A 72,089-nucleotide genomic window follows, 5' to 3' on the forward strand; every position below is an offset into this window, starting at 1 on the left:
TGGTGGTCAGTGCACTCCCACAGCCAACCTCCCACAGCCAGCCAACCTCCGGCAGCCAGCTAACCTCCTGTGGTCCTTCTCCCTGGCCAGCTGTCCCCGATTGGCCCTGATTGGGACTGGGTGAGATGGCCCCAATTGGCCCCGATCTCCAGCCAACTGAGGGACCCCACCCATGCATGAATTCGTGCCCTGGGCCTCTAGTGACTGTTATAAAAGCCTATCTCAGATATTCTAGCTTTCCTCCTTCTGGGATTGTGGTAGAATTGCACCACCCCACTCCCCTTAAATTAGACATGATCTCTTGACTTGCTTTGAGGACTAAAATGTGATTCCAGGGGATGTGTCATTTCTGGGTGGAAGTTTTTAAAAGATAATATGCTATATGCTATATTCTCTTTCCCCCTGTCACACTGATGGGCACTTCTCTGCATGGAATAGTCTCTGTCAGCTTGGTTCCCAGATGGAGGACACGTGCACATGGAGTCCCCAGTTGACCCAGGCAATCTGAGGAATGAGCTTCCTTGTTAAAAGCCATGAAGATTTGGGGGGTTCTTTATTACTGCAGCATAATGTTGCCCGTCCTTGCTCAACTGAACAATAATAAAAGCGACAGCAAATTAGTTACTATCCCAGAAAAGAAAACCAACAACAACAAAAATATTGCAAACTAATTGCTAAGGAGACATCACTTTTTTTCTAGAACATGTGAAAAATTAATCAGTTAAACTGTGTTTTATAAAATTTTATTTGATTTAATGTGTAATAGAGAATTTATCATTGGTCCTGAATTTATCATTGGTCCTGTGTTTTATAAAATTTTATTTGATTTAATGTGTAATAGAGAATTTATCATTGGTCCTGTATTGCTTTATGTTATCAGGACACTTCTTCTATTTATGGACTGATAGTAAATATTTTAGGGTTTGCAGGTCATATGATCTCTGTCACAACTACTCAACTCTGTCACTGTAGCCTGAAATTAATCATAGACAATATATAACTAAATGGACATGACTGTGTTCCAATAAAACTTTATTTATAAAAATGGGTGGTGGGCCTGATTTGCCCTAGTGGCTCTATATTAGATAACATATTAATGAGACCTCATATGTTTATGTTGGCATTGCTTTTATTTTTTTTTACATGACCCAGTGAAGTATATTTTCTTAAAAGTGAATTCCTTTTTTTATTATTTTTACCATGTTCCAACTCTTTTTGTAGTATAGGTGGTATAATCAACATCAAGGGAGAAATTACTTACTATACAGTGAGAAAAATGCATATTCAATTTCTTGTTTACTAAATAACATGATTTTTAACTAATTTAAACATGTTAACAGATAAGGCTGTTGAAACACATTGAGACTGAAGGTGTGGTTGAAGTCATGGAGGCAGTTTGTAGAAGAGCGGGGCCTACAACACTGGGCTCCTGGAATCCCCCCATTTCCCCTTTCTTTATACACTGACTTCCAGATGATCAGAACAAGTTCAGAAGGATTAGGCCAAAAATTTTAAACAGGGTTTCTCTGACTTTAAAGACTGTAGAGACTGATTTTATTTAATGATGAGTAAAGTATCAAAGTTAATAAAGAATAAAGGTATTAAATGAGTTTGTCTGAGTGTACACAGAGGGTCTTAAGCTTCAGTTTAAGGTTTTTTCAAGGTGGGAGGGAAAGGATAGGTAGAGTATTGCCTTTAACCTAATTTATGATGTTTACTTATTTCTACCTCTCTGACTAATGCTCCTTTTGTTCTCTTTATAATTCTTAGTTTCTATCTACTACTTCGTTCCCCCGCAAGAACTGCAAACATTAGCTGATTAATCCTCAGTGTTCTCAGCTGCTGTGATCAGTGGAGGTAATCTCTCATAGCACATTGATATCTAAATCAACATAATATATCTAAATCACCTTTGCTAATCTACTGGAATTTGCTTAATGTTTCCTGAGCTTATATCTCCACTACAACAGTGTGTTTAGAAAAAGAAATACCCAGGACACAAAGATATGAGAATTCAATTCTGTAAAAAAGAATGGGTTTCACTTTGCAGTGTGAAATGTTTCATCCGTCTTTTAAAAAAGTTTTACTTTCTTTTCCTCCTTCCTTGTGTTCCTTTCTTTTTGGTTTAGGTCAGTGGTCGGCAAACTCATTTGTCAACAGAGCCAAATATCAACAGTACAACGACAGACATTTCTTTTGAGAGCCAAATTTTTTAAACTTAAACTTCTTCTAACGCCACTTCTTCAAAATAGACTCGCCCAGGCTGTGGTATTTTGTGGAAGAGCCACACTCAAGGGGCCAAAGAGCCGCATGTGGCTCATGAGCCGCGGTTTGCTGACCACTGGTTTAGGTCATACTGAAGATAATTTTTCCACATACAAATCACCCGCTTAGAAGACACTTTTTTCTTATATTTCCCAATCTGTTTCTCTGTACCTAACTGAATGTATGAGAAGAAATAAACATTTTTTGAATTGTTTTTTAGAAAAAAGGTGATAGTAATCTGCAGTTCAGCTGTGTTACCTTGCAATTTAAAGTGTCATTTAATTTGCTTTTTTGAAGATCTAGAATGTTAATCCAAAATATAGAACTTGAAGCCATATCTTGATTACTTGTACGGTGTAAGGATTCTCTGTACATATGCTGGATCATAGATCAAAACTGGTTGCTGGGAAAGCCTGAATAATTTACCCTCAAAGACAGTCAAGTCCTAGCCCCTGGATCCTGTGACTGTTATTTTACACGGCAAAAGGGATTTTGCAGATGTGACTAATTTAACGCTCTTGAGATAAGAAGAATATATTGGACTATCTAGGTGAGTCCAGTGTGATCACCACAGTTCCCAAAAGAGGGAGGTAGTATAGTCAGAGGGAAAGATGTGAAGAGGGGACCAGAGTTTGGAGTGAGGTGCTTTTAAGATAGAAGAGACCATGAGCCAAGGAAAGCAGGCAGACTCTAGAAGCTGGAAAACATAGGGAAAGCGATTCTTTCCGAAAGTCTCCAGCAGGAACATGGTCCTGCCAATGCCTTGATTTTCAAATTTTAGACTTCTGGCCCTAGCTGGTTTGGCTCAGTGGATAGAGCATCAGTCTGTGGACTGAAGGGTCCCTTTTGATTCCCCTCCAAGGTTGCAGGCTCGATTCCCAGTAGGGAGTGTGCAGGAGGCAGCTGATCAATGATTCTCTCATTATTGGTGTTTCTATCTCTCTCTCTCTCCCTTCTTCTCTGAAATCAATAAGATTTTATTAAAAAAAGACATTTTAGACTTCTCTCCAGAACTGTAAGAGAATACATTGGTATTGTTCTAAGTCACCATATTTGTGGCAATTTGTTACAGTAACAATAGGACACTATTACAGTTTTCTTTTTGGATTATCAAGGAATGCAAATTTTAATTTTACAATGAGCACCTGCAAGAGAAATAACCAGCTCTGTTTCTCTATTACTAGAAAACATGTTTTAGTAAAATACAATTTTGTTTTAGATTATTCATCATTTTATCTGTTTGTTCTTCCCTTTTGGGATAATTGTGAGCTCTTAGAAATACATGGATTTTAGACTGCTTTTCCAAAGGTTACAATTGCTCTGCAGTTTATTCTGGGGAGATTGTGTGTTGTTGTTTTTTTCTTTCTATAAAATTTAAGGAATACCACTGGGAAGTAAGAAGATGGCCTACGTAGACTAGTTAGCCTACCAGAGCTGGTAGAAGGAGTGGGTGTGTGGCTTCACTTTGCAATTAGGAACAGAAAGTGTCCTGTCTTGTCCCAGGGCCATTTCACCTGCATGGCCTGAGGTAGGGCCAGGGGCCAAAACACAGGGAAGCAGAGATCTCCTCTTATACTTTAATTGGAAGAGAGGACAGACAAAAAGAAGCTTCTCCACCCCTTCTCTTTACTCAAGTGGCTTGTGAACTCTCATTGTGAAAGGGAGACTTAAACTCCATTTTATAATCAAGTATTCTTTTAACCTTGGTCAGGGCCCAGCTGCAAAGGACTTTTAGAGAAACAGTAGTCCTAGAATTTTCTAGGACACTCAACAATAAGCCTGGAGAAGTGCTTAGTCACTCGCTGGAGGGACCACAGATCTCACACCCTGTTGCTAGGCTCTTTGAAGAATCAGCCTGCCATTCCTGCGGTTTTTACCGTACCATAACTCATGGCTGGTTTCATATTTGTATTAAGCTCGGAAGGAATACCTTTTCTAAGATATGCAAAGTTTAAAATGTAGATTCCAGTAAATGCTTTGTTTTTGTATGTCTTCCTCTCCCCAACTATTCATTGAGGGTTGATTTGTTCCCCTTTCCTTCCTGATTTAAGAAAATACTTGTTTTGGAAAGTGGTTATATGATTTATGGCCCAAGGGCAGATAAATTTGTTTATATTGGGGTGGTAAATTTAAAAAACTTTACGATGATTCTTTCATAAAATTTCTTTATTATTTAAAGTACTAGTGACCTGGTGCACGAAATCATGCACATTAAAAGGGGATTAATTAGAGGAAATAATTTAATATTGCTATTTGCTCTTCCTCTGTAATAGCAGTGTCAGAGATGAAAGAAAATTAGTAAAATGTATATGAAAACCTTCCTCCTGTCAGAGTCTGGGGCACACCATGGGACCCAGAGTCAAGTCCCTGCCCACCCACATGCACCTCAAAATCGCGTGAGACCCAGACCCGGCCGCCCTCCACCCCAATTGGACTAGATCCAGATCTGGCCAGTCCCATCCTTGTCAAGCCCTACTGGGCAGGGGGCATAGCCTCAGGTCCCCTAGCCCGGCGTCAGGATGTGGGGCATGGCCTGAGGTCCCCCATTCCAGACTGGGGTGGGGGGCATGCCTTGAGGTCCTCCATCAAGTCCCACCAGGTGGGGGACAAGGCCTGAGATCCCCTGTCAAGCCCCGCTGGGTGGGGGACATGGCCTGAGGTCCCCCGTCAAACCCTGCTGGACAGGGGTGTGGCCTGAGTTCTCCCGACCCAGCACTTGGGGTGCACCTTGAGGTCCCCCATCAAGCCCCGCTGGGTGGGGGGCACAGCCTGAGGTCCCCTGTCAAGCCCAGCCAGGCAAGGGGGCACAGCCTCAGGTCCCCTGGCCTGGTACTGGGGTGGGGCGTGCGACCCGAGGTCCCCCAACCTGACGCCAGGGTGGGGGGGCACGGCCTGAAGTCCCCTGTCAAGCCCTGCCAGGTGGGGGGTGTGGCCTGAGATCCCCTGTCAAGCCCCACAGGGGTGGGGGAGGGCGTAGCCTCAGGTCCCTGATGATTGCTCGTTAAGACTCCTTATGGGAACTTGGCCTCAGCTCTGGGTGCAGCCATCTTTGTGATAGAGTGATGGTCAATTAGCATATTCCCTCTTTATTAGATAGGATTACATATGTCTCCTTTTCCCCCCATTGATCTTTTCCCATTTGTTCCCACCTGCCCAGCACGTGCCTCACCCTTCTACTGTCTGTGTCCATGGGTCATGCTTATATGCATGCATACAAGTACTTTGGTTGATCTCTCACCCCTCACCTTCACCTTTCCTCTGAGTTTGGATGGTCTGTTCAATGCTTCTGTGTCTCTGGATCTATTTTGACTCATCAGTTTATGTTCATTATATTTCAAAAATGAGTGAGGTCATGTGATATTTGTCTTTCTCTGACTGGCTTATTTTGCTTAACATAATGCTCTTCAGGTCTATCCATGCTTTGCAAATGGTAAGAGTTTCTTCTATTTTATAGCAGCATGGTATTCCATTGTGTATTTGTGCCACTGTTTTGTCTTTTATTCATCTGATGATGGGCACTTGGGCTGTTTCCAAATCTTAGCTATTATAAATTGTGCTGCTGTGAACGTAGTGGTAGTGGTGCGTATGTCCTTTCTGATTGGTGTTTCTGGTTTCTTGGGATATAGTACTAGAAGTGCAATTACTGGGTCAAATGGGAGTTCCATTTTTAATTTTTTGAGGAAACTCCATACTGTTCTCCACAGTGGCTGCACCAGTCTGCATTCCCACCAGCAGTGCATGAGGATTCCTTTGTCTCCACACCCTTGCCAGCACTTGTCGTTTGTTGATTTGTTGATGATAGCCATTCTGACAGGTGTGAGATGGTACCTCATTGCCATTTTGATTTGCATCTCTCGGATGATTAGTGACTTTGAGCATGTTTTCATATGTCTCTTGGCCTTCTGTATGTCCTCTTTTGAAAGGGGATATATTTAGGTCTGTTGCCCATTTTTTGATTGGGTTGTTTATCTTCCTTTTGTTAAGTTGTATGAGTTTCCTGTACATGTTGGAGATTAACCCTTATCAGTGATAACATTGGCAAATATGTTCTTCCATGCAGTGGGCTTTCTTGTTGTTTTGTTGATGGATTCTTTTGCTGTGCAGAAGCTTTTAATTTTGATGTAGTCCCATTTGTTTATTTTCTCCTTAGTTTCAATTGCCCTAAGAGCTGTTTCGGTAAAGATATTGGTACAACATACGTCTAATATTTTGCTGCCTATGAATTCTTCTAAAATTTTCATGGTGTTCTGTCTTACGTTTAAGTCCTTTATCCATTTTGAGTTTATTTTTGTGAATGGTGTAAGTTGGTAATCTAAAAACACAATCCCATTTACCATTGTAATAAAAAAATTAAGATACCTAGGAATAAACTTAACCAAGGAGGTAAAAGACTTAGACATGGAGAACTACAGGACATTGAAAAAAGAGATAGAGGAAGACATAAAAAAATGGAAGAATATACTGTGCTCATGGACTGGTAGAATCAACATCATTAAAATGTCCATACTACCCAAAGAAATCTATAGATCAGGGGTGGGCAAACTTTTTGACTCGAGGGCCACAACAGGTTCTTAAAGTGGACCAGAGGGCCGGAACAAAAGCATGGATGGAGTGTTTGTGTGAACTAATATAAATTCAAAGTAAAGGAGCGGAGGGGAGAGCAAGAGAACCGGATAGAACAGCTGGATCTGGCCCGCGGGCCATAGTTTGCCCAAGGCTGCTATAGATTCAATGCAATCCCCAATAAAATACCAACAGCATAGTTTATAGTCCTAGAACAAACTCTCCAAAAAAAACCCACAAAATCACACGGAATAAAAAATACCCCATCCTGAGGAAGAAGAACTATGTTGGAGGGATCACGATACCAGATATTAAGCTGTATTACAAAGCCACCATTCTCAAAACTGCCTGGTACTGGCACAAGAACAGACATATAGACCAAAGGAACAGAACAGAGAACACAGAAATCAACCCAAGCCATTATGCTCAATTAATATTTGATAAAGGAGGTGAGAGCATGTAATGGAGTGAAGACAGTTTCTTCAAAAAATGATGTTGGGAAAATTGGACAGATACATGCAAAAAAAATGAAACTATGGATGATTCTTTATAAATTAACTAGAGGCCCGAAATTCGTGCACGGGGGGAGTGGGGGGTGTCCCTCAGCCCAGCCTGCACCGTCTCCAATCTGGGACCCCTTGAGGGATGTCCGACTGCCCATTTAGGCCCAATCCCAGTAGGATTGGACCTAAACGGGCAGTTTGACATCCCTCTCACAATCCAGGACTGCTGACTCCCAACTGCTTGCCTGCCTGCTTTCCTGATTGCCCCTAACCGCTTCTGCCTGCCAGCCTGATCACCACCTAACCACTTCCCTGCCAGCCTGATTGATGCCTAACTGCTCCCCTGTCAGCCTGATTGCCCCTAACTGCCCTCTCCTGCAGGCCTAGTCACCCCTAACTGCCCTCCCCTGCAGGCCTGGTCCCTCCCAACTGCCCTCCCCTGCTGGCCATCTTGTGGCAGCCATCTTGTGTCCACATGGGGGCAGGATCTTTGACCACATAGGGGCAGCCATCTTGTGTGTTAGAGTGATGGTCAATTTGCATATTACTCTTTTATTAGATAGGATAGAGGCCTGGTGCATGGGTGGGGGCCCGCTGGTTTGCCCTGAAGGGTGTCCCAGATCAGGCTGGGGGTTCCCTTGGGGCATGGGGCAGCCTGGGCGAGGGGCCTGTGGTGGTTTGCAGGTCAGCCACGCCCCCCGGAGACCCAAGTGGAGGCCCTAGTATCTGGGACTTATTTATCTTCTACATTTGAAACTTTGTAGCCTTGAGCGGAGGTCAGGGCCAGCCAGAGTGGGTGGAAAGCCGGGGAAACCCAAGCCTCCTGCTTACTCTGTGACCAGCCACCATCTTGGTTGGGTTAATTTGCATACTCACTTCTGATTGGCTGGTGGGTGTGGCTTGTTGGTGTAGCGGAGTGATGGTTAATTTGCATGTTTCTCTTTTATTTGTGTAGATGTATTCTTAGAAAAGAGAAATCAGTGGCATTTCTATACAGCTATGATGAACTATCAGAAAGAGAAACTAAGAAAACAATCCCATTAACTATTGCAACAAAATATAATTAGGTACCTAGGAATGAATTTAACCAAGGAGGTAAAACACCTATACTCAGAAAACTCTAGGACATTGAAGAAAATAATTCAGGAAGATACAAATAAGTTGATGCATATATTGTGTTTGGATTGGAAGAATTAACATAATTAAAATGTCCATACTACCCAACACAATCTATAGATTCAACCTAATTTCTATTAAAATATCAATGACATATTTCACAGATACAGAACAAATATTCCAAAAATTTATGTGGAACAAAAAAAGACCCCAAATAACCTTAGCAATCTTGAGAAAGAAGAACAAAATTGGAGGTATCAATACCTGATATCAAAATATTCTACAAAGCCATTGTAATGTAAACAGCCTGGTATTGGCATGAGAAGAGGCATATAGATTAATGAAATAGAACAGAGAGCCCAAAAACTAATCCATACCAAATGGGTAATTCATATTTTACAAAGGAGGCAAGAACATACAATGGGGTAAAGACAGTCTCTTCAATAAATGGTATTGGGAAAATTGGACAGGTGCATGTAAAAAATGAAACTAAACAACAAACATACCATATACAAGAATACTAAACTCAAAATGAATAAAATATTTAAATGTAAGTTGCAAAACCATAAAAATTCTAGAAGAAAACATAGGGTCAATAGAACTATGAAAAAATGCTCAATGTCACTAATCATCAGAGAGATGCAAATTGAAACCATAATGAGATATGAGATATCGTGTCATATCTGCCAGAAAGGCTACCATCAATAAATCAACAGATAGGATTGTGGAGAAAAGAGAACCCTTGTACACTGTTGGTGGGAATGCAGACTGGTACAGCCACTGTGGAAAACAGTACAGAGTTCCCTTAAAAAATTAAAAATGGAGCCCTGGCAGGTTTGACTAAGTGGTTAGAGCATTGGCCCACACACCAAGGGGTTGTGGGTTCATATCTGGTCAAGAGTATGTACCTGGGTTGTAAGTTTGATCCTGGCCCTGGTTGGGTGAGTGTGGGAGGCACTCTATCAACGTGTCTCACATTGGATGGATGTTTCTTTTTCTCTCTCTCTCTCCCCCTTTCCACTCTCTCTAAAAAGCAATGGGAAAAATATCCTCAGGTGAGGATTAACAAAATAATTAAAAATAGAACTGCCTTTTGACCCAGCGATTCCACTTCTGGGAATATATCCCAAGAATCCCAAAACGCATATATTCTTTCAAAATAGTACTACCATGTTTATGGCACCATTATTTACAACTAGAGGCCCGGTGCACGAAATTCGTGCACTGGGAGTGGGGTGTGTGTCCCTCAGCCCAGCCTGCACCCTCTCCAATCGGGGACCCCTCGGGGGATGTCTGACTGCTGGTTTAGGCCCAATCCCTGTGGCATCGGGCCTAAACCGGCAGTCGGATATCCCGCTCACAATCTGGGACTGCTGGCTCCTAACCACTCTCCTGCCTGCCTGCCTGATTGCTCCTAACTGCTTCTGCCTGCAGCCTGATTACCCCATAACCACTCCTCTGCCAGCCTGATTGACGCCTAAATGCTCCCTTGCTGGCCTGATTGACCCCAACTGTCCTCCCCTGCCGGCCCGGTCACCCCTAACTGCCCTCTCCTGCTGGCCTGGTCACCCCTAACTGCCCTCCCCTGCTGGCCTGATTGCCCACAACTGCCCTCCCCTGCCGACCATCTTGTGGCAGCCATCTTGTGACCACATGGGGGCAGCCATCTTGTGTGCAAGGGTGTGACAGTCAATTTGCATATTACCTCTTTATTATATAGGATAGCCAAGATCTGGAAATAACCCCAAGAGCCCATTAGTAGATGAGTAGATAAAAAAGCAGTGGTACATTTACACAGTGGAATGCTATGTGGTCATATAAAGGAAATCTTACCTTTTGAGACAGCATGGAGATTATTGTACTAAATGAAATAAGCCAGTCAGAGAAAGACATATGCCATATGATCTCACTTATATGTGGCATGTAATGAGCAAAAATAAACTGACAAACAAAATAGAAACAGAGGCATGGATACATGGAGCAGACTGACAGCTGTTGCAGGGGATAGGGGAGAGAGGAATTGGACAAAAGAAGATGAATGGATTAGCCAGAGAGCATATATGCATAGCCCATGGACACAGACAACAGTGTGGTGATGGGCAAAGGGAAAGGGGGCAGGAGCTGGGTGGAGGTGGGCAAAGGGGGACATCTGCAATAGTACCAACAATGAAAATAAGAAATTGAGCACTTAATGCTCACTGGGCTGTTGGTATTGTATGCAATAAGACAGGATACTATTATTTCCCTCAAGCAATTTCAGACCTTACTGGGAGGCAAACTGTAAATGCATTGGAAAGGCTAGTTGATAAAGCACAAGCCCATGTGGTCTGATACCTGGTGCATGATGAAAAGTTAAAGAAGCAAGAGAAGAGAGTGGGCTGGATGGCGAGGATGAAACATACCTTCCTAGATAAGATGGGGCTGAGTTAGATTCTGTAGTATGGGGAGGATGTACTAGTAAGAATGTGAGGAGGTGCAATGAGGGAGGAAAGAGTCCAAGACACCAGGAGTTGTCAACAGCAATTATGAGCACATCATGTCCCAGCGATTGAGAGGAGTCCTGATTTGTGCTGCTGAAAATGTGCATTTATAATATAATTGGAGGGCAGGTCACAGCAGTGTTTTTATTTTCTCTGGGATTCTAAAGAGAAAGGCACTTTCCAGGTGGGGCCCAGCTCTCCCTCCTTCGTGCCAGCTCAGCTGGTGAAGTGTGTCTGAGCCGGAATAACAGACTCTTCTCCAGCAGGCACAGGCTTTTCTTAGAAGGCGTAGCATCCTGTCACTTTTCACTTAGCATTTGCTTCACATAGATGAAAAAAAATACAATCTAGCAATTGGAAATTTTGCAGTATCAACAAAGCCTGTGTTGGAACTGGTCCTTTACTGTGTATATAGTTTCCGTGTTAAGGTCCAGTGATATCCTCCATCCCTCATCATAGTCCACAATTAGGCATAATTTTGACATTATCATAACTTCGTCTTGTCTTTTTTTAATGTATTTGTGAATCGTTTGGAGGTGGGTGACATGAGAAATAAAATGCCCTACCATTTGTGGTCCCTACCCTGAAATTTGAAAATTATTTTTTGCCCTCACAGTTTGAAAATATGACAAACTCTGAAAAACCACCCTTTGAAAGCAGAAACAAAGTGGGTTACGTCAGATTCTGTTTTGAGACATGGCTTCCTAATTATCTTGTAGGACTCAAAAACCTTTCAGATGAAAAGCCTAATTTTGGAAATAAACTTCTTTCCAAGAATGAGAACGTGCCACATGGCTGAGTGCTGTTATTAAACCAAGAAGAAGAACCCACAGGCTGCGCAGAAGGCCAGCGCTGTGGCACCTTCTGCACTTGTTTTAATATGCATACTCACAGACTACTCCCAGACCCACCTTTTTCCAGCTCCTAATGTTTGTCTGTCCTCCAACTGTCACACCCAAATACTGTATCTGATGGCTCCTGTAATAAAAATACAAGCTCTTTAAGACAACAAAGAGCCCTTCACATTTAAACAATGTTTTCAACAACATTTTCCAAAGCTCCCCCCCGCTGGGTACCATTTTTATTTATTTATTTCTTTTAAAAAATATATTCTCACTAGAGGCCCAGTGCATGAAATTCATGCATGGGTAGGATCCTTAGGCCTGGCCAGCATTAGGGCTGATCCGGGCCTTTGGCTGCTGGCTGGGACCTTCCTTCATTCTGTGCCGCCCCCTGGTTGTCAGCGCACGTCATAGCAAGCGATCGAACTCCAGGTCTCCTGGTTGAACGCCTGAGAGGACACTTTGCATATTAGCCTTTTATATATATATGGATTGATTTCCAAGAGGAAGGGAGAGGGAGAAAGAGATAGAAACATCAATGATGAGAGAGAATCATTGATCTGCTGCCTCCTGCATGCCCCCCACTGGGGATTGAGCCTGAAACCTGGGCATGTGCCCTGACCAGGAATTGGACCCATGATCTCTTGGTTCACAGGTTGATGCTCAACCACTGAACCACACGGGCCTGGTTTAGAGCCAAGTATATCACTCCTTGTTGCCTGTGCATCACAGCACCCCTAAGTGATGACTAGAATTTATCAATTTCCATTTGGTCCAGCAAGTTCAGCTTCCATATTTCCAACAACCAACAGGGATGAAGACCCTTAATTCAATAAATTTAAAGCCAAACTGATGAATTTTTCTCCCTCAATTGCTTAAATCTCCTAATTCATCTAATTACATTGCCATTCATTCTGATGCTCAAACTAAGACCCTTAAACTCATTCATAGCCCCCTCTTCTTCACCATCTTTTATCCTTTCCAGAGTCCACAGGGACTCTGGTTCATTTCAGGCCCAAATTTCTTACCCAATTAACACCACAGACATCTCTGCTGTCTCAAATATAGTCTTTGTGCTGCTTCAAATAAACACGTCCCCAAACACAAATCTGTTCATATACTGTCTTTTCAAAACCTTTCACCAAAACAAAAAATATATAAATTTCTTGGCATGGGTTATGTGTTCCTACATAATCTGGCCCCAAACTACTAGATTTTACTCATTTCCCACCCAACATTATTGCTGGTTCCTTCTCAAAGACATTGTTCTCTGTCAAGCCTTTTGGTTTTTCCTCACTTTTTCAGGACAGTCCTTTTCATACATGTTAAAACTCTGCCATTTAAGACAGTTAAAATGCCACAACATCAGTAACTTATCTTTGATCTTGCCCTTTCAACTCTCATTACCCTTTTGCTTCTTCTCTTGTCTGTAACATATCAAATTCTAATGTGTAGCATAATTTAATAGAAGAAAGTCTGGAATTGTCACAACCAGTTTAGGTTGAGGTCTGAGTTTTTCCTTATCTGTGATCTTGGACAGGATATTTAATTCCTCTTGATCAGTAAGAAATGGATACCATTCCTCACTTTTAAGGGATAAGGTATGTGGCTATCCATATGAAATTATGAAATGTGACAAATGTGATCTGTTAGCATTTGAGGAACCAGAAGATGGTTATGATTGTAAGGCTCTGCCTGAAGGTTCAGTGGGGCAGGAACATTGAAATTATAACTTTTGGTTGAACTGGTCAGGAGTATATTTAAGCATAATTGGCAGAGAGAAGTCTAATATTTGAATCTTTGAATTAACAATGTTCACCTCTAAGTTCATAAAGTTCTAGTTGCCACCACTATGTAAGTCAAAATGTATAGTTTTTGGAAATAGGAAAATCTGGATTTAGATGCTGAGCCAACATTTAAGCTATCTTACCTATTTAAGATTCTATTCCTCACCTATACAAATAATTCACTGATTAATTCAAAGATTTACATGAACTTGTGATGAAAGGCACAGACACTGCGAAGCATTACTCCTTTTAAATGGCACAACTGTAGGAAATTTAGAGGAAAAGGATGCTGATTTCTGTTGAAGGAAGAGCCAGTTTCCTTGGTATCCTGAAGAAGTGTTCTTAGCAATTAGTCCAGTCCTAGAGCTGGGGTTTCTTATTTTGGAGCAATTTCAGGCAGCAGGACCAATAAAGAGTGGTGCTTCCCATAAACACTGAGGTTCTCTGAGTAGTAATCAGGAGGGGTTGGAAGACTCATGAGGTTGACACATTAGTTGGGCTGTTTTCTTACTTCCTCACCATCTTTATCTCTTCACTTGGCCCATACACCAAGGATGGCCATATCCTTACAGGCACCACAGTGGTGTTGCTTGTTTCATTTTTGTTGAATGAGGGCTGCATACTTCTTCTCTAAAGTCTTCCCCCTCTTTTTTTTTTTGCCAGCCTTTTAATATCTGAGATAACTGCTAAGCATCAGGCATGCTTTTAAAAATCATGTTTCAAAGCATATTTTCTATTATATGTATAATAATAAAGCTAATTTATATTGTAACTAGAGGCCCAGTGCACGAAATTCATGCATGGGGGAGGGGGTGTCCCTCAGCCCGGCCTGCACCTTCTCGCAATCTGACACCGCTGGCTCCTAACTGCTCGCCTGCCTACCTGCTTGATCACCCCTAACCACTTACTTGCCTGCCTGATTGCCCCTATCCGCTCTGCCTTCCAGCCTAATCACCCCTAACTCCTCTGCCTGCCTGCCTGATCACCCCTAACTGCTTGCCTGCCTGCCTGATTGTTCCTTACCACTCTGCCTGCCTGCCTGATTGCCCCTAATCACCTCTGCCTTGGCCATGCCGCCATGGCTTCATCTAGAAGGATGTCCAGAAGGTCATTCGTCTGTCCAGTCTAATTAGCATATTACACTTTTATTATTATAGATCATATAACTCCATGGCAGAGGGGGGCTTAGGTGTATGCATATACATTACTTTGAATTACTGTTGGTTCTTGGCCTTTGACCTGTTGGTAAATTGAGAATTAAAAGTTTGTGAGAGTTATATAAGATTACATTTTAAAATAAAACATTATTCAGTGGTACTTAAAGCATGGTAAGGAAGACTTTATTCAAGTGTGTGTGCGGGCGGCTATTGTAATAACTATAGGGACCACTGCAATGGAATTTTGGAGTGAGGGAAGGAGATAGGACTTAATTCTTAACACAATATGAACAAGTGGAAATTTATAGCCAAGGAGCAGGTTGGGGGTCAGTGGATGGAAAGTCACTAAGGGGAAACATTAGGGGTAAGAGGGGTTACATAGGCTATATTGATGTACAGGATTCTTGCTGAAGATGTCAGCAGGAGGATGGTAGAGGATGAAGAACCTGATCACATATACTGGGGTTGGGGAGTTTTGGTTAAACTGACTTAGCAGGGTTCTTGCTAAAATTGAATTTTACAAGGAAGTACACAGATGGGCTTAGGCGAAGGTTTAGGAGCCTGATGAAAATGTGGTCAAGCAAAAAATCTTTGTCAATATATACAAAGTATACATTCTATGTATAACAGGCACTAAATGATCCCTCTTTCCCTCCCTCCCTCCCTTCCTTCCTTCCTTCCTTCCTCCCTCCCTCCCTCCCTCCCTCCCTTCCTCCCTCCCTCCCTCCCTCCCTCTCTTCCTTCCTTCCTCTCACCTAAAATATTTTCCCTGGAATAGAAAATATCTCCCACAAAAGTCCTATATAGGATATCAAAGAGGTTTAACCCACCCCCCCCCCCCCCACACACACACCACCAAGACAATGATTGGAAGTGGCTGTGTTAAAGAGATTGTGAAGCTCTGTTTGAGTTCATTGAAAACATGGCCTAGTTAATAAAGTTTGCCGTGGACATGCCACGGGACAGTGGCAGCAGGCAGGCAATGTGTTTTCCATCCTCAATGCATGGAGATGGCATGTGGCTGTTCAGTTAGAACAAATGTTCTTGGAATGGTTCAGAGGCAGCACTCTGTTAAATACACACCTAAGAGTTTATGGTCTAATCTCAAGCCCAAGGATACTTTCCTAATTTTGAAATCATGGGTTGTGACCATGCATATACAACTGCACTTTTGTTATTGATTAAAAATTCTAATAACCAAAAATTTAAAGAAAACAAACAAAGCCACCAAAATACTAAACCCACATTGGATTGTCATTGCCCATCACAAGATGAACTCTGCTTTTTAAAAAATAAACATTGTCTCATTTTCCTACTTGTTCAGTTCCTCATCTGAAAAAACTAAATGGGTAATGCTTCTGAAAGGCAACTGCAACATCAGTAAAATGACCAACTGGTAAAGACCATTGTAGCATTAATTTCTAGAAGTATAAAATACACATTTGAGGTCTGGGATTTTCATGATTTGGGACCACTTCCACTTTAACCTGTAGGAATATTTACAGTGAATCTCAATCTTCCCTCTCTGTCTGGACCAAAGCTTCTAACTCTTCTTGTGCTCTTCTTCCTAAAGTTGACCCAAAGGCTGAGGCTGGTAAATGCAGGGATTCTTCTGCCAGTCTACTCCACAGGTCCCTGTAAATTTATGATTTCTCTGTGGTCAGGAGCAGATTTCATGTACCTGAGTTACTCAGGCAAAATCTTTCTCTCTCTCTCTCTCTCTTTCTCTCTCTCTCTCTCTCTCTCTCTCTCTCTCTCTCTCTCTCAGAGGGAAGGAGAGAGTATTTAATTTTTCTGAACAGTTACGTCAATTCTTTTCTGTATCTGCCCTAAAAACTGGGCTGAAGTTGTTTGAGAGTGACGGTGTGTGGAGATTTTAGTGACTTCCAGGTGAGACTCGATCTCATCTCATTTCTCAGGACCTCAAGGGATGTGCTGCTACATTGCTCAAATGCCCTCTCAGTTCCTCTACGTTTGTTAAACGGAGGCCCAGAGATTACATTTATGCCGAGCAGTGCATGCTGCTCTAATGCCGGTCATTAGCTGCCTGTCCAGATGGTCCCTGCTCTCAGTGACAGAGCGTGAGTCTAAATTGTTCATCTCCAGTGTTTCTAGTAGACTGCCCAATATGTTTACTGTGGTCCATTTACAGGAGGGTGATGTTAAGCAGATCTGATGCTTACATTCTGGCACTAGTCATGATGCGAAAAATGGCAGATCTAGGGAGGAAAGGGGAGGACAGCAAGGGAGTAAGTTACACTCGAAAGCGCCAGCATGTCGAGGGCAGCTGACTATGTCAGTCATCTGTGAAAGGCAGGTAGGAATTCAGGCTTAGTGCTCCCTTCACACAGGCCTGGAGATTAGCAGTGCAGCAACGCACACCTCAAAACTACTTTCCTTTAAGTCCTGGAAACAGCAAGCAACAGACACACATCAGCCTCACACCTACCTTAAGGTCATTCTCATCAATGTCAATCATGCTGAGATCAGTGGGGTTTCTGGAGACATGCATCACAAGAGACAACTCCCTTGCGGTAATGCTTAAAAGTTGCATCTTTTAAGGTTTGTGCTCATGTCCACTTGATCTCACAGTTCTGTCACCTTCACCTTTCTCCTAGTTCAGCTATCCACTCAGGGAATGCCAGCGTGTATTTTCTGGTCTGGGAGCTGTAAATGCCAATGCCAGAAGTAACTTTCCTCATTTTTTTTTTTTTTTTAAATAATGGGCAGAGAACACGTGGAGGTGTAGAATGCATAGGCATGTTTCGAGCGGTGATATCAATACTCTTTAAAAGACAGACTAAGGGTCCATTGTGTACAAGGCATTTGGCTTCATGATATCCTGGATCCAAAAGACTACAATCAAATTCCTGCTATGAAACAACTTACATGAAAACCACCAGGACTGTTAATCAAATACATGGTACGTTTATTCTTTTGAAACCCTTCCATGGCTGCACAGTTTCTAGAAAGCCATTAATTGCTTGGTAGTCAATTTAAAACCATTAATTATAAAGATGTGCAATTTAAATAATTTTGGCTGTCTTTAAAAAGGTGGGCTGCAAAGTGCAAGAGGAGGACTTGGAAGATCTGTTGAAAACCTGGCGCAATGCGGTGGGTGAGACGCACACAGCCCCGTGTGTTGTATGCTGGGGAAAAGGATAATGGCAGGGTGATCCTATTACAGGGGTCTTTTGTAACACCCCCGATAACTTGTAACTTTCCCGCTCTCTTGGCTTTAAAATACACATATTTATCTTTCTTTTTGAAAGACAACAACACACACTATTTCAGCTTCTCCAGATGTATGGAATAATGATGTTTTGCACTTACTAATTTTTATGACTTCAATACGTTTTAGGGCAATGAACATGGGTCTTACATATTGGGGAAGAATTAGGATTTGAGAGGAAGCAAATCTAGATATGAAAGCAGTAAGATAATTTTCCTGTAAAGTTTTTTGAAGTTTCATTCAGCCTCACTCTTTGGTAGCAGCAGCGATGGGAAGAAAGAGTGGTGTGTGTGCTGCAAACCCCTGAAATGATCCTCCTTTCTCTGGACTTCAAAGCACAGAAATTGTTCCATCCTGCTTTTTTATTTCAAACCACACAGTTTGGTGGTCAGACTTTGAACTCTGGGTGAGAATAGAATTAGCCTTCAGGAACTTTGGGGGAGATTTATAAAATAAGCAATGAACGTTTCTCTGCTTTCTAAAGACTTTTTGCTACCATTCCAATAACATCCCTGGTGGGCTATAATAAGCATACTTTTAAAAAAATCCCTCTTGGATCTCTCCTGCCCCACTTTCCGGTTTTGAAGAGCTACCCAGGAAACTATTATCTCTCTAACTGTTCCCAGGCTTATTGAAGAAGGCAAATACAGGAAGGCTCCCCCCGATTTCTCTAAAGGTAGGATTAGAATTGGAGAAGATAAGAGTGAAGAGACATGTTAGGGCTTTTCAGCCAATTTCATCGTTGTAACTTGACTCTGAGTATTTAGATAACATTATTTCTTTAATAGTAGGAAGTATATGCTTATGTATGATTCCCTCCCCCTGCCCCCCCCCCCCCCGCCCCGCCGCTTTTTAGCATCTTGGAATCTTAGGATGACCAAGGTACATTCCCAGTAGTTCTTGATGATCATTTTACAATTTTTTTAATAGAATGGTTGTAAGAAGCTTACAGCAATAGAAGGGCTTGAAGGAGACATTTGTTATTGAAAGGAACTTCAACCTTAACCTCTTCTCAGAATTCTAGACTTTCTGGAGTTGCTGCTCAAATACCTGTGAGCACATCAAGTTAAGCAAATTCAAAAATAAGCTCCTGGGTATCTGCATCCAACCTCCTCTTCTTCCTTCACCACCATTCTTGTTGGGTGGTGTCCACATCTTCTCAATCTCCAGCAGAGGAGCATGCAGAACAGCCTTTATCATTTACTGCCTCTAACTACCCTCCATTATCTCACATTCTACCATGTCCCATTGATCCTGTTTTCTGGGCCTTTCTGATCTGTCTCCCCTTCTCAAAACCTTCTACAAATCCATTAGTTGAACTGAGGGAACTACGGCAGTAGCTTTATTTCTCCAGGCTTCTCTACAGCATATTACCCTTCTCCTGGTACCAGAATGACCCAAACATGCACATTTGATTACACGAGGCAGCACCGTGCTCTTTCTTAAGGGTCCTCTATTATCTAAAGTCTGGAGTCTACAGTGCCAGTGTGTGGCCTAAAACCTCTCAAAGATCTGGACCCTAACTTCTGTTCAGCCTCTTCTATGTCCAGTCATTCTTCATATCTGACATCCCAACTATAACAAACTATGCATGATTACCTTAAAAAATTAAGCTATTTTATTTATAATATTCTTCTCAAATGCTGTTCCCTCAGTGTGGAGATATTTCATGCACTATGCTAAAGGAAAATATTATTATACCTATTTTATAGATAAGAAGACAGACTTAGTGAGGTTAAATAGCTATTATTATTATTATTATTATTATTATCCTAGTAATCATTTTTGTCTCTAATCACCATGTACTTTTGATTCTACTTATAAATATTTTTGTAATCTACTTTTCCCTTTCTCTTTCTTTTTTTTAATATATTTTATTGATTTTTTACAGAGAGGAAGGAAGAGTGATAGATAGTCAGAAACATCGATGAGAGAGAAACATCGATCAGCTGCCTCTTGCACACCTCCTACTGGGGATGTGCCCGCAACCAAGTTACATGCCCTTGACCGGAATCGAACCTGGGACCTTTCAGTCCGCAGGCTGATGCTCTTCCACTGAGCCAAACCGGTTTTGGCTCTCTTTCTTACCCTAAGCATTTGTTTCTTCATTCATTCAGCAGATGTTTGTTTATTATGCACTTGATGTGTGTCAGTCACTTGCAGGTGATACAGTGGTGCTATCTCAAGGTCAGCCTGTACTGAAGCTGGCTCATACAACAGTGAGCATCTCTTCCCTACTCACTGTTCAGTGACATCATTTTGAAGCTAAAAGTGGCCACAAATTAGAATTTCCTTCCCTAGGAAACTAATCACAGCTCTTAATCCCATACCTCTTCTCTTAGAACATCCTCATAGTTGATTCTCCCATTTCATGATTACCTCCTACACAAAAACAACAGGACTTTTGAAAACATAGACTTGATTTTTCTCTTTCTTCTTTCTGACATCAACAGGTTAAAATAAAAACTTCTTATTGGGGTTCATAAGACATTTTTTGAACTAGTCATGTTTCCATATTCATTTCCCATTAATATTATATTTTATACTATCATTACTAAACAGTGTCTAGATTCTGGATAAACCCACTTGTTTCTGATCTCCTGGGTTTTGTGTATATTGCTTCTTGTGTTTTGAATTTCTGCTTGCAGTCATGCATCCCTTCTTTCCTCCTTCCTTCCTTCCTTACGGTAAACTATATCCAAAATTTAACAACTAGTTCAGTGTTTGGCACAAATCAAGTGAACTTCATATTTTATCATTGGATTGAATGAACATTTACTTAGTATTACTTCCTTTGGTAAGTTTTTCTGGGGTCTCTCCCCTTCTCCATTATAGAGATAGTTAAGTGCTCTCTCAGAGTATTCCTTTTATTATCATACTAGAGGCCCAGTGCACAAAATTCATGCACTGGTAGGGTCCCCAGTGGCTACTGGCTGCCAGCTGGGTACTCCTGCCCTTCCCCTGGCTGCCTGCCACAGCCACAGGCCAGAACCTCCCTCCCTTCCCCTGGCTGGCCCCACCCCCCCTCCTGGTCGAAATCCTGGAAGAACTCCAGTTGAGGGGACAATTTGCATACTACGCTTTAAAAAAACCCCATATTTTTATTGATTTCAGAGAGGAAGGAAGAGGAAGAGAAAGATAGAAACATCAATGATAAGAGAGAATCATTGATTGGCTGCCTTCTGGATGCCTATTGGGGATTAAGCCCACAACCTGGACATGTGCTCTTGACCAGAATTGAACCTGGGACCCTTCAGTCCGCAGGCTGATGCTCCATCCACTGAGCCAAATCAGCTAGGGCCATACTACCCTTTTCTTATATAGGATGTATACATCTATGGCCACATATAACATTGCATGATCAGTCCATTTATTTGTAAATTTATCTCCTTAGGCTAGTTCCTTGATGGCAAGTATTGAGCTCTCCATTTCTGTTAAAGTTTTGAAATTGAGTACATTGCAGAATAACTAACTGCAAATTTGTGCAGTGTCTATTACACACTTCCATTAGTGAGGATAGGCATGGTTATGCTGTGATAATAAACACATTCCTAAATGTAGCAAATTTATATGATAAAGTGTATTCCAACTCATAGGAGCCAGCACATGTTGGGCTGTTTTCTAGGACGTCTCCTCTGTGCAGGTTTCCAGGATACAGCCTGTTTCTCTATTTTGAGGAAACTCCATCTGTGGCTTCCAAGATAGGTTATCATATCACTTCTCAGAATCCATTGACTCTAACTCTGAAGAAAGATTGGAAATATAGGGATGAATGTCAGTATTTGGAGAACATTACCAATCAGCCACAACACATTGAAGAACTGAGTGTGAAAGGAAAATGTCATTATGGGGTAGCAGAGTTGGGGAAAGTCTGGTGGCAGAAATGGGGCTTAAGTTGAACTTGAAATAAGTTTAGAATTTAGATAGTGAAAGAGAGAAGAGATTCCAGGTTTCTGGTTGTTTGTTTGTTTTTACTTAGAGGATAATCAGACTCTGGCTTAATTCCAGATGAGTTTCTAGTTTCTATTTAACTTTTGGATTCATAATTGTACTATATTGCTTGATTTAAAACAAATTAATAAAAAGTCATTTAGTTTAGAATTCTCATTAAAAATTCAGCAGGGATTTATGGCTACTAATCTAAGATTATTAGAACAATTTAGGCAACACTAATGCTTGGAAGTTTGGAAAAATGTCATTTTGTGGAAGACCAGTTATGTCAGTCATGGAAAGTTCTGGATCTTCTACATAAATAGTCAAAAGGCACATTTAACTAGAGGTCATCTTGCATAAGAAAGATGGTCTGATTCCTCATGGAATCTTGACTACCCACTTCCACTGATTAAACTAATTAAGCTTTGGTTCTCCCAACTAGATCCTTTTCCAAATGGTAACAAATAACAATGCCTCATGCTTGCATGGGACTTTCAAATTTGTAAAGCAATTTCATTTTCACCATTTACTTTGATTTTTCACTTACCTCTTATCGTGGATTGGGCAAATATTATTAAGCCCCATTTGCAAATTAGTTGATGTTACTTGACTTTCCCAAAGTAACAGAAATCAACAGTTTGGGATCCAAGCCCAGTGTTTATTTTTTTACATATCACATACCTATCACTTCTATTATCTTTTTGATGTCCTGATTTAATTTATTATTGAAGATACACAATGAAAACTGAACTCTTTGGGATCAAATATTACACTCAAGTCAATATAACGTTGTATGTTGATCACATTAAAAATGTAACAAAACAGCTAATTGATAGAGGAAAATAATCACAGATTAAAATTATTCCTCAAATTAAGTCTTTATTCCTTCTTATCCTAGAGTTTCTGAAAACAGTTTATATGATTTATATTGTATCTGAATTATAAATCTCATGACTATATCTGCTTGCTTATAGTTGCTTGAGGCCCGATGCACGAAATTCTTGCAAGAGTAGGCCTTCCTTCCCCCTGACTGCCAGCACCAGCTTCCCCCTGGCACCTGGACCCGAGCTTCCCTCAGGCCTCTGGCAGGCACCTGGGACCCAGGCTTCCCTTGCAGCACCGGTTTCGTTCGGAAGGTTGTTCAGTCTAATTAGCATATTATGTTTTTATTATTATAAATGGCATTATTTATTTATTCATTAAATACATATTCATCACTTATAACATGTTAAGTTATAAACCAGCAGTCAGACATCCCTCTCGCAATCTGGGACACTGCATGCATCAGTGACCATACTTTTCCTACAGGTGAAAGGCATCTTGCTGTTGTATGGTCAGCTATATTTTTTTGCCCTGATTATAAAAAGTAGTCCACGATCCTTCTGAGGCAGTAGTACCATTTCCCCATCTTATGGGTGGGAAAACTGAAGCAGAGAGAAGTTAAGTAATGGGCTTTGTCACAGTTATAAGTGTCAGAATCAGGGCTGACCACAAAATGTGCAAGCCAGAGTCCATGCATGTCATCGCTGCATCATCCTGTTTTTTCAGTGTTAGAGTAGCATTGCCAGGTTTTAATTTTTAAATCTAAGAGACTGTCCTTCTCAATATATAGGGTAAGGTACCTAGGCCTGGCCGGCGATCAGGGGCAATTTGTGGGGCGACCGGTGGGCAGGGCGATCAGGGGGCCCCCTCTGGCACCATCCTTGGCTGGCTGCCTGGTGCTGCCTGCTGGCTGACCCTGCCCCCCACCGCTGTTGGTTGCCTCCCTCTTGGGGCGGGGGGGGGGGGGGGCGGGCAGATGCTCAACGAGTTGGGGGCAGCTCCTGCTTTGAGCGTCTTCCCCCTGGTGGTCAGTGTGCGTCATAGCGACCAGTCATTCCACTGGTTGTTCCCCCGTTTGGTTGATTTGAGTATTAGGGTTTTATTATATAGGATGCAGGAGATCCAATGGGGAACAATATATAGTTTGTACCTTCACAGAAAAGTTACCAGAAAGTGCAATAATTGCCAAGATAGGATTAATACAGGCATTTAAGAGAATTCAGGGGGCAGATGACTCCATCAGGGTTAAGAACACCTCCTTGGAAGTGTCCAGAAAGGTGGGCAAAGTTAGGTATGTGAAAAGGCTATTCTTGCAGAGTGTGCTCTATGCTGTGTTGGTTCCACCTGGAGGCCAGAGAAGTATGTAAACCTTTATGTAGTTCAATTCTGATAATGTGCAGGTGTATTTATCATGTAGATATAAGGCTATTAAGAATAAAAGCAATATACTTAATATTTTTTTTAATTTAAATTCTTTAATGTTGAAAGTATTACATATGTCTCCTTTTTTCCCCCCATTGATCTATTCCCAGCTACTCCCACCCCCCAGCACATGCCCTCACCCCCCTACTATCTATGTCCATGGGTTATGCTTATATGCACGCATACAAGTCCTTTGGTTGATCTCTTATCTCCCCTTCCCTCCCCTACCTTCCCTCTGAGGTTTGACCATCTGTTTGATGTGTCTATGTCTCTGGATTTATTTTTGAACATCAGTTTATGTTGTTCATTATATTCCACAAATGAGTGAGATCACGTGATACTTACCCTTCTCTGACTGGCTTATTTAGCTTAGCATAATGTTCTTCAGGTCCATCCATGCTGTTGCGAATGGTAAAAGTTATTTTTTTACAGCAGCATAATATTCCATTGTATAGATATACCACAGTTTTTAAATACACTCATCTGCTGATGAATACTTAGGCTGTTTCAAAATCTTAGCTATTGTAAATTGTGCTGCTATGAACATAGGGGTACATGTATCCTTTCTGATTGGTGTTTCTGATTTCTTGAGATATAGTCCTAGAAGTGGGATGACTGGGTCAAATGGGAGTTACATTTTTAATTTTTTTTGAGGAAACCCCATACTGTTCTCCATAGTGGCTGCACCAGTCTGTATTGCCACCAGCAGTGCACAAAGGTTCCTTTTTCTCTATATCCTTGCCAGCACTTGTCATCTTTTGATTTGTTGATGATAGCCATTGTGACAGGTGTGAGATGGTACTTCATTGTTATTTTGATTTGCATCTCTCTGATTAGTGACTTTAAACATTTTTTCACATGTCTCTTGGCTTTCTATATGTCCTCTATCAGGAAGTCCATATAAAAACAAAATACTTTTAATATGGAAAAAAATCTTAGAGCAGTGGTTCTGAAATTTTGGTGTGCAGCAGAACCACCTGGAGGCCTTCGTTAAAGCAGATTGCTCCTCCCCACCCCCAGAGTTTCTCCGATTCAGTATGTCTGAGCTGGGTCCTCAGAATTTGTTTTTCTGACAGGTTCCCAGGTGATTGATGCTGCAAGCCTGGGGAGCGTGTCATGGAGTGAAAGGATTAGGATTTGTGTGTTAGTGACTTTCAGCTGTACCTATGCCATTTGCCCTTCGCCTAATTCTGATCGCAATTAGTATTTATTAGAAAGTTTCGTATGGCACTGAATAAATAAGTCAATGAATCTAATTTTCCTCCATTAGTTATAGCATTTATGTGGATTTATGATTATTTTGGATTCACAAAGAATACATAAGCTATAAAGAAATGATATCTGAAAAACTGCAACTGGAAGAATTTACTAGATTTGCTGGCTTTGTACCTTGACTATATTTTTAGGGCAACTGATTGAAAAAAATTCATTTAAAAATAGAGAAGAGCTCACTTGGATATTTATAACTTGACAGGTTAGAACTAGCACAACATCTGAATGGGAAATTGTGACTCTTAAAACCTACATAGGCTTTTTCTGAAAAAACTCAATGAGCTAATTCATCAGAAATTCTACTAAGAAATATGTAGTTCTGGACAAGAACTCTTACAGCAGACAGATCTTCCTATAAGGGTTAACATGCTAAATTATCTACCCTTCCCTCTTTGAATAAAAATTAATTCTATTAGAGAGAAGGTACATTTTCTTGATTAAATCTTACAGAAACTCCTTCCCCTAGGTATTTCCTGGCACCAACTGGAAGCAGATGGAGGGAGGGGAAATAAAAAGTCTTGGCCTTTACCCAGACTCTGACTGCTGCCTTTAGCACTTTCCTCCTAAGGTCACTTGTTTAAAGGGCCCAGTTGGGTTGGGAGGAGTCCAGAGAAAAAGCCACCTCCTTTGATTCAAAGGCAGAGCTGTAGTTCCCAGAGTTCTGACTGGTTTGCTGGGGAAGGAATGTCTGTGGTTCTAGGTGCTGATTGACTTAATTGAGCAAAGTCTCATGGCCTGAAATGAGTACAATTTGGGGGATTGTTTTAAATGTAGGAGGAAAAGTCTTGGAAGGATGCTGAAATGGTAGAAAATACCAACTCAGAACAAGTATGGAGGCACCAAAGAGAAGAGACAGATAAGGGAGGGAAGAAAAGTTTCTGGGTGCTTTTTGTCTAGAGGACAGAGAGTTTATAAACACGATCTCTAACCCACCATCAATCCTGTGGAACGATTTCTAATCCAACCAGCCATCTGTGATATCATTAGTATTCCCTCTTTACACAGGATGGTACTGAAGCCCTGAGTCTCAACAGAGCAGTAAGTAGCAAAGCTGGGATGAGATTCTAGGTCATTGAACTGCAAAGCTTCACCTTATTTCACCATACCAACCTAACATTTTAGTAAAAGGTAGCTATGACAATTGTATAGCTCAAAGAAGATATTTATCAGGCAGAGAATGTGGATAAATTATTGAGAGAAATTTGAGCAATTATCATTATAGTCAGACACTGTCATTTAAACCAGAAAAGTAATTAAAATATCTATACTAATAAAAGGGTAATATGCTAATTAGACCGGGATACCTTCCTGGAGACCTTCCGAATATCCTTCCAGACAAATACATGGTGGCAGAGCTGAGCCAGAGGCAGTTAGGGGCGATCAGGCTGGCAGGGGAAGGAAGTTGGAGGCAATCAGGCCAGCAGGGGAGGGTAGTTGGGGCTGAGCAGGCCAGCAGGGAGGGGGAAGTTGGGGGCGAGCAGGCCAGTGGGGGCAGGGGGGGCAGTTAGGGGTGATCAGGCCGGAAGGGGGGAGCAGTTGGGGGTGATAAGGCTGACAGGCAGAGTGGTTAGGGCTGATCAGACAGGCAGGCAGGTGAGTGGTTAGGAGCCAGTGGTCCCGAATTGCGAGAGGGATATCTGACTGCCAGTTTAGACCCGATCCCACAGGGGGTCCCAAGGGGTCCCAGATTAGAGAGGGTTCAGGCTGGGCTGAGGGACACCCCCCCCCCCCCATGAACAAATTTCATGCACCAGGCCACTAGTTTCTACATAAGGCTCTTAGTTTGCTGGTCTCCTGGAAACTTTCCTTCAGTCATTTCCTCTGCTTTAGTCCTCTTTGTTGTATTAATATCCTGGATCTATTTATTACTCCAAAGGCCTAAATTTGAGTGATCAATTCTCCATCTGTTATTGATTTTTTTGAAACATACCCATAACCAAGTCATTATCAGCCACCAGCGATCTGCTTCACTCTGGCATCCCACTGCTCCTCCTCCAAGGCTGCCTTTTAGCATTGATTGCTCTTTTGGGAACCTCCCTGACCTTCCAACAAAATCTCATTCCTGGCTCATGTCTAATGTCTAGGGCAGAGTGGCAGGACCACTTACAGATGAACAGTGTAATACAGGAGCAAGATAAACCCTTTCTAATTAACTGCTTCTCTTACCCTGTTCTGCCTTGGACTCCATTTGAACACAAATAGTGCTCCTTTGCACTGCATTCCTTGTCTCCCAGATACGATTGTGCCTTATGGAAAAAAAAATCTTTGACATATTTCCAAAAGAGTATCTTCTTAGACAATTAACCTTCTAATTCAGGAGGACTCTTATTCTTCCAGTTTCCATATCACCAGTTTAATACCATTTTACAAAGAATGCATGGAGCTTTGTGCATATGCATGTAAATCATTTCTGTAAATAGCTATTTACTAAGGATGAGGAGCAATTTGTGCTGGGTGGGAGGTAAAGAATGAGATTTCATCATTTAGTGGTGAGATACACATACTTCTCAATTATCTGTGCTAATGGGGACAGTGATAACAAGGGTAATGGAGTCCATAAGAAATCCATGGTGGAATTTAAATCAGGCTTTTTTTTTTTTTTTTTTTTTTTTGCTTCTTAGTAGTGATGGCAAACATTTTGCTAGAGTGAAATTTCAGATTGTTTATAGCTTCAATTACTATGCTGTTTCAGTTCCAATGTTTTCCTCAATAACTAAAAGTTGGATACTTAAAGAGATAAGGGCCTGGTTGAATTTTGAAAATAAAGATACTTTAATCAAACTGTCCATAAATATATAACACCTAAACAATAGCCTGTTTCCCCTCTCTGTTGAACTGAATAAATGTTAGGATTTGGTGAACAAAGCAAATCAAACACTTTTATTAAAATTTACTAGAAAAAATTCTGTGATGTTATTAAAAAATGAGTTGAAGTTGTTAAGGCTTCCTTCAAATTCCTGTAAAGAATTATAGCTGCAGGTGGTAAGATATTCACCAGTAGCTGGCTATTTTCCTATTTATGCCAAGAATTTCAAGTAAAAGACTCAAAATTGTTCAGATAAAACCACTCCATGGTGCTAATTTTTGCTTTTCATATACAAAGATATGACTTTATTGGATAGCATAAGGATTTTAAAAGACTGCTAGGAAACTGGTATAGACATTAACAATTTAAAATCAGAACAATAAAATAAAAACCAAGACACAAATGAGCCTCCTCCCCTAATATCACATCTGCCTTCTGTTCCATTCATACTTTAATTTTAATGAAAACACTTCTATTTCAGAGTCAGAATCCCTTTCACTCCGGAATCCAGAGATTCAAAGAGTTTCACTCATGTGACTTGGGCAGAAGGTAGCTTCAAACAACTTTAAATCTGGGAAACCTTGATGCGTGCCATGTGTTCAAAGGCTCTTGTGCTAGCTCCAGTCTGTTCCCTTCGGCAGCAGATCCCTAATTAGGAGCTTACCCCACATGTGAGCTAACACCTCTCTGGAGAACTGTCTTCTGCTGGTTCCAGCAAGATTTCTAATTTGCCACATATTTTTTTGCCAGTCACATCACTAAATTTTCTTCCTCTTCCAAGTTAGAACAGAAAGACGAAGAAAAACAATACAGCTTCCTATCTCTTTTGAGCAGACCAACCCTCTCAGTGTTTTGAATTTTTTGGGGGGCGAAAAAAATCTTGAGTGACAAAGATACTATATTAGACTCATTTTGTTCTTTGCTATTTTTATTTTGGATTTCTCTCTCTCTTTCTTTTTTTTCCTAATGACTTAACAGTAAATCAGCTTTCTTTTCTGGAAGTAGAACTCCCAGAAGTGCTTAATATTCACCTAGATTTATACTCTTTGCTAAAAGGAACTCCTATTAACATTTTATTCTATAAACATGTCCCACATGCCTAGTGGTACCAGACGAGCTTATGTAGACTCTACCACCTGAAAATGAGTTGTCCAATATAGTAGCCACTAGTCTCATGTGGCTTTGAGCATTTGAAATGTGGCTAGTCTGAATTGAAATGTACTATCAATCTAAATACACACTGGATTTAGAAGATTTGGAACCCCCTCCCCGCCCCCAAATCTCACTAATAATTTTTATATTGATTCCATGTTGAAATAATTTTTTGATATATTGGGTCAATAAAATGTTCTAGAAATTAATTTCACCTATTTAATTTTTTAAAATGTGGCTATGAGGAAAAGTAAATTGCATATGCAGCTTGGACTTGTGGCTTGTATTGTATTTGTCCTGCTCGGCACTGGTAGGGATAACTGACCCAGCACTATGGGAGCCAAGGACAGGATGGGTTGGTCAGAGCAGCTATTCTGGCCTGAGTAAACCAAGAAAAATCATGTGGGGAAGATCCCCTTCAGCTGTTTCTCAGAGGAAAAGGAAGAATTACTCATGTAGGGGAATGGGACAGGTATGTTCCAAGTACAGAGAGCAATGAGCAGAAAGATAAGGTTAAAGGTGGCTTTAACTTAGGGCATGCATTGGGGACTAGAAGATGATGATGGTAATGAGGTTAACTTTAAAAGAATCTATTCATCCAAAACATGTTTCCTTAAGTGGTGTGTTCATATCACAGAGTTTCTTCTGTAGTCTAGAAAGAACTAATGATATCAAAGAGGAAGCAGAAGCTCACCTTCACCCTATGTCAGAGTTTGCCGATTCTGAGGATTGGGGGGAGGACAGACGTAAGGTTTGCTCAGGCTCACAGAGCCCCACTTTCATTTGCTTCCTGGGGTGCTTAAACTATTTCTAAAAGCATGAAGAAAGCTGCGACTGTTGGGGTTGGAGAGGCCAATGGCATGCTTCCTCAGCAGCAGTGCCCACAGCTCTGGCATCTCAGGTAGCAGTAGGCCGGCCTTCTAGTTGAGGGAAATGAGATAGATGAGCCTGAGATGATGGAGGATCTGGACCAACAAGACCTGGGGGAGGGCTTAAAATTCCACAGATTCTGGATAACTTGTATGGGGCAAGCGGGCAGGATCATGGGCAATAGTGGCTGTGGGTACTTATGTTCCCTGTTCATGTGGTCCAGCCATTTGCTAGCCAACAGTCCTATAATAGGCCTGACTAATCATTCTCCAGCAGGGACCAGTGAAGATTAGTTACCACCCTCCTCTGCCCCCAGGCCTCACAGGTCTTGGTGCCCTGTTGAAAAGGAACAGGCAAAAGAGAAGGGAAGGAACAGAAACCCAGAGGCCTAAACATTTATCCTCAAGGGATTGCTTTGTGGTACTATAAACTGGCAAATTAAAATTTGTCCCTAGTCCCAACTAACCAGTAGCTTGTGGGATTGATAAACAATGTTATAAGAAAGAAAGAGGGTACGTTTTATTTGAACATCTGAGTAGAGTGTAAGGCTGCCACATGCAGCAGAAGTTAGGGAGAATAATTAGATAAGGAAAAGGTGCCAAGTACAAATATAGGTACCATGTATATCGTTATATTGGTGTAAGGATATATATTGTTTAAAGAGAGAAGTTAGCTAAAACATGTGGAAGAGAAAATGTTTAGGGGAGCTGAAACTATGAAAGAAGAATACATTTGGGAAGCATAAATAGCATATTTGTTTCCTTAAATTGATCTTCATTTCCTCAGTATTTGTGTTAAATCTGACAACATTGCTTCTAATATTCACCATTGTACAATGTGTGGCAGGGTTGGGGAGGGGAATGGAGAGAAGGATTATTTCTCTATCTTCTAAATTTATGTGTGTTTTTACTTTCTGCCCTCCCAAAGTTTGAGGTGACAAAGGAAAACACCATTCGGAAATAGTGTGGCTAAGATGGCAAGAGGAGTATAATGGGCACATTCTGGTGGCTCCCCGCTTCACAGAAGTTTTAATGGCCCTTTCCAGGATCATAGGGAACTGCACCTGGGGGCGGATGTAATGTTGCTATTTGGAGTACCTGTGAGGGCTGCCCTCCTATTGGTCTGCTTGTCTTTTGATTCAGAAAACGATCTCAGTATCCTTCCAGTAATTCCTCTTAACTTCAGTTCCTTCAAACTGGCTTTCAGTTCATTGCAACCAAAGAAGTCCTGATTAATTCTTGGTGTGGTTAATAACCAAAATGGATACATTTTAAGTACTTTGGAAGCAATTACATATGAGCAATGCAACTGACAGATAAATAGTGGTCAACAATGCTTCAGATAGTGCTGTTATATAGGAAATGTTATTTGTGCATTCTCCCAAAATTTTACCCAGGAAACATGTCAGTAACCTAGATCAACTTATTAAATAAATGTGAACACAATAATATATTATTGTGTTTTATTATTCAAACTTTACACTCTAGGACTGCCCACTGAGATTTTATTTAGCTCCATTCTCTCCTCTACTATTTTCATTATGTATAGCAACATCTCAGCCCAAGAGGTTTCTGTTTCTTAAGGTTGAGGGGTCATGTATAGATTAAAAAAAACAAAGATTTTAAAGAGAAATCTCAGATATGGTCCAATTTAGAAAATCTCCTAGCACATCCACTCTGGAAACTTGTCACTAGTTTGCTATGTAAGAATTCTAAGCTAGGGCAGTGCAAGGAATGTAAATACAGGGCGTCCCAAAAATGTATGCACACTTTGAATAATCATTAATTTCAGTGGGTTAAATCTGAAAAGAAAGAAACAGCAATTAAGCTATCAGTAAAGTATGTATACATTTTGGGGGGACACCCTATTTTTTTTTGTGTCAATATTCTGCTCAAGGATCTACAGCAGCTTTTTTTTTTTTTTTTATTTGTGCTGCTCTTCATTTAGCCATTTAAAAAATTACTACATATATTTGCATGTGTACCACGGGGCAGTTCAGGATAGATGTTGCATGCAACTAAACCAATCAGACTCTTTTTTTAAGGTATATTTTTATTGATTTCAGAGAGGAAAGGAGAGGGAGAGAGAGAGAGAAACATCAATGATGAGAGAGAACCATTGATTGGCTGCCTCCTGCATGTCCCACACTGGGGATAGAGCCCACAACCCAGGCATGTGCCCTGACGGAGAATCAAACAGTGACCTTCTGATTCATAGGTTGAGGCTCAACCACTAAGCAACACCGGCCCGGCAATAATCAGACTCTTGTGGGAATTGTCAACCTCTCTCAACCGTTTCTTCATATGTGGTCTCTTCCATGTTCCTTCACATGCATGCATTACTCTACTGGGATAATCCAAGGTTTATTTTTCTACTGTTCTTTCCAGCTGGTACTATTAACTCATCAGTTCTTGATTTTCAGTTAGGATACTTTTATACATTTTAATTCTAGATAACTAATAGACTATTCATATCAGGATAAATTCAGTTTTTAGAAAGATCACTCTGTTTCTTGTTGGTAAATAGCTATTATGATATACTATTTAGGCCCTTACATTGCCCACAACAAAATCCTAGCTCTAAAAATGAAGCTTTTCCATGTTCATAGGACACTGATTCAAGTATTTGAAAATAGTGCTGCAAAATTAACAGTCATAGCAAGCTCTTGTAATCAAAATGTTCCAACATCTTCAGGGATTTAATCAAATTACCAAACATATCAAATTGTTATTTAGGCAACACATCCTGAAGAATTACACATTTTTAGCAGAGTTGGTCTTGAGAACTGTATGTTTCCAAGTTAATAAAACATCTTAGTGTTCACAGCCAGTGTTTCACTACAGTTTTCTGCCAAAATATTCAGAATTAACAGAAAATTCATTTTTATGAAGTATTAATTTAGGAATATTGGCTCTTTACCACTTTTCCTCTCTACTCTTTTGAAAGATAAAGAATTGTCTTAAAACTGCTGGCTACACACATGGCAAGGTATTAAGACATACAATTAAATTAACACCTATTGTTAAAGGTTTGTCAGATATCAATCAAAGGTAAATGAGATTTTTAAGAAACTTAGTAAAGTTATGATATTTAATTATCTTCATAAGCTTTGATGTAAACCTCAGTTGATTGAAAGGGAAAATGAATAGAGGAGTTCTGACCACATGTCAATTATACCATCAGTATAGTAATTATACCATTGTAGATGTGGTATAGGGCATAAAAGTAAAGAAATTAAGAGTACTCCTGAGTTGAAATTTGAAATGAAAAGTTTCATTAATTTACCTTCTATCCCAAACAGAACAGGAGATTTAGAAAGGGTAAATATGACTTAAAAGACCACCGTTAAAAAAGAAATAGCCAGTTCATCTCAATCTGATTATTTCCCATGTTCATGTAATACCAAATGGTGGACCAGTTGGTTTCTATAATTTCTACTCTTCAAAACATTGTGGGAATACCACAAAGACATATTTATCCATTTATATTTTTAAATTAGTGAAGGTATATTATTTTAATTCTATAAGAAAAGAAAATTTATGTTACAACAAAAAATTCAAGGTAGTAAGCACAATACTATTCAGTTTAGAATGTTGCCCCCATTTATGTCCTAAGACCCTAAGGAAACTTTCTAATAAAATTTATAAAACTACATCTATTTAATGTCATTGATGTTTAGGCATTTATTCAGTAAACAAGTACACTGCGTTAGATAGTGGGGAATGACATGAAAATGAATAAGATATGGTACCTGCTCTCAAGGAGTTCACAAGATGATAGGGACAATAAGTAAATGAACAAACAAATAACAGTGCACTATTGTGGTTTTACTTACCACTGTCTCAGTAGAATCCAGGCCAGCATTTGGGATTCAGTAAATACTTGTACAACAAAATTTGTGCAGTAAGAAAGAGCTGCCCCAAATATAATGGTGTCCAAACTCTGCATGGAATATTTGAGTAAGGGTTTAAAGAGTTGATATTGAAGAGGTCCTTGCCTCTCCTACCACACGAGGACAAAGGAAAAGATGGTGGCCATCTGTGAACCAGGAAGCAGGTTCTCACCAGACATGAAATCTGCTGGTGCCTTATCCTGGTCTTCCCAGCCTGCAGAACTGTGCGAAGCACATTTCTGTTGTTTTTAAGCTACCCAATTTATAGCATTTTTTACAGAAGCCTGAACAGACCGAAAGGGATTACATGGCAGGAAAATGTGGGTGGTTTCTAAAAGCTGAAACCTTTTAGAAGGTTTAGAAACCTTTGTTCAGTCCTATTGCTGAAAGGAACTGAATTCTATCAGCAACCATATGAGCCGGGAAGAGCCCGAGTTCTAGATGAGAATGCAGCCTGGGACACCCCTTGACTGTGCAGTCCTGTGTGACCCTGAGTAGAGAGATTAGTTGAGTTGTGCCCATGAGATAATGTTTATGGTGTTAAGCCACTGACTTTGGGGGATTTGTTACACAGCAACAGAAAACTAATATAACAGGATCAGTGAGGCTATTGTTTTTGGTTTTCTTTCTTTTTCTTTCTATAGAGTAACTTGAGACGAATGGATGCAAATTATGTTAGTTTGTAAATTTAAAAAGTTCCCAGGTTCTGTTTCCATAATACCTGTTAGTGTTAATTTTCTATCCTGATTTTCTGTCTCTCCTATATAATAAAAGCCTAATATGCTAAGTGTCCAACTGTTCGTTCCACTGTTTGACCAGTCACTATTACGCGCACTGACCACCAGGCAGACGTTCCAACTGGTAGGTTAGCTTGCTGCTGGGGTCCAGCTGATCGGGACTGGGTGAGACGGGCCAGACATGCCCTGGACAAATTCGTGCACCGGGCCTCTAGTTTATCTATAAAAGATGTTTCTGGGTGTCTTCTGTTTCTTCATTGCCTGATTTTGTGAAAATCTTCAGAGGGAATAAATAGATGGTATTTTGCCTTCACTGCCCACAGTGCTCTCCAAACATACAACCTGAGTTTGTGGCATTATTTTTTCCTTTATTTTTGCTCTAGGAATACCAATACCAATTCTGAATGAAGCATATTCTGATGTTGGTGGATTTGCCCACATGGCCGCCTTCAGTGTTAATGAGAGTGTAAAGGATCGACACTGTCTTGAGCTGAAAGGCTTTCACTTTCCAGCTGCCTCAGAAAGAGCCAAGGAGAGTCTTATGTCATTGTCATGCCAACCAAAAGTAAAATGTTTTTTACTTAATGATGAGAAATAATTCCCAGCTCTACCCAGCTGGAAGGGAGTGAAAAATGGCTCACCCACTTTCAATCAAGTTCTTTGCATGTCAATAAAAAAAGCAGATCTTTTAAACAACAATAACAGGAAAGTAGGACACATGTTTTGATTTCTGTGTTGAGAACACATTAAGAAATTATCTCTTGGACCAAACAAAGGAAGTGATAAAGAGATTTAAAACAAGATACAGTGGGGGATCCTTCTGTCTGTGTAAATAAAGAGCACATGCATAGAAAGACACAGTAATCAACTAATTAGCCTGTAATTAGTGTTATTTATTTTGGAGAGCTATTTTGCCACCCCCAAGAATTATGGAGAGATAAAAAATAATATATATTAACTTTTTAGTGGTTTAAAGAGTTCATGTCATTTGAGTGGCTGAGAGATTGCTGTGTAACTAGAGCCGAAGAAATGGAGTGCAGGAATAGGCTGTCAGTCAAGCAGGTGTCATCTTTGCAAAAGCCTGGAACACATCTTTTTTTATTATCGAAGAGCATTGTCATGTTGGCAGTTTCAGGGACAGTGTCTGAAATAAAAAATATTCATGCAGGTAGAAGTAGCTCAGTCCCCATGTCTGCTTAATGCTTTTCCTCCTGAGGCTGGAGGCCTTCTAGGTCATTTCTGGTCATTAGATGCAATTAAAAATTAGGAACAGAAAATTGATCTTCACCAGTCTCCAAATGCATCCACGTTAGGCGGCACTTGGATATTAAACTTGTTAATAATTCAAAACTTGGCATAGACATATTTCCTTGAAACTTAACAGTTTGGAGAAAAAAAGAATATATCCAGGTTACCCCAGAGGAGAAAACAAATTACCTTTTGCCTCTCTGACATCTTATTCTCCTTCACTGCACCTGGCCAGTCTCCATCAGGCAGTGCTTTCCATCACCCAGATGGAGAGGGAGTTTAGGTGGCCCCTTCAAAAACTGATGAGGTTCAGCCTCACTGCTGGTCTAATAGAATGTGCTCTATGGTGGAACAATCTGCATTATATGCATCTGTCTTTCAGGGACCAATAAGCTGCATATATTCTTGTTTTGCACCATAAAGCAAAAAAATATTTTTCTGACTGTTTCCACATTTACTTACCCATAATATTATCAGTAGATTGCTTTTATCATTGTGCCTAGTCTCATGAATAATACTTTAGTGTTATAGCTTGCCTAATATAGCATTTAAGTAGCATTTTTAAATCTGCTAATATACGTTGATGAGAAATAACACTTCTTTAAATGATGTGAATGTTTATTTTACTCCCAATATGTTCAGTGTTTTAAAATCAGGATAATAAGAGAGAGTAATAAGATGGATATACCACTATGTGTGTGCACAAAATAATATATTAGCTTATTTTTTCTGCATAAAAAAATCTTGCAGTTGATTATTAAACCTTCTTTAAACTACTGACTCAAATTCATCAAGAGGAGAATAACATATTTGAAACTCTGAAAATATCTCTATTTCTAGTTCTGCCACTGACCAGATAGCTGAATAATGAAAAATTTGAAGAGATCCAGTTACCAAAGAGAAATCTCTAGAGAGTAACCATAAATGTTTTTATTTCTATGACAGTCCCGGTGCAGGTTAAAAAAGAAGGATTACAAAGTTAGGAGTCTATTTCTATCTGCATAATTGCAATACATTACCAGAGTTAATTTTCTGTAATGTCCCTAAGACTGTAAGCAGAAACTTTATACTCCCTAGTCTCTTGTGATCAAAAACTTCCAAATCAGACTTGCAAATCGCCTTCTCATCACATCACTGGAGCTGCCAGATAAGAAAGTCTTGTAAGAAAAGGAACAACCAGAGTGCATTCATTAGTGTCATTGCACTCTAATTGAAGAAGTGACTTCATTTGCATCCTACATTGGAAAATCAGTAAGCTTGTGGCTGGGCTACATATATGTAGCTCCTGGTTGAACGGTGGAACAGTACAAACACACGCAAGAATACCTATGAAAGAAAATGCTATGACATATGGAATCCACTCTGAAGTTTCCTTTAAGATGGTGATTGCATTTAAGATATACTTTATTAGCCGTCGCTTTAAAAGTTATTAGGAAGAGCCTCTGCAAAGGGCATTTTCTTTTACTCAGTTTTCTGTCTTGTATGCAGCATTCTTGGTTGTGAAGACATGAGGAATCATTAAATGTCTTTATGGATCTTATATACACATGCCAAATCCACATTGGTCTCTGCAGAAGCAGCTCTTGTGGCATCGAATTTGTTCCCATGGTGCAGTCATACTCTCTGACCTCTGCAGGTGGAAGGATGTGCAAATTCTGGAATCTTCATGAACATCAAAATAAGCAACATTTGCCTCAAACCAGGGCTGCATTTTGGAGTGAATGAAGGCAGATCCCAAAGGCATATATTTATCGGATCTTAAACTGTTTTATTACATAGCTTGAAATTTGAAAGACCATTCTATTATTTTATTTTTTCCATCACTATTTATTCCCCCATACCCTCTTCCACCTCCACCCCTAAACCCCCACAATCATCACACTGTTGTCCATCTGTGTCCATGAGTTCTTTCCTTCTTTTGCTCATTCCCTACCCCGCAACAGCCCCTATCTACTGACCAGAGCTGTCTGCCTGCTCTCTTTCTATGAGTTTGTCTCTATTTTGCTATATTTATATATTTTTTGAGCTTCAATTTTCTCATCTTGAAAGTGGGCTTATAATTTTAGTTGGCATTAGTATCATAAGGATAGAATGGGATAACATATATAAACACTTTATAAACTACATAAAGTGCAGTATAAGTGGAAGTTACTTTTACAAGAAATTCTTTTTCATATCTCCTCCTGCTTAGTAATGGAGTAGGTTACCTTATCTAGCTGCTGATACCCTATATGGGTAAATTAAAGTAGAAATTGTCAGAGATGTTATATAATGATAGTTACAATGGAGGGGAAGATTGGCAAGATGATTACATAGTATCTACCAACTATAAATCTCTATGACCCTTTGATTTCATTCACAATTGCATTTAACTATAAAGTGTTTTGGAGGGAGTGGTGATGGGCTTGTCAAATATGCATATCAAGGATTATATATCAAAACAGTGTTTAAAAATTGTATAAATGTGGTAAAAATATTTGATTTGTATACTATTAAGAGATGAGCTGACAGGTAACTCATTTAAGGTCACATCTGGTCAATACATCTGTCTTTTAGAAATTGTTGTCTATTCAGGGAGACCTCAGGACCTCAACAAATCAATCTGCAATCTCAAAGGCAAAATGAAAAGTCTGTTGCCTCCTTTTACTGTGTTATTTTCTCCATAAAAAATTGATTCATTAAATACCCAAAAAAGATACAAGTGAATATTCAGTGCTTAGGCTAGAATAAATGCTGAAGGCACTAACTCTAATTTTTGCCTGTAGTGTAATGGCTTGATGTAAGGACAATTCAGTGTGAGACCCCTTTGCCCTGCTTTTCTCCTATAGTTGGTAACATCCATCAGATAATGACCTGCCAACCTAACCTGACTTACTATGCAGAATAATCAAAGTAGGTGAATACAGCCTCTAGGAGAATCATATTTCCTGCTTCTCCGTTTAATGTGTGTGTGTGTCATAGGAACTCCCTGCAAAACTGTGCCTAGGGGCTTTAAGATCCAAGTCAAAGCGCTTCATAAAATGGATGCGTTATAAATCTAACCGTGGAAGATTGATGTGAAGGCTCCTTAAATGTTTGCTAAGTCCATTCACGAGCAGGGATGGTACAGTTATCTCCTTTTTAGTAGCCTTATGTTTTATTGCTCTTTAAAGAAATCATTAAAGATATTTGAAGTTGTCAGAATCAGAGAGCTTAAGTTTTGGAGGAATTCCAGGAAAGAAATGCCTATACAGGAACACTCCCATTTTGATTAGGTATAACAAAAGTCTATCCAGTAAAATAGATGAATTTAGGATCTAAAAATGACAAATACAGTCGCATTAACTCATTCATTAGTTTATTCACTCTTATACTGTATATATATGCTATGTCTTATATGAGTCAAGTAAAATTCTAGGTGCTTGGTTCTTAGAGGAAATAAGCCACATACAGTACCTTCTTTCATGAAGCTTATGGTACGATCCATTTTTATCTGGTGGAAAAAGATGATGATATGTTATCTAATGTCATAGGCAGCACATTAGCATGTTGCACTTTGATGCTTACTAGCGCTGTTAAAACACACTTCGTAAAATGAAGAGTGGCATCTTGTTGAAAAAAGTTACTAAAGTTAAGAACAAATACTGGTAAGGAGAGAACTGCAAAATGATAATGTAGATTTATTCAGAGAATTCAAGAAGTTCACACTACCCTGGCTGTGCAGTAGGTCAGATTATGCATGGACGAATACCTTACAATTGCTGTTAATGTTCTTATTTACTGATAATAAACCACATTCCATCCCAGTTTAATAGAGTAGAACAGTATATCATCGAAATAACGGGGAACCCAGACCTTAAGGAAACTAGGGGGTGCTGATGTTGGTGTCCCTCTATTTTCATGTTCACAATCCCCATGCCGCCCTATTGCTATCTGTCTCTTCAGGTTCCTTGAGCAAACCAGATGGATAATTGGTGGCTTTTAAGGGGAAGGTCTTTCCTCACCTATAAATTAACCTGCTTAAATGCTTACATACCACCATTAAGCCACCATACAAACTCTCAAATGCCATTAGCAAATCCCATGAACATATACTGGTTGAGATTGTTCTAATGAAAAAACATTGAGCTAGGTTTGAAGAGAAAGAAAACAAACAAGCACTAGGCAGTCCCTTACTCTTGAGATTGGTATATTTCACAACTCTTGAGATAAGAGCGACTATCAGCTTAAATGCTGATAAAAAACTGAAGTAGCATTTTATGATTATAAATGCTTTTACACAGGATAGTTGCTGATGAATTGTCTAGCCTGGCCTTTGCCCATTTTATTGGGCCCAGAAGAATGAATTCTATCATCCTGGTTGCTCAAGAGGGCTCCTCTCCATCAGTTAAAACAGCTAAGCTTTCTCTATACCCATTAAGAATTTGGTTTCCAGCTAACACAGCCCAGAGAAGAAAATGCATGTTAATTATTTTTTCTTTTTCTCCTTTGCACTGAACCTCTTTACAAAGCAAACATGCCTCTTTGGTGAAAGCTCCTTTCCACTCACTGTTTGACAACTCATCACCCATCTCCGAGTGCCTCGCTCCTTTTTGCTTTTAAGCTCAATGTTCAGACATTTATCTTCACAGAGGTGAACAGAGAGAACATCTTTAAATATGGCATCGATATGTCCTGACCCAGATGAAAGCCTCTTAAGTCAGTTTTCCTCAATCCTGTTACTACACATTAACTCTGAACAGGATTATCTACCAGCCTGCCAGTCAAGACTGCCAGGGAAAAGGGGGAAAAAAGGAGAGCAAGGAGTATTTTTTGCTCATCAGTCTGCCATAGGCCCAGTGGTATGAAAATGTGTTCTGACCTCTCTTTATTCACATGGCCATGGATTGCAGTTTAATGTTGTATATACTCCAGGGAAAAAACAATAATTTTGATCAGAAACAAACACACACGCACACACACACACACCTCCTTCACAATATATCTGAATTTCCAAAAAAGTGAGACAGATACTTAATCTTTATTCATCTGCATATGTAATTCATAGCATATTTTTAATCAATGGTTTAAATAAAGAAGAAATTTAGCAGTTCAGCTCTAAAGAAGTGACACTTTAGGCTGAATTGGTTTGAAGTTAATGAAATAATTAGCACTATTTCAATGTGATTAATATATAGCTGTATATTAAGTGCTCAATTAGTTTAAGGAATTTGAGCTCCCAAGTGCTGGCTGACAAGGTAAATGACTCAGCAGTGGCAAAGTGTGATTGAAATTTAAGTCTTCCAAGTTACCTGAGTCAGCTACTGCCGTAGCTTCATTTCACCCAGCTTCACTGACCCCAGGGAATGACCTCTAGAGGGAGCTAGATCAGCAAATCTGGAAGATCAGAGGGGTTCCTGGTGTGGTGACTGGATTGTGGAGATAGAGAGCAGGTAAGAAAGGGCCTTTCCCAATATGACTCATGAACATCCTATAAACAAGCAAAAAAGGCAAGATGTTTAGGAGCTTTAGAGTTACAGCTTATGAGGATAAAATATCACTGCCATTTCTAAAGCCCTTCAGCTTTGGCTTAAATAATAATAATAATAATAATAATAATAATAATAATAATAGAGGCCCTTTCACAATCATAGGACATGCCATCTTTCCTTAATATAGAAAATGATTCTACTTTTTGCTGAATAGACTTTCTGACCATATAACTCTGCTCTTTCTTTACACTTTTTTAAATTAGTGCTCAAATATAGTTCTAAACTTTTCCAATTACACCTCATTAAAAATGTACAAATTTGGCATTTTTGGAATATAATCTCCTAGAAACAAGAACATATTTTCAATTCAGTTGTGTACAGTACATGTCAGAAAGTGGGAAAGGGATGAGAGTTTGCCATCTTTGCAAGCTTATCTGTTAGCCTGACAGTATCATGGATTCTAGCAGAAGGCAGGAGATTCCCAGGCCATAGATAAAGGACTTTATTACTAAAAGCAATATTAGTACCCAGAACACTGGATTTTCTGGTGCCTTCCTCAAGCCCCAGATGCCACTGGGTAATGTAAGGAGGGCCGGGGGACACTGGCACTTACAGTAGGTTGCTCTACAGGAGAGGAACCCTAACTTTAGGGAACCAATGTCTTTTATAATGGGTAGCAAGGATGCCTGCCTTTTGTTTCAGAAGGATACATGCTTTCCATCTTCTAAGACTCTTCATTTTACTAACATTGTTGGAAAATTGTCTCGAACAGCTGCAGTAACTGTCTCTGCTCACAAGATATGCAGAAATGTGAGAGACCCTCAGACAATTGTGTCCCAACAGTACCTAGGACAGTGTCTTGTGGAGGAACTGAGACTGTTCTTTATACAGAAACATAGACTGAGGAGAACTGATCTGTCTTCATGCAACCAAATGGAAAGACTTTCAACTCTGCTCCTGAAGCTTGTATTAGGTAAAACAAGGATAAATAAGTGGAAAGTAACTGAAGTTGGATTTTAAATCACTTATTTTTCAATTATAAACTAATATATTGTCATTAAAATTCAGTTAATATGGACGTGAAAGTTCTCTCTCATCCCACCTACCTAGGGGTAACTACTATTTACATTTTGATTAAAGGAAAGAACTTCTCATGATTAAAGTTGTCCAATGATATAATCAACTTTTCTGGGAACTATTTTCTTACCACAGACAAGCTGATCCACAACTTGTCAAGGTTTTTATAGTTGACACAATACTTTCTACACCCCTTCCAGCACCTAAATTCCACAACTTTGGTAAATTTCAGGTTTTGTGCCATTACTCAGTTTATGAATTACTTTCATTGTTATTTTAAGGACACATTAATAAGTGTGTGGTACATACCAGCATAACTATAAGCAAGCAATCATTATTTCTAGTGGTGCTTAAACATTTGGGCAACAGAAAAATCTCCAGTTGAAAGATTTCAATATCCTTTACTCATTAACTTTCTTATATCTAGGTAGAGACCACTTGTCTAATGGTAACGAGAAATTAGAACCCTTTCTTAGTTTGTTCTATCATGTAGATGGAATATGACATTTCCACTTTTGTTAATGTTTCACACTTGACAAAGATTGGTGGCTAGTGTCACGGAACAGAGGGCATTATCATATTCTTTTCTCCAAAAGGAGATTGTATATTGATTCTTTTTATATGGCATTTTTCCCAGGAAGGAGAATGGAAGATTTTTAATATAGGCTGTGGTTGCTCATGAGCATAAGGAATGCCAGATAAGCAAAATAGGAATGAATTTGTTAAATACCAGTTTTCCAAAATTAGTTAAAGCTATAGAGTTTTCTGGCCAAGTTGAAATGCTAGCTAATTGAAAACTGCTGTATATGAAAAGGGGTCCCATCTTATTTTGAAGTATGGTATATTTTCCAAAGACTTGAAATCACTGTGGAGAGGTGAGGATATAAGAGGTGGGCTACATAGCTAAGACTGCAAGTGAGTGGAGGGGTGTTGACAGTGTTGGGCAATAAATCTGATGCACAAAAATCACACAATAGACATTTGTATAGTGTTGTTGGAGTGAGTGGCATCAGGGGAGTAGTCTTCTGTCTACACTTCACCTTCCTCTCACTGATGAATGGAAAACTAAGGAGTTTGATTTGCTCTGCTATTGGCTTAGAAAAGCTTTGGGTTTTAACAGTGTATCCTGGTCTGTGAAACTGAATATTACTGATACTAATAATGACCAAAGCATAACCTAATAATGACCTTGATAAATTTGGGAGGCATGGCTTCAGAACCCTTCTTATGCTCCTATTCTTAATTTGATTTAAAAATGCTGTCTTGGAGCTTTGGCTATTTTGAATAAATTTTGAAAAGGGGTCATGCTTATAACTGAGTCTGAATTTAGTGGCAACTCCAGGGATTTCTGTGGAGTAAGCTGGATATAAGTATTTCTAATACCCTGTCATAAATGCTGTGGAGTGTGCCACTCAAACGTTCTAATTGGTTTAATCACTATATATGAGATGCTTGTGTTCTCTCTCCCTCTCCCTCTCTCCCTTCCTCTCTCTCTCTCTCTCTCTCTCTCTCTCTCTCTCTATATATATATATATATATATATATATATATATATCCCCATGTATATTTATATATGCACATACTCCATATATATAATTTAAAAATTTCCCCCACTTAGGATTTACTTGTGAACCCATATTCACATATAATCCAGAAAGGCAGATGCAGACCCTGTGGCTATGAATCTCTTTTAAGTCTACTCTTGATTTCTTTAGCTCCCCTATTATGTGCTGTGGACTCCACACAGGTCAGGGTTTGTTTTCTTTGCTGCTGCAACAGTGGAATTAGATTTTCCGTTTGTTTACATTGGTGCCAGGTATTCTGGTGGAGAATTTTATTTTCCTCAACTTTTTCCTGTAATATAACCAAGGAAATTAATTAATTAATTAATTAATTAAGGCTTGATGATTTATTTTAAATAATTCAAAGGGAAGTGGTTTTGACAACACAAAAGTTAAACAAGATTTAGGAGTATATTTATCCTAAAAGTCTGATGAATCTATTTTTCTTTTTAGTGTAAGTTCTCCTTAATATCCTGAAATCCCTATGAAATAGTGTTCAAGTTTAATTTGGAGCACAAATGAGCTAAGTTCAGCTTTTTAACAGGTGTTATGGGTGATTTCTTTGAGTTTCTTTTATTCGTGTGATTAAAAAACACACAGAAATAGTCCTATTCAGAATGTGTGTGACTTCTATAACCCACCTTAAATAGAGAATACCATTCTGTTTACCTCTCAGTAACTTGGCACACAAGTGTGGTGAGTCAAAGATGACTGCTGTAAAACTATGCTCTGGTATTTTTTAGTTGATTTTAGACACAGAAGGCTGAGGAATCGATCAAAGGCAGCGGTCTCCATGGTCCCTCTTATCTCACCATTCTCACGGAGGTCTGGCCAGCCCCTCCTTCCATCCCCTTGGCTGACACTTGCTTCCAGTCAGCTTCCTGTGCTTTACATTCATACAGACACGTCCCATGATGTCAGAGATTTAGAGCCCACAGTGCCTTGCCACGTGTCCAGATTGGCGAATAGTGTTCTGTAATATTTATTGAGCACCCATAATGTGCTAAGTGCTGTAATACTGTCTGGGTGATGGGTCCGGCTGTGAGCACAGTACTGCAGGGCAGATTGATAGAGGAGATTTTTTTCTAGCTTTAATGTCTCAGGTTGAGATGGGAATATTGGCCCATTTTTCCTTTGCTCTGCGAGGAGCATTTAACTTTATTCTATATTGTGTTCCTTCCGTCCCTACTGACAACCTGAAGATAATATCAGTTGGTGCTTGAAGCTAGAAATCCTTATTTGTTCTGATATTATATAATTTATGTTTGCAATTTCAGGCAGGTACAAATTTCTCAGAGTGTATGGTGTTTCTTGTAAGAACATTCAGCAAAATTGTCTCAGCTTCTTTAAAACTAGAACTTAAAAACTCAAACGACTGCATTCAGCTCAATAACCACAGACAGTAATGACACCTCTAAGTGGCTAATGCAAGCATGTAATATCCTCATAGCCCTGATTTAACTTTGTTTACCGATTAAAATTGAATTGCAGTTGATTTATTGATATAATAGGCAGAAAGTGATTATCAAGCATCCATCACTGATGGAGGGGAAACCAATCAAATTATGCTCTAAGGTTTGCTTTAACCTAACCTAACTCATCACCTTATAAAACTCAGAGGGTTTGAGTCGTATGCTCTCACTAAAGTCAATGAGCCACAACTCCTGCTAAACTCATATCTGCTCCGTTCAAGGTGTTCGGGAGTTATACTAATTTGCACAACTGCAAGTTGTTATAAAAGGAAATTGCAGTGGGCTGGAGATTTAGCTTCTGCACTTCCTCACCACACTTGCACATTGGTAATATTATTCTTTAACGTTTGTTGTCAGTCCATAAGGGACTCATGCTGTCCATGAAATTGTGTCAACCTGTACTAGAAAGCTGTGAGGAGTAGAGGCTGAGAAGGGATTAGCAAAGGTGTCACCTTGAAGGGAGAACCAGGGTCAGTCTGTCTTTCAGAAAGCAATGAGGCACATTGATTAGAAGCCGGTGAAAATGCGCACTTTGGTCTTAAACATTCATAACTCTCCTGTGTAGAAGTGGAAAAGATATGGAGGAGAGTACAGTGGAACAGATTTATCACCTCATGCCAGAGGCTAAGCAGTGTGCCCCAGGGCTGTGGTCTAAAGTAGGAGCAGGCCAGTATGGATTTCCTTCTATCCTGATCACTAAATGCTATAAAAATGAAGTTTAAAAAAATCCATTGCCATCATATTTGAGATGGTTGCTAATGTCAGATGGAACATACCACTGAAAGTTCTATTTTTATGTACTTGCTTTTATATACCTTAGGATATATATTTTTAAAAAGCCATCCTTTACACCTGAAACTAATACCAAATAATATTGAAGGTAAACTATAATTCAAAAATAAAATTAAAAAAAAGCTATTTGGTATGAAACACCATGTGAAATTTAAAAAACTAATCTTTATATTTATTCACATCTATGCTGCTGCTAGTTCAAATGTCTACGATGGAAAACATTGCTGTTGTCAGTAAATACTGTTTTGATTATACCTGAGCCCCAAGGAGGTTTGGAGAAAGGGCACAATTATCAGAAATCCAAGGCCATATAATGGCATACTCAAGTCTGTTTTTATTACATTCTTCATTTTTACCTATTGTATTGTCTGTTGTTAATTCTTAAGACATTTATATAAAAGATGGAACTCCTTTGAATTGTTCTCAACATCATGTCTTCCAAATCTGGTAGACGGTGCTCATCAACTCCAAAGAATCTTTCTTGTGGACTTGAGTGCCAAAGGAATGGAGGAAGATGAAAGTACTTGTTCTAATTATGTATAGGTACATATTATTTTTGCTGCCCCATCTAACACTGCTGGTTCTCCTCGGCCTTCACTGCGCTGTTGTCTGTGTTCATGTGCTAAGAATATATGCACATATGTTCTTTCACTAAACTCTTCCAGTGTCCCCCACGCCCCACCTCCCCTCTGAGTTCTGTCAGTCTGTTTCATGCCTCTGGTCCTATTTTGTTAGTTATTTTGTTAGTTAGATTCCACATATAAGTGAGATCATATGGTATTTGTCTTTCTCTGACGAGCTTATTTCACTTAGCATAATAATCTCCAGGTCCCCCCATGTTGTAAAGGGTAAAAGTTCCTTCTTTTATACAGCCAAGTAGTATTCCAGTGTGAAATGTACCACTGCTTTTTTATCCACACATCTACGGATGGGCATTTGGGCTGTTTCCAAATATTTGTTGTTGTAAATAACACTGCTGTGAACATATATTCTTTCTGACTGGTGTTTCGGGATTCTTAGGATATATTCCCTGAAGTGGGATTGCTAGGTCAAAAGGCAGTTCCATTTTTAATTTTTTAAGGAATCTCCATACTGTTTTCCACAGTGGCTGTACTAGTCTGCATTCCCACCAGCGGTGTACTGGGGTTCCCTTTTCTCCACATCCTCACCAGTACTTGTTTGTTGATTTATTGATGGTAGCCATTCAGACAGGTGTGAGATTCTAATAAATATTTTATACTCATATGTAAACTGATTTATCCTCTGCCATGTTTGGGTGTTTACTTTCCATCTTATCCAAATATACATAATTTAAAGAGAAGGTGAGGAATGATATGATTGGAATATCATTTTTAAGAACCTCAGTTGGAAGTGTGAGGTACTTAGAAACACTAGTTTGGCTTTTTTCATTTATCGCAGGATGATATTCATATAGGGGGGGATACATAAAATTGATCTTAGTCCGCTTGGGCTGCTTAACAAAATATCAGATTAGACTGCTTAATCAACAGACATTTATTTCTTATAGTTTTCAGGCTGAGATACCAAGACCAGGGTGCCAGCGTGGTTGAGTTCTTGGTGAGAATCCTTTTCTTACTTTGCGGATGGTCATCTTTTCTCCGTGTCCCACTTGGGGGAGCAATAGTGAGCTCTGGTCTCTTCTTATAAGGGCAGAATCCATCCTGGGGATTCTATGCTCATGACTGCATCTAAATATAATCACCTCCCAAAGGCCCCACCTCCAAATGCCATCACATTGGAGGTTAGGGTTCAACATTCAGTTTATAACAAAATTTATAAGAGAGGAAGCTGTGTTCTCAAAATAAAATTTTCATTAAAAAAAAAAAAAAATGGAGCCTGTGTTTAGAGTACCCAGTCCATGCCCAGCATATTACTGAGGCAGAGTTGTGCTTAGTTCCTAACCCCTTCATTCTTTTTACTTCAATGTATTTCCCACTATCTTCTATATATATATATATATATATATATATATATATATATATATATATATAGCAGCAATATGCAAATTAGCCAGGCATCACTACCGGCTCAGGAGGAGGCTGCATCATGACTGCTCAGGAGGAGCTATGCCTGCAGATGGGCGGGAGGGGACTGCTTGCAGCCCCCAGCCCCAGGGGACACACACCAGGGGTGAGAACGTGCTCAGAGCGGCCATGGCACGGCTCGGAGCATGCAACCGGTGGGTGGCAGTGGCAGCTGGAGTGAAGCAGCCCAGGTCCTGGGTGCCTGGCAACGGCCGGAGGGAAGCAGCCTGGGTCCTGGGTGCTGGAGGGAAGCCAGTGCCCGCAGCCAGGGGAAGGAAAGCCTGTTCTTGCACAAATCTTTGTGCATCGGGCCTCTAGTTATGTATAATACACCCAGGAGGGATATTCTCTCCCATGATATCCTATGGGTTTCCTTCCTTTTAATGCTCTTCCTCTCTCCACAAATCTCTCTTTTCATTTTTTTTTACTGGGAAATTGCCTCCACTTATCACTTTATTGTCTGTCCTTAACCGTTTGTCCCTGCAACCGCTCATCACACATTTCTCTGTGGCCCCTTCAGGACCTAGAGTCCTCTGCGTGTTATCACGGGTCTCTCTGTAGCACTGGCACTAACATCTGGAGCACAAACACTTGGAGCATTTATCTTGGGAATTTAGAAAACACAAGAAGTACTTGGGGACATAAGATACTCAACATTAATAAGATACGGTTCTCTCTGTTTTACTTTGAAATGCTGTGAGCTATTTGTTTATTCACAGTTGGCTACATTTCATAGCTTGAAGACCATTTCACTGAGAAATCATATGCACTTTGACAAATATTCAGCTTTACTGTGAGAATGTGGTCGTCAGGTTATTCCACAAAAGAGGCGAGGGTCTAGCTCTGAATGCCGTTACCTGTGCACGCTTGCTAGGGTTTTAACTTGGGTGCAGCACTTTCACAGATTACCATGCCTCAGGGAACCTGGGGAGCATTAAGCACAGGCCGTTGACGGAGTAAACCATGCATGCTCTGGAGGCTTGCACACCAGGTACTCAGAAGAAAAAGCACTGGCTTAATATATTTCGTGATTGGGTTGTAAGCACCAGCCCCTCAACCGCTTCATGAGAAACTCGTTGCATATTTCATTTTGTTCAAGTAGTATCTTACTTGCCCCTGGTATAGTATTTTTTATTCATTGTGATACATCCTAGACATATAATGATGGCTCTGATACAGGTCTTGTCCTCAAGGAGCTTATGGTATAAGAATGAGAAAAGCATGCCTATAGCAGATACAGCGTAGTGAGGTAAGTGTTAGCTAAATTAATTATGTGTATGTGAATGGGCATTTATGCTGCACTATGAAGGGTGGGTACATTATGTCACTTGGAAAGGTGGGAGGAAAGAGCCTCCCAGGAACAGACCAGCAGGATAACCAGCATGCTCATCACAGCAGGGGCGAGACAGTGTGAGATTTTAGACTCATGAGACCAGGGCGCCAGGGGTTGGTCAAGGCTGGAAGTACAGGCTGCAGAGTTATTGGCTTTTTGGTAGTTGCTGAAGCCATGGGAAGCCATTATTTGAGGAAAAGAATATAGAGAAAATGAGGAAATCCCCAATAATAACAGATAGTTGGAGAAAGTGAAGATAGTGAAAGGGACTAACAGAAAAGTCAGAGAAGTTTGGAGAAAAACTAGAGTAGAGACGCCGAAGCTAAGAAAAGCACTTGAACAAAAAAGTGGTTGATATGTACATTCTGTGGAAATAGATCTTAAACAGTATCTTAAAACATTGGTTCTCCAGCACAATCTTTATTTATTTGTTGTTATTGTTTTAAGACACCGTCGCTAAAGGTATATATGGTCTAGTAAGAGATTTTTGTCCTGTGTGGAAATGCTGAGTATCAGATAAATCAGTTTTCCTCTCAAATGTTCAAGGCATGGCATAGTTATAACTTTATAAGGATGCTAATATTTGAACTTTTTTTTTGTAAGCCTAAGGTTAACCTTGACTACATGGAGACGTGTATGAGTCAGCTCCATCCCCAGCCAAATTCTAGAAAAGATGGTCTGTCTGCTGGCACTTAAAAGAGAAAGTGCTAATAACTCACAGCCAAAGTGAAATGGCTCAGAATGATCTCAAATCCAGCTTTTGAGTTGGATTGTGTTATTACCTACAGCTCAGGAATTTCAGCGAGCCGCTTTCTCACCATTAGGTGAGCCCTGGGTGACGACTTAGTAGATCATTGCATATCTGGAGGGACCCTAACCCTACCCTGTTCAATACTGTCATCAGCAGTGTGGATGAAGTCCTAGGGAATGAACCAATGGAGAGAAGCCACAGGGAGGCTGGTACTGGTTCTATAACGTAGCACTGTCTCACAGTCAGTTGTCCAAAATGGTTTGGGCCTGTCAATGGCAGAGAGCTCTTCATCGCTGGAGGTGTTAGTGGTGTAAAAACCTGGGTGGCTTAGCGTTATTTTCTGCTCATGGGGAGGCTTTGGGTTAGGGGACCACCACTTTCTTTCCTAATTTTAATAGTTTCTATTCTAAGGATATTCCCCATATCTGAACAATCTGGATATGCCTTCTTTGCAATAAGAGTGAAATAAGGAACTTGCCGTAACAGTGGTGTTCCCTTTTACCTCTTCTCCCTAAATGAGTGTACCCCTCACCCTTTTTTCTCCTGGAGCCTCACTCTATGAAGCAATTATAAATCACAGAGCACATTCCTGAAGAGTTGTGGGGAAGGCTCATATTTAGCACTTCTTTTCATTTATTATCCGTATTAGATTACGTCTCTGTGGCTCAACCTTTCTCTGCCATTGAAGGAAAAAATCCCATTTTTTAAGCTCTGTAAGCAGTTAAGTGTTAAGTAAATCATATGTGCAGAGGGCTGAAACAGTGCCCTCGGAGTGTGATTCTTCTTAAGGTCAGGGACACAAGCTCATTCTATCTAACTTCTTTCCAGAATGTGCGTCTAGGTCACAGCTACTATTACGAAGCATCAGCTTATGACCTATGTGCTCCCATACGGTCAGGCTTTGAACTGTCTGCAGTAGGGCCACTAATTACTTCACTCCACACCAATTAGTTAAACCAAGTAGGCATCTAAATACAGGCTTTCTCCCTTTGCTACGCCCCCGCACCCCCCCCCCCCGCCCCCGTTCCTGACAATCCCCATGCTTCTCACTTGATACATTTAAGAAAATATCCTCATGCCCAGCTTCTACACAAGAACACCATTTTAGAATTTCAGGCATTCTTGGATTCAGCAAGTCAGAATTCACTTCTTTCCTTTTCAGTTCTGTAGACAGGAAACAACATTAAGCTGAGTAATAAACATGATTATTATGACAATTTATAACAACTAAATAGAACATTTCACACTTGGCTGATTGCCAAGGTTGTCTCCATCTCCTTTCTGACATGAATTTCCTACAGAAGAGGATCCATGAAGCTCCAAATAATTTTATAGGGATTCTATGGCTATATTCTATTTCCACATTTCCTACTTTACTTCCAGGTGCACATAAAATGGTCCAGGTAGTCTATTACTCCTTTAATCTACATGCCATTCCTGGTAACCAATTGGCATTGACATTTGTGGTAGGTATTTGAAAAATTGGTGACCAAACAACTTTTTTTTTTTTTTGAAAAGCAGAACAAAAGAATTAGGAGGCTTAGAGGTCAAGCATCTTCCACTGCTTTACACACTGACAGTGATTTGTTCCTATCATGGCTCTTCTCTGACCTATTAGTGAAGGGCAAAATCCTAAAGAAATGTTTAATTAACATGTGCACTTAGTATAACAAAGCTCTTGCCTTAAAGTATAGGCAGCGTGGAGAGTCAGTTCATGAAATAAAAAAGTATTTACCTCCCCCTATAATTGCTGTGGCCTTTTGTACTAGCATCCTTTATCTTATTAACATCACAGTAGGATGATATCTCTGACTGGTACTGGCAGGCGCCTATCTGCCCCATTCCTGGGGAGACTTTCAAAGAGGTTTAGGGTTTCAAATACCATTTGATCCTTCTTGTGAACTGTGCAATAGTTCAACCTTTTAAAATAATGAAAAATCAAATTTACAAAACAGAAATGTTTCATTGATGGAGAGTTCTGAATTAGGTTTTTAAAAAATATCAGTTGGTTTTACTACAATAAATAAAAGGCCTATGTAGAAACGTTTGCCTTTATCACTACTATGAAATAATGTTCTTTGTCATCTTGGACACCAGAACTTTGACTCTGTCTATAACCTTAAAGTTTTCTCAAAGAAAGAATTTTTTAAATATGCAAATTATTTGGTTGATTTTGCTATTTGCTTTTACTAAAACTGTGGATCTTTTTATGTTGGCATATCATCAATGTATCTATAAATTAAATGATTCTTTAACTATTTAAATGGTATGAAATTTTAAAAAGTTGTTATTTTATTTTATAAAGAGTTGCCTTTTTTTGCTTTGAAATATGGTCAATGGCATGCAGAAATTTTCTCAGTATGAAAACTGGCTTTCTAAGTCCAACTCTGTGGCAGCATTTTGAAATGAGGAATTGAGACAGTTAGACTGTAATTTAAATAAAAATCATACTGCTCAGTGGAAGGAGGAAGCTTGGGCCTGAGTTTGTTTGATTATTTACATTAATTAAACAACCAGAGCATTTAAAATTGTGCAATTTTATAGGTAAGTATGTCGTTTTTATTGCATTTAATTATCATAATTTCCTGCTTCACCGTAAGGTTTAGTCTTAGTTTTACTCATAGTTTAATTGATTTGAGATATTAAGTTTGACAGGTGCGTTTCTGGCTAAGAACACTTATATAAGGACTAACCAATGTGAAATTTGATCATAGTGAGAGGGTGCAATAAAAACGACCTATTAAAAACTTCTTTCTTTTTTGAATTGTGAAACATACATTTTTGAAGGGCATAGACAAATATCCCTTATCACACCATGAAACATGATATGCACATTTCCATTGGCCCTCAAAATTAAAACTTTTCCAGAATAAAAAAATTAAATTACTCGGTTCACAATAGCTCTTTTCCTTTAGAAGGCTTTTCAATTTTAAAGTTTTCTATAGACCTCTGAGTGCATGGTACAGGCAGGAAGACAATGCGATAGAAACAAAAGAGTCATCCAATTTTAAGAGACTAAAAGCAGCTTCTTAAGCATGAAAATGTTGGAGCCTCATGGGCACATGGAGGGCATGTGAGCCATCAAAAAGGTTGAGGGAGATTTAATAAGGGATCATTGCATTCTACATGCTGATGCCTTTTCCTTACCCTGTTTGGTAGTAGGTGATCCCTTAATTTATCTTCTGCTCAAATAGCTTCTTTAGTCTTTATTTTCTGATTATGTGTATTTGTTCCATTTGGCAGTCACTAAGGAGATGGAGAAACAACTAGGTCATGAGATCCAATATTGTCACCTGCAGTAGTTAATTGAAACTAACAGAATGGAATTGAGAATGCAGGCATTTGAAAACAAACTCATCAGCTGTAAGAAGGGAGAGATGTGAAATGACACATAGGGATACAGCAGCTATGCAGCAAACTCCGTGGTAATTACGGCTTGAGCAAACCTGGTTATGCGAGAGGGTTGGAAAGGAAAGCATATGTGGATTAGGAAGAGCTCATCTCTCAAAGCATGGCAGGGTGCAACTGCATTGCTGAATTCTTAATTCCATCCTTAATTAATTTTTCTCATATCACACTTTTTTTTAAAGCACAGGTGTGGGAAGTATTAAGAGCTGGAGTTAAAAATTATCGAAAATGTTGCATTGTCATTGAAGATACTTTACGTTTGGACGTTTTTATTCACTTCATAATGCATTATTCTTTTGATAAGTAGATTGTAATTCAAAGGAAGATTGCACTGCATTGCCATGTATTTTATATCTCTGAAGATCTCACTCCTAGGGGATCAGTATAGATGGAGTGAATTAAACTTCAAAACTTTAGAGTTTCTGAATCATCATTATCTAATTGTTTAGCAGTGTACGATGTTATTGAAAGCATTTAATTTTCTTGAGTTTTTAAATCCTGTTAACTTACAGCTATAAATTTAAAAAGCTGCAAGTTATAATTTTAATACAATCTTGGGACCAAGATACAAATAGCAAGTAATATTAGAAGTTTATTTCTCCTATGGTACAACAAGATATGAATGTAAAAGCTAAATTTATATTAATTAAATTAGATTCTCAGAATGTTTTGTTTTACTTTCTTAGCTTAGTGTACACTCATTGCTTTTGTTATGCTTGATGCTGTTTTGTTATGATATGGACTGTGTAGTGAGCTTTGTCGTAATGGTCGGTTGGACTTTCTACTTATTTATTTCTATGATTTGGCACCACTTCTAACAGTAGGGAGAATGTGTTGCAGTGCATGCTGGGTCAAAGGGAGTTCAAGCTTCAGGAGAGGGAATTATGAGAGAAAAAGGCCAAAACTTCAGTCCCTTGGGGAAGGGGTTGAGAATGATAAACCACTTTTTACCAGGTGATGCAATTGTAAGCTAGGCATTAACACCTCAGGAATATTTGATTTGAAAAGAAGAGGGTATAGGCCTACTTTGGACTGTTGGAATAAAGGTGTCCTATGTGTTAGATAAAGAAATAGGTTCTTTCAAGAATTTTGTTTGCAATAAGGAAATGATATTGCCTGAGAGACCCTTAGAGGTAAAAACAAATGACAAACATGGCTCCAAAGAGCTGATTATGATACAGAATAAGCTGATTATGACACATTGGCAGCCATATGTGCCAATCGATCTCTGGACGTGTTGAAAAAAACTCTAGATGTGCAGAAGTTCTAGACAGGATAGAACCATTGAGGGGGTTTGGATGTCTTACAATTATTTAAGCAGAAGTCACTATTTGATATCACCGTAGCGGCTTCAATATGGTACTTTCTACATAGTCTAAATTCATAGCTAATTTAAAAATTCTATAGTATAGCAAATTTAGTTTCTTTTTACCCAATCTAATTAGATTGTGCATAATCTGGGTTGCCAGAGTAAATACAGAGCACCAAGTCAAATTTGAATTTCAGATAAACAATGAATTTTATTATAGCATAAGTATGTCTTGAATATTGTATAGAACATACTTATACTAAAATATTATGATTTCTGCAGAAAAAGAATAGAGTGATAAATATTCAGAATCTCTTAGATTTTAGAATATCTCCCAGTTTCCTTTTGATATAAAGAGTAGTTAAAGTTAATCAGCGAAATATTTTTTTTGAAATTAAAGTTTTTGTACATACAGGGTGGGGCAAAAATAGGTTTACAGTTAAGTATGTGAAACAGTTTATTCTTGTATTATTACTTATTAACTATTGTATTCTTTTCCATAAAACAACTATAAACTTATTTTTGCCCACCCTGTATAATTATACTCTGGCATTTATTTTTGTAAAGGAGAAGGCTGAGGCTAGCATTACTGTAATTATTTTCCTTCTAGGATACTTCTGGATTACTCAGTTATCCTTGAAATTTAACTATTTTATTGGGATATTTCTTGTTGTTAAAATTAATTTTTAAATTTGCTTAGGCAAAACTTCACATTTTTAAATTTTGTTCTGATCTGGAAAGTTTCTGTCTATATCTTTTATTTTAACTTCTGAATTATTTACTTTTGTAACTGCTCCAAAGAAGTATATTATTTTCAGTTTGCATCTTTGTTTTCTCTTCCTTCTCACTCTTTCACTCAACTTAATTTTCTGCTTCTAATCCTTGACTTGTTTTTCTCATACTGTTAATTTAATATATTTTTGCTATTTTATAACTACTTCTATGGTTTCTTATAAGTCTTTTCTTGTGTTTATTTTTATATTATTGAATATTATTTTATGTATATTTTTTGTGTGCATTGGAAATTGCTTTCTATTTTTTAATATTGCAAAATAAATTTATTTCAAGATAAAATAATATTTTTTAAGTTTCTTTATTTTCCTGCTTATTTTTCAAATGCTTTTCTATCTGGTTACTATGACTCATAAGAAAGATACTTCATAGGCAATTTAAAATATTTTATTTAAAAAAAATTTAAATTTATTTTTTAATTACAGTTGATGTGCAATATTATATTAGTTTTAAGTTTATACCATAGTCATTAGAGGTTTTTATACCATACAAAGTGACCATCTCAATGAGTTTAGTACCCATATGACACCATACATAGTTATTACAATATTATAGACTATATGCCCTATACATCCCTGTGACTATTATTTTTTTAAAATATATTCTTATTGATTTCAGAGACAGAGGGAGAAGGAAGATAGAAACATCAATGATGAGAGAGAATCATTGATAGGCTGCCTCCTGCATGACCCCCACTGGGGATCGAGCCCACAACGTGGGCATGTGCCCTGACTGGGAATCGAACCATGATCTCCTGGTTCATAGGTTGATCCACAACAGTTGGGTGACTATTATTTTTTTTAATGATCACCAGAGAATATGTGTTTTTTTAAATTGATTTGAGAGAGAGAGGAAGGGAGAAAAAAAACATCGATGTGAGAGAGAATCATTGATTGGTTGCCTCCTGGAGATGGAACCTACAATTTAGGGATGTGCCCTGACTTGGAATCAAACCTACACCTTTTTGTTGTATGGATTGATGCTTCAAGCAACAGAGCCATCCTAGATTACCACTGTGAGAGAATCTAGGGCCCCTAGAGGAATTTTTTTTTTTTTAAATCCTCACCCGAGGACATGCCAAAATAGATAGACAGATGATAGATAGATAGGTAGATTGGTTGCACTCAATATGTACACTTCCCAACTGGGGATCAAACCCACAATCCAGGCCTGTGCCTTAACCAGGAATGGAACCAGCAACTCTTCCGTACGGGACTGCACTCAACCAACCAAGCCACTTGGCTGGGCCCCTGGAGGCATTGTTGTATTGCAAGGGCTTGAATCAAACACAGGGGAGGGGAGGCAAAGAAGGGCAGATGAGTGAGGGGTGTCTTTTTCATTGTTTGTGTAATCAGGGAATCAGCAAACTTTTCTGGTAAAGGGCCAGATAGGAATATTTCAAGCTTAGATCTGTCTCAGTCACTCAATTCTATATTGTATGTGAAAGCAGCCACACACAGTATGCAGATGAATGGGCACCACTGTGTTCCAAAACGCTATTTCCAAAAACAGGCCTCAGGCCAGATTTGGAGGGCAGACATCATTTTCCAACTCTCGCATTTAATAATTAATTTATTTTTCTAATGTGGTTTGATTAAAGAAAGCTTGTCCCTATCTGGCAACGTAGAAATTGGAAGTAATGGTACTGGTTTCTTTACTCTTACCTGGAGGTCAGACCATATCTGCAAAGAAGGTGATAACAAAGGGAAGATAATACATAATAGACTCCCCTGTGACTATTTGTATAACTAGCAATTTGCACTTGTTAATCCCTTTCACCTTTTTACCCCTCCCTCCTATCTGATGACCATTACATAGTGTATCTCTGTATCCATGAGTTTGTTTCCATTTTGTTTTTCAGATTCCATGTATAAGTGAAATCATATGGTACTTATCTTTCTCTGACTTATTTCACTTAACATAATGTCCTCTAGGACCATCCATGTTGTTGCAAATGTCAAAATTTCATTCTTTTTTATGACGGAGTGATATTCCACTGCATACATATATGACATCTTCTTGACCCATTTGTTTATTGATAGGCACTTAGGTTACTTCCACATCTTGACTATCTTAATAATAAAAGCCCAGAATTGTAACACCACTCACGACCAAATGCTGATCATCCGGAAGTCAGTGCTGGGTTGCCCAACCACAGCCTGGCAACTCAGCACTGACTGCCCAGGTGGCTGAGACCCAGAAAGTGAGTCAGGGTCTGATCTGCAGCCTCAGTGGAAGCTGTTGATCAGTGTACTTACCTCTCTCTTTCTCTCCCTCTTTCTTTCTGCTCTTCACCAGCAGCCAGGCTTTTCTTTCTCTCCTGGCCTCCGCCTCTTTGATCAGGCCCAGAGATAGGCCTGGAGATGCTGACTGGCATAGGAACTGACCAATCAGAACCAAAGGTGGGTGCTGGGGGAACCAATGGCTGCCTAGGAGGTGGAGCTTCTGACGCTGACTGGCATAGGAACCGACCAATGAGAACCAAATCTGGGTGCTGTGGGGAACCAATGGCTGTCTAGGAGGCGGAGCTTTTGACACTGATTGGCATAGGAACCAACCAATGAGAACCAAATCTGGGTGCTGTGGGGAACCAATGGCTGTCTAGGAGGCGGAGCTTTTGACACTGACTGGCATAGGAACCGACCAATCAGAACCAAGTTGGGCAGCAGAGGTGGGCAGTTGGGGGCGACATCAGGCCTGCAGGGGAGGGCCGTTGGGGGTGAGATCATGCTGGCAGGGGAAGGCAGTTGGGGGCAACCAAGATAGCAGGGGAGGGCAGTTAGGGGCGATCAGGCTGGCAGGCAGAGGCAGTTAGGAGCCAGTGGTCCCAGACTGTGAGAGGGATGTCTGACTGCTGGTTTAAAATGGCAGTCGGACATCCTGCAAAGGGTCCCCAATTGGAGAGGGTACAGGCTGAGTTGAGGGAACCACCCCCTCCATGCACGAATTTCGTGCACTGGGCCTCTAATTGTAAATAATGCTGCAGTGAACCTAGGGATTCATATATTTTTTTCAAATTAGTGTTTTGGATTTCTTTGGATACATACCCGGTAGATTTAATCAAGCATACCTACATAATGAAGCCTCCATAAAAATTTCTGAACTGTGGAGTTTGGAGAGCTTCCATGCTGGTGAACCAGAACACATTCATGTGCCTGGAGGGGAGTGCACCCCAAACTCCACTGGAATGAGAGTTCATGTGTTTAGGATCCTTCTTGACCACTTTCTAGGTATCTTTTTATCTGGCTGTTAATTTCTATCCTTTAATAATCTTTGTAATAAACTGGTAATCTAGTAGTTAAAAAGTAAAGATATTTAAAAAAAAATAGTGATATTGCCTGGCCAGTGTGGCTCCGAGGTTGAGTATAGACCCATGAACCAGGAGGTCAGGGTTCAATTCCCAGTCAGGGCACATGCTCAGGTTGCAGGCTTGATATGTGGTAGGGGGTGTGCAGAAGGCAGCCGATCAATGATTCTCTCTCATCATTGATGTTTCTCTCTCTCAAATCAATAAAAATATAAAAAATGCTCTTAAATTGCTTAACTTACATTCTGGCTGAACATTTTGTATGTGAACACTACTTTAGACAGTTCAGACAGTTATTTAAAGCAATTTTGATTTTAATTCCATTGACTTACATATCAGGAGGAGGAATTAAAGTCACTGTTCTCTCAAATGAAACCTGAAGAACAAAAATACTGTTTGAGATTCCCTCCCAATACTTCAAATTATACTTCCTTCATCAGATCATAGGTACATGAGAGAGAATTCTTATTTCAAGACTTAATTCTCTATTGTATTCTTATTTGCCATAGTCCTTCTTTTACAGACTTAATGAATTAAATTCATCATTATATTTCTACTAGAGGCCCAGTGCATGAAATTCATGCATGGGTAGGGTCCCGAGGCCTGGCCAGTGATCAGGGCAGATTGGGGCCTTCTGGCTGCCGGCCGGGGCCTCCCTTCCCCGGCTGCCAGCTGCTGGCAACCATCTGGGGCCTTCCTTCGTTCCACATCACCGCCTGGTGGTCAACGCACTCGAACTCCCGGTCTCCCAGTTGAACTCCCGAGGAGACACTTTGCATATTAGCCTATATATATATATATATATATATATATATATATATATATATATGTATGTATATGTATATGTATATGTGTATATATATATGTACATGTGTATATATATATATATATGTATGTATATGTATGTATGTGTTGTGTTTTCACTTGCTGATATTTCAATAATGGCAAATTAGATAAAATACCTTCATTGCTATTATTCTCCTTTTCTTCATGGTCTAAATTCTGCTGGATTTCATAAAATCTCTTAGCCTCAGAAGATGAACTAAGAGACTTTCTGATCTGGAAAGGGTCTCTGACCCTCTTAGTGTTCCCTCCACTGAATCTGTGGCTTCCTATTCTCCACGCTGATCTCTGACTCTGTTGGAGTCACTGCATTATTTATTTTCTATTCTCTGAAAATCTCATGGTGGAGAGTAAATAACAGAAACACAGACGCTGGAGTGTGAAATTTAAAGCAGGCCCTAGAGAGGAAAGCAGGTGTGCCAGGTGTCACATGCCATAGCCTAATCTTTACCCCCTTTTCTGTGAGCTCTCTTTCTGTGAATTGCCTTTCGGATTTCCATTGTTTATCCAAAGACCTTCTTTTGCTCAGAATCCTAGTAAGCTCTCTGTTTCTGACTGTAGCTGCATGACTTATTTGGATTCTGGGAATATCTCAGGTTTCCATCAGAATCTTACTTTATCTTAAGGATGTATTGTCACTGATCAGGTAGTAGCTCTGCCAGGGGCAGTACCACTTTAACATCCTCAGAGAAGGGCTTGTCTTTTACTTGCCGCTCCTGTGTCTAGTTCTTTAAGAACTACATCCTACCCAGGGTCTGTTTGGGGATTTATTTTTTGAAAAACCTGGTAATGATTTATTACGATGCCTTCATTGATCTATTTATGGCAGGAACATCCATTTAGAAAGTGGGTTACACCACAAAAAATAGAATATGAGCAGCCATTCTCTGACCAAAAACAAAGGAATCTGACTTTCAGGACTTAGTCATTTTATGCCTCACACACATATCTAGCATTCTGATCATGACCCTTTATAGATAGAAACATAATTACCCAACTTAAAATCTAAAACATGATTTCATAGGAAGTAGAGTGTGTGTGGTGGGGAGGGGAATCTTTCTTTCAAAGCTAATCTATCTCTTCCTCAGAAGCTCTTAGTTACTTTGAATTTCTTTTCCCACCTCATTTAATATATTTTAATCTTTGTAAATTAAGAGGATGCAACATGATACTGTATTGTGGAAAGGCTAAACAACCAAAAGTCAGAGGCTTGGGTTTTAATTTCAGTTCTACAACTACATAAAATAGTGCGTGATGTTAAGCTGCTTTTCTTAATCTCTCTGGTCCTCAGTTTTCTTCATGGGTAAAATTAAAAAAAAGTTAACTTCTGATACATCACCTAGAATTATTCCTAATGGTGGATATATAGGGATTACTTGAACTATCTGCTATTATTGAATTTTCCCCTCTTCCTTTGCACTTGCAAGTTCATGTAAAATAATTTATAGTAGTTGTTATAAAATAATTCTGATTACTGATCAGAACCCTTTAAAATAATTTGACCTCTATTTTTGGAAGCATAATTTCTATTTTACCATGTTAAAGGAAATAAACAACTACCAATAAAACAACTATAACTGTTTAGTTACATACATAGTATAGAACAAACTAAAAAAATACAAAGAAAATTTAAATTATACTATCATGATGGAGTTTAAACCAATAGAACTATAAAAAGTTTCAAAAATGGAAAATTTTTAATTTTTATTTTAATTTAATTTTTTTATTGTTTGAAGTATTACAAATAGTAGTACATATGTCTCCTTTTTTTCCTCCATTGACCGCCCCCCAGCCTCCCCTACCCTCCAGTACATGCCTTTACCTGCCCCCCCCCGCCCCCCAGTGTCTTGTATCCATTGGTTATGCTTAATGCATGCGTACAAGTCCTTCGGTTGATCTCTTACAGCGCCCCCCGCAACCTCCCCTGCCTTCCCGCTGTAGTTTGACAGTCTGTTCAATGCTTCTTTGCCTCTGTATCTATTTTTCCCCCATTTCTTTCCTTTAAAAAATCTTGCCTCTGCAGACTAGAAATAAACATATAATAACAAAAAATGTTTGAGTCCCTATTTCAACGTCCAACAGTTCTGAGTCCCCGTTTCAATGTCAAACAGTTCCTTATGTGTACATGTCAGTAATGATATCTGGATGGTGGGCACATGGTGGCAATGCAGGTCCAACCCTCTCTGGTTTGGTCCTAGGCAACCTGCTGCGAAGCACAACTGCTGACTGCTAGCGTGGCAAGGCGTCGTCAGCGTCTTCCATCTCTGGACTGTTTTTTTATTTAATTGGTTTTTCTGAGATGTCAATACAATGTTAAAATGTAGGAGAATGAGTAAGGCAAGGAACATGTTAGTATTAAATTAAAACGGTTTTTCCGAAAGTCTTGAATCTCTTAAAGACTTCCATGTTTCAGGTATGGATAGTATCCACTTTTTCATTATTGAAGAATTCATCTATTCCTCATGGAACATGGTATTGAAGAAGTCTGTGAGTTCATTGTTATTCATTTCCCCCCTCTTTAGTAGTGTTCAGATGTATCAGAGAGACTTTTTCTTTTGCCATTGTCCAGCTTCTAATTTTGTTCAGGGCGTCATCGGATTATCCCATTTTCATAGACTACAAGTTGACCCAAAGAAAAGACTGATTTTGTCATTTCCTCAGGTCTCAGAAACAACAGATACCATTATTTTATTGCTTAAATACATGAGTATTTTCCAGGAATGTGACCAAAGAAAGATGAAAGCATGGGGTTAGCAATGTAAACAAAATAATGAGATCAAACTCTCAGTTAGAAGGTACTTGGAAGTATGGTTTTGTTTATTCTTTTTCAGTCGTGGTTATCTCTTGTTGGAAATCACATGGTCTCTCCTCATTGTTAGTAATTCTCTCTCTAAAAAAACTCTGAGGGTTCTAAAGTAAAAAGAAGCAACAACAACAACAACAAACACCAATCCTCCGAATCCACAGACACCTGACTGACTCACTTTCCATGATGGTGTAATAAAAGGTATTAACTTTAACTTAACAGCTTGATATTTGCCACCTCATTGATTTACAATTCCTCCGTGAATGGTACAGCATTTGACTGATAGACTTCTGAAGAATTTTGCTGATTTTTAACCTGTTAGCTATTAATTTATGTTCTTTTACACATATTGTATTTGTCCATTTATTGGAAGCTATAATGCAAAATTGTATTATATAAACTATGTTCAAAATTATTAGTTTCCATAGCTAAAGTAGAAATATGTCAATTTTTTCTTTTTAGAAAATATGTTAAAGTACAAGGAAATCAGATGTTCATAGCACTAAATACAGAATCGTGAGCTCAAGTTTGTCTCTCTAATGCTGATTCACTGTAAGATGTGAGAAAATTTTTTCCTGTTCTGTTGTGAGTAATTATAGTAATGAGGCACCTTGAAAATGTAAGCTGTTAATTAATAAGGCTATAGCTAATTGTAGCTACTTTATACCAGTGTCTGGCATTTTGAACAATAATAAGATGTTAATATATCCTCACATTGTGTGAGATAATGAGGTAATATACAGAGTTTTAATCACCATCTCTTCACAATTTATTATTAATCCACCCTCTCTGTTTAGCTCTCTCTAGATCTAGAGTCAATCATATGTTTTCTATCTCTTACAATAACTACTTCATTCAGATGTTTTTACCCTTAGGAAAGATGTGGCTTATTTTCTCCCCCAAGTCAGTTTAACGTCTGTCATTGTGTTTTATTGGCCATATTTCATTTTTGCCTGTTTCCAAAATTGAAACACCTCAATTATTTTTTGAGTCTGTCTATATTTATTTTTAAATTTTTTTAAATTTGATGATAAATAAAACATTTCAATCACAACCATAACTGGATGTTATTTCCTGACTAAAATGGAGAAGATTTTTATAAGGATTTTGTAGCAATTACAATATTTAAATGGGCACAAATTTAAGGTTAGGTGTTATGCTAATTAACATTAAAATTAATTAAGAGGTTGGAGATGTCCATAATTTGAGATGTCTGTCCATCTTTCTTCCTGCCAAAGATCTCATTGAAATGATAGAAATTATATATTTAAAAGAATGAAATCAAGACTGCATTGGAAAAACAACACCTCATTTTGAGGTATTCCACGAAGATAGAGAGCAGATGGGAAAAAAAAGAAATGAGAGAACTATACCCAGAGGGACCAAGGACAAGCCTAATGTTTCCCCAGAAAAGCCTGAGGAAGCTCTGAGAACAGATACCCAATAAAAAGAGTGGCATGTACAAATAGTCCTAGCTAAGGACAATTATTAAAAAATCAATTAGCAGCTGTATTGGAAACTGCTTTCCCTCTGCATGTTCAAGGATCCTCCCATCCATGACTTAGCTGCTTTCTCTCAAGTTATGGTGCCTCCCAATCGTCCTGGCATGAACTTTCCACAGCCTGTAGCCCTGCCCCACAGCAGATATGTGTATCCCAATGTCTATGCTGGGATGAGCTTTGTTCCTGGGTGGGGGATGGAAAGGTTCTGTCTTACCTCAGGCTGCTATAACAAATTATCATAGACTAATTGGCTTAAACAGCAAACATTTATTCCTCACAGTCTGAGCTCAGGGTGCCCACATAGTCAACTTCTTGGTGAGAGCCCTCTTCCTAGTTCATAGAGGGCTGTCTTCTTGCTGCATCTTCAAATGGTAGAAAAAGAGCTAGTGAGCTCTCTGTTTTTTTTTTTTCTTATAAAGGCACTAATCCCTTTTATGAGGGCTCTATCCTCATGACCTCATTACCTACCTAGAGCCCACCTCCAACATATGACTTTTGAAACACAGGCATTCAGTCCATGTGAAGAATGCACATAGCATGGCCAGACTATAGTAAAAAAGGGTCACAGCTCTATCCCACCCTGAGACACCAGAATGCATTTGCCTAACCTCTACCCTCCCTTTACTGATGCCCAAGTCCCTCCAGAAGCAGAAGACAGGGGCAGAATGCAAACATCTCCCACCAACGCAGCCCAGAGGGTGGCAGCCACAGTGAGGCAGGGATGGAAAGGCCAAGCAGAGGCCAGAGCACCAAGTGGCAAACACCAGAAGGCAGATAACGGATTCCAGAGAGGTGGGGAGGTAGAGAAGAGGGATCACGCCTGACTGAGCCAAGGCTCTAAGGCTCCGAGGCTCAGAGCCCCCCAGCCCATGCTCCAGCATTGCATTGGTCTTCACTTACACAATGTAAGTCCAAAGATAAAATGATTATGAATTTCAAGACTGCAGCCATAAAGCATTCAACCCCAAGCAAGAGGTGCACCTGAGCATGGAGCCCTGTGTAGCTGCATGGGTCCCACACCCTGAAGCTTGCCAACCCTGACTGTTACGCTTTCCCTGGTGCAGGAGCTGAATGCCTGGCCATGGTCCATTTGTTTCTAAATTCCCCTAAACTATAGTAATTCTTTCCCTCATGCCCTCTTCCATTGCCCCTTTTTACTATGTGCCTTAATTCCTTTCAATAGTTTAAACAAAAATCTGAAATACCTATAAAATTTTAAAAAGAACTTTTAAAACAATTTCATGTGCTTTCTTGGATGTTATGTCAAAGAACACGGGACTTTTTCTTTTCAAAAGTAGTTACCGTTATCATTACTATAAAATCATATACTTACATAGTACAATACATTGCAAGACATACAGAAAGATAGAAAAGCACAAACCTTTCAAAATTCCCATTCCTAGAATCACTTCCAAGGTTAGAATTAGTTCCTTTATGTTCCACTGGTGATTATTAGTGTAGCTTTAAGTAAAATACTCATACCTTTAATTTGCTTTGTCAACAATAACAAGAGTCTCAACTCCCTTTAAGCATTCCAGCCAGGACTACAAATTTTCATTTTGGAGTAGGTCCTGCAAATTATGTAGCTATTCCTAAAAGTCAACTTCACGTGGAACAAAGGCCAAGACATCCTTGGGTACTATCCTGCTGTTCGAGTCATGATTCTGTCTCCCTATTGTCAGAAGACATGAAATGTCAGGAATTCTTGTTGATCTTCATATTAATACCCCTGACATGACCAAAGCCACTTCCCAAGATTAGTACTTCCTTCTCATTCTCAGTGGTATTTTCTTCTCTTAGAATAGTGTCTGGTATTGCTGCAGGCTTCAAAAAGTTGCCCCCTTACTTTGTTGCCACTTCCAATTCCAAATCATCCAGTAGATTTGTTTCTATTCAACGAATCTTTTTTGACACTTTCTTCCCATGCATTTAGCCTTCTGCTACAGTTTGCTCTCTTCTGTACTTTCTGTCTCCCAGTTCCCTTACTTTATTCTTTTTAAAAAATATATATATTTTTTTCTTGATTTCAGAGATAGAAACATCAGTGATTAGAGAGAATCATTGATCGGCTGCCTTCTGCCCACCCCACACTGGGGATCAAGCCCACAACCTGGGCATGTGCCCTAACCAGGAATCAAATCAGTTCATAGGTCAATGCTCAACCACTGAGCCATGCCAGCTGGGCTCCATTACTTATTCTTTATACTCATAGTCTTGTCTTTCTTGTTTCTAATCCAGTGGTAAGATTTAATTTATCTCCTATATTCCTAAAGCTAGGTGGGGTTTACATTCTTGCTAGGGTTTATTATTTTACCAAGCCATTCTTTTATTTTGGAAATTAGAGGCCTGGTGCATGAAATTCATGCATGGGGGGATGGGGGGTGGGGGGGTGGCGGTGTCCCTCAGCCCAGCCTGCACCCTCTCCAATCTGGGACCCCTTAAGGGATGTCCAACTGCCCGTTTAGGCCCGAGGTGGGATTGGGCCTAAACGGGCAGTCGGACATCCGTCTCACAATCCAGGACTGCTGGCTCCCAACCATTTGCCTGCCTCTGCCTGATTGCCCCTAACCACTTCTGCCTGCCAGCCTGATCACCCCCTAACCACGCCCCTGCCAGCCTGATCAACACCTAACTGCTGGCCCGATTGCCCCTAACTGCCCTCCCCTGCCGTCCTGGTCACCCCTAACTGCCCTGCCCTGCCAGTCTGGTCGCCCCTAACTGTCCTCCCCTGCAGGCCTGCCCCCCCAACTGTCTTCCCCTGCAGGCCTGGTCCCCCCCAACTGCCCTCCCCTGCTGGCCTGGTCTCCCCCAACTGCCCTCCTCTGCTGGCCCGGTCACCCCTAACTGCCCTTCCTGCTGCCCTGATTGCCCACAACTGCCCTTCCCTGCAGGCCTGATAGCCCCCAACTGACCTCCCCTGCAGGCCTGGGTCCCCCCCAACTGTCCTCCACTGCAGGCCTGGTCCCCCCCAACTGCTCTCCCCTACAGGCCCTCCCCCCCCAACTGCCCTCCCCTGCAGTCCTGGTCCCCCCCAACTGCCCTCCCCTGCTGACCTGGTCTCTCCTAATTGCCCTCCTCTGCCAGCCCAGTCACCCCTAACTGCCCTGCCCTGCCAGTCTGGTCGCCCCTAACTGTCCTCCCCTGCAGGCCTGCCCCCCCCCCCAACTGTCTTTCCCTGCAGGCCTGGTCCCCCCCAACTGCCCTCCCCTGCTGGCCTGGTCTCCCCCAACTGCCCTCCTCTGCTGGCCCGGTCACCCCTAACTGCCCTCCCTGCTTGCCTGATTGCCCCCAACTGCCCTCCCCTGCAGGCCTGGTCCCCCCCAACTGCCCTCCCCTGCAGGCCTGTGTCCCCTCCAACTGCCCTCCTCTGCCAGCCTGGTCACCCCCAACTGCCCACAACTGCCCTCCCCTGCAGGCCATCTTGTGGTGGCCATCTTGTGTCCACATGGGGGCAGCCATCTTTGACCACATGGGGGTGGCCATCTTGTGTGTTGGAGTGATGGTCAATTTGCATATTACTCTTTTATTAGATAGGATGGTAATTTCAACATGTCATTATGTTGGGGACTTTGTCTAAATCAAAACATAGGTTCCCTGAAATTTGGGAATACATCTATGCTTTTAATTAACTTTATTACTGCTGGTCTTCATTTGAAATAATTTCTGCATACCTATAATCCATAAGGCCCAGCAGTGGGGTCTGGTTACTTCCACATAAAACACTGCCTTAGAATTTTTCAGGAGAGCTACTTCTATTTGAAATAGAAGGAAACTATATAAACTACAAATAATTTTCATGCAGTTTATATTTCATTTTGATGTTCAGTTGCGTATTAGAGCTATTTCTTATGAAATTAACATCAATGCTTCAAATATTGCCATTAAGATTTCTTTTTTCTTCCAACTTTCTCACCCAACCACTGGAATGGCCCAGATTGCTAGAAGACTACCTAACAAATAGGAAGGACAGAAACAGTGATGAAGGTGAAGTAGGAAAGAGAAAGTATATTAAAAATCGTAGGCAGGTCACTCTGGTCTGCTAAGACAGAGTTTGGAGAACACTTTGGCAAACTTAAGTGCGCCTGGTTTTCATATTCTCTAATAAATATTACTTGATAGCAAGCCATAGTATGAATAGATTCTTGGTAAAGGCAGAAAGGAAGAAATAAAAATGTAATATGTACTGTGTCCTTTATATGCAAGGCATTATACTAAACTTTTTACATGTTATTTTACCTTCACAATTTCTCTGGAAGATGAATAGTATCATTGCATTTATATAAGAAGGAACAGAGGCTCAAAAATGTTAATTTTCCATACTTGGACAATTGAAGAGTGGGAGAGCTCAGCCTTACACAGGAAACCATCTGATTTTGTGATATTCCACGGTACTACTCAGAGAATTCTCTTCTTTCTTGTTTATACTTGCTTTGTTTTCCTTAGAAACTCAGTGGACTAATATTCAACTGTATTAATGAGACAGCCTGCTGCTTGACCTGTATAACCTCATCTTTTCTCTTAGGAGCCATCTTAATTGAAAGAGCCGCCAGTCTAGGAAGGGTCAATAATCTCCTTCCTGTTGAATTATCATGCCTCAGACACTTTGTTTTATGGTTTTGGATTAGAGCTAGAGTCCTCCCTTGTTATCCATTGCCTTGTTTCAATAAGGACATAGTTTGTTAATGTTTTACTAGGAAGATCCCCTGTGGTCACATTCTGGCATGTGAGAAAAATTGGGTTTACTTATCAATCTATAACCAGCTGTGTGGGAGACATCTTCTTCCCCCACCCCTCTTTCTTCTTTGTTACTTAGTTGATTTGGGAGGAATGTGGATAACGAGAAAGGAGACGCAAGTTTTGAGGTCTTGGTTCTTCAAAGAGAAGAGTCATTCTGAGGCTAACTTTCACAATCCTGCCCCTCCTAACCCTAATTTTTTAAATTCCTGATTCTGAAGATTATGGATAAAAGCTAAGCCAAAATCAAGGTGAGAGAGAAAATTGTGAGCCATGTCAGCTGCTGGGACCATTGTTCCTTGCAGTATTCCATTGACCTTGTAAATTAATAAACGACAGGGCCCTCGTTGTAGGGTTGATTCAGAATTAGCAAAACCAGAGTAATGCTAACCTAACCCTGCCAGCTATAACTGTGCAGGCAATATTTGGAGCAGGGTACTTTAAAGGTCTAGTCAGAAATGACTTTTCTAGACTTTTCTTCGAAACTTCTTGCAGTCCTCTGCCCAGGTCTTTTGGTTTCCACTTACTTTCTTCTAATTTTAAAATTTTATGCATAATATTTATGCAATGTTTATTATACAGAAAAATTTAATCCCATGAACAAAACACATCAAAAGCAAGAAAATACTTGTGCTAAAGTCCTGTGCTATTCTTTTGCACATTTATACAGTGTGCAGCATGTCAGTAAAATCAGTTTCATTTAGAGAATTTTAACCAAAGAAAATGGTGGAATCCAAGTCACCCTCTTAGACTTAGAATCATTAAAATGGTTCTTGGACAGTATTACTTTTTTTTCTGTAACTTTATTGGCCTTCTCCTGGAATTAGTTTAGGGCTGTCATAACAAATTATAACAAACCGGGTGGCTTAAAAAATAAACGTATTTTTTCACAGTTATAGAGGCTAGGTGTCAGCAGAGTTGGTTTCTTCTGAGGCCTCTCTCTTTGGCTTGTAAATGTCCAGTCTTCCTTCTCGCTGTGTCTTTCCATGATCTTTCCTTTGTGTCTGTGGCCTAATCTCTTCTTATAAAGACACTAGTCAGTGGACTGGGAGTCACCCATATAACCTTATTTTATCTTAATTACCTCTTTTTGTTTTTCTTTTAATTCTTACCAGAGGACATTCTTAGTATTTTTTTAGAGAGAAGGAAAGGGGGAGAGAGAGAGAGAGAGAGAGAGAGAGAGAGAGAGAGAGAGAGAGAGAGAGGTGAGAGAGAACATTGATTGGTTTCCTTCCATATGTGCCTAATCAGGGCTCGAACCCGTCACTCAGGCATGTGCCCTGAACAGGAATTTTAACCACAACTTATCTGTACACAGGACGATTCTCCAACCAACTGAGCCACGCTGGTCAGGGCATTAATTACCTCTTTGATGATCCTGTCTCCAAAGACAATCATATTCTGAGTTAGGGGGTATAAGGGAGAAAAGATAATTTCCTCTTTATTTTTAGGTTCTTGGCTGAAAATCACAATAAACAAGTAACAAGGGTATCTTGTTATCAATATTTAAGTCACTGTCTTCATTGATAAGAATATTTAGTCATCCTCCTCTTCCTAGTATGGAGAGTGAGTCACTCTTAAATAAATGGAGATTTCACTTATAAATGTAAATTTATCTTACAAAAGGGTAATTTTTATTGGGCTTTCAGAGATTTGCCTGTGTGTGCTGTTTCTTGAAAATAATCAGCTCAAGCCCTGGCCAGGTGGCTCAGTGTTGGAGCATTGTCCTGCACACCAAAAGGTTTCGGGTTTGGATTCGTGGTCAGGACACATACCTAGGTTGTGGGTTCAGTGCACAGTTGGGGCACATATGGGAGGAAACTGATCAATGTTTCTCTCTCACATCAATGTTTTTCTCAAAATAATCAATATGCCAAAGGGGCATATTTTAGGGTGGCATATTCTGCTTCTTTTCAGGAGGTTAGGACTTCAACATGAATTTCAGGGGGAAAAATTTCAGCTCATAAAACTTCCCAAAGCCTATTCACAAACTAGCAAACAGAGTGATCCTTGCTGAACACTTCTGAACTCCCCTTGCATTCCTGCACGTTCCCTTCTGGTGCATGGCACAGAGGAAGCACTTCTTGAATGAATGTATGTTTAAGTGTGTTCTTAAAACTTCAAATTAATGCAATACCTGTTTAATAAAATGTAGCTCTGCCCACTGTTTTCCACATAATCTATAATAATAAAAGTGTAATAAGCTAATTAGACCGGACAGCCAAATGACCTTCTGGACGTCCTTCCGGATGACCTTCCCGATGAAGCCTGGGCTGCAAAGGCCGAGGCAAGCCGCTGCGGCTGCAAGGGTTGAGGCAAGCCACTGTGGCTGTGAGGGTGAGCCCCCTTGCAAGATTTCATGCATCAGGCCTCTAGTCTATAATAATAAAAGCATAATATGCTAATTAGACCAGACGTCCTTCCGGATGACCTTCCAGACGAAGTCAGGGCTGTGAGGGAAGCCCGGGTCCCGGGTGCCTGCCAGCAGCTGGAGGGAAGCCCAGGTTCCAGGTGCCAGAGGGAAGCCGGTGCCAGCAGCCAGGGGAAGGAAGACCTATTCTTGCACAGATTTTGTGCATCGGGCCTCTAATAAATGTAATAACCCTGTGTTTTAGTGTTCCAAGCTCTTGGTTTATTTACCTTGAAGAAAGTACATTCTGGATGCTTAATGCATCCTAATGAGAATTTCAAAGGCACAGAAAGATCAAAGGTTAATGAATTCACAACTATGTCCATCAGTCCAGTACCAGTCATCTTACATGTGGTGGGCAGCATATTCCTCAAAACCACAATGTGATTGATGCAAC

This window comes from Plecotus auritus, assembly GCF_963455305.1.
Source record: "Plecotus auritus genome assembly, chromosome: 7".
NCBI lineage: Eukaryota > Metazoa > Chordata > Mammalia > Chiroptera > Vespertilionidae > Plecotus > Plecotus auritus.